General features: G+C 45.7%; 1 protein-coding gene across 1 annotated transcript; it reads right to left on the bottom strand.

Annotated features, from left to right (window-relative positions):
- Positions 1-24,584: 24,584 nt before the first annotated feature.
- AQP2 (aquaporin 2) lies at positions 24,585-38,881 on the bottom strand. Its single transcript, XM_077328905.1, has 4 exons — positions 38,392-38,881; positions 31,427-31,591; positions 28,455-28,535; positions 24,585-25,779 (listed from the first exon to the last, which is right to left on the bottom strand). The coding sequence occupies exons 1-4, from the start codon at positions 38,752-38,754 to the stop codon at positions 25,564-25,566; spliced, it is 825 nt and encodes a 274-aa protein (XP_077185020.1). The 5' UTR covers positions 38,755-38,881; the 3' UTR covers positions 24,585-25,563.
- Positions 38,882-51,391: the final 12,510 nt, after the last annotated feature.

The raw sequence follows: 51,391 nt of genomic DNA, 5'->3' as shown, positions 1-51,391 counted from the left end.
GTCCAGTTCTGCCAATGAATGAACCACCTCAGAAGGTTTCCCTTGCATCTGTTCTTCACTTGTTTTATCAGTGAATATCTATGAGTAACTTCCTTTTAGACTGTAGGGGATCTTTGGAAATGAGGTTGATACACTTGCAAATTACCGATCTGGAGGGATCCATAACATTGCTCTCTTGGCTTTAAAGGAACCACCCACATCAAGAGGCAGTGCCTTAATAAAGGGGTTTTGGAATGGGACTTTGCAGATACAAAAAGAAGCCTGAGATACACTGAATTCCTAGACTGATTCCGCACGAGGAATTTGCCCCCAGGACAGCCTCTTGTTCTCAGGTTTTAGTGCTGCTTCCACATGACGTCGGCAGCAACCCAGAGCTCTCTAGTGGCTGGCACGAGTTTTAATCGAATTTGCTCCACAATGAGGGAAATCGCCAAAACTTGATTTGCCACTTCTTGCTGTGCAGCGATCCAGGGAGCAAACCTGTGGGGAGGGAGAAACAAGTGACAGTCTCAGGAGTATTCTACCTGCCCTCGCACCCTCCTGCCCCATTCCATTTCCTGAAAAAAATAATGGCACAGTCCACATTGTTGTGAGACCACAAAGCTAAATGTTCGCCTCACTGCGCATGGTTATTTTGGGATTGGGCAGCCAAAACACATTCCCGCTTGCATTTTCTGGCAGTGAGGTATGAACAGGGAACAGCCCTCTTCCGATCAGCTAGGTGTCTGTGCTCTTTGTTTTTAAACCTTACTGTGAACACACAATCACTCATCGGGGTCCAGTTACCATAGCCAGCCTATCCCAAATCTAACCGAACATAAATAGAGACCATTCCACGAAGAATCCAAAAAAGTGGAAGGAATATTTCTTGGTTGTGGCGTTTCTACATAGCAAAGCAGAAGTATACTTTAAATAAATTAATTTCGGGGCTTGGGGGGAGGGGAAGGAAGTTTGAGTCCCTGAAACAATTGCTGTGATGGGATTGGTGGCTTGCAGCGATTGACAAGCCAAGGAGCAGGGGGAGAACTTTGCTTTGTTTTCCCTTGCTGCCTTGTGGAGAGGCAAAAAGCTGTGACGAGGCAGCAGGAAAAGGAAGGTGGGAAGGGGTCTCCCATCAGGAACCTTGCAAACATGCAGCTTCCATCCATGCGTTTGCAACCAGGAGGCAGTGCGAGTTTTAAGCCTCCATTTGGAATCGGTCCTATAGTCCCTCTACAGTGCTGGGATGTCATGTCAGAAAAGACAGGTCAAGGACCAGAATGAAGCTACCTTTTGCCACTGCTGAGTATGTCTTCATAATGACCAAAGGAGAAGCGAGAGATCAGGATGGGCCAGAGGGAGATATGACTGCATTGGGCAAAGCTCTTGGGATCCAACTGTGAAATGACAAGGCATTGTTGGTCATATGAGAAGCCAGCAGGAAAATGTCACTTTACAGAGCAGACAACTCTTTTCATCGAAGGAAGTAGGGAACCATGCCAGACAGAAATGATGCAAAATCAGGTCAGATCATCCTTATGACTTACAGTGCAGACTGGGAATGCCAGTCCCCAGGTGGGATTTGGGGGATCTCTTGGAATTATAGCTCATCTGACCCAGAGACAGGCACCTCTGAAAAACATGTCGGCTGTGATTTGAGGAGAGCAACAACAGTTCCTCAGTAGCTGGTTTTTAGTGATTATAATTTTCATGAATAACCACGAGTGCCCATCAGGTAGGAAATTTGGCTTCCTATTTGATTCCGTGAGCCACTGCCCCGAAGGCCTAGGGTCAGCCAGGCATGGCCTTGTTTATCCACTCACCTCAGACCACATGACTAAGTGGGTGGGAAGCCCTCAGCTTTGGGAGGTCCTGAGCCAATCTGCTCTCTACCTCTCAGTGAAGGAAAAGGCTTGAGGACCAGGGGAGAAAATTTAAGGAGTTTTCATGGCCGATGTGGGTACTAGTTGTTGTGTTGTCAGTTGAAGTACTGTGGCTTGATTGTACAGATTAGCCAGGGTGTTCTGCCTCAAATGAAGTATACAAATATTTTTATTTTTTTTTTTAAATAAGGGGAGACTTTGAAGAACCTTCACAGTGTTTGAGGTGAGGACAGGCCCTATAATCTGACAGTGAGAGGGGTAAGGTTGCCATCCTCCAGTCGGTGGCTGGATATCACCTGGAATTTATTTATTTATAATTCAATTTGTAGCTTGCCACTCCCAAGCAGAGGCTTCTAGTGGGTGACAATGATCCCACACAGTAAACCCTCATAGAACAATCAGAAGGTAAAAGGTAAAGGTATCTCCTGTGCAAGGACCAGGTCATGTCTGACCCTTGGGGTGACGCCCTCTAGCGTTTTCATGGCAGACTCAATACGGGGTGGTTTGCCAGTGCCTTCCCCAGTCATCACCGTTTACCCCCCAGCAAGCTGGGTACTCATTTTACCGACCTCAGAAGGATGGAAGGCTGAGTCAATCTTGAGCCGGCTGCTGGGATCGAACTCCCAGCCTCATGGGCAGAGCTTTCAAACTGCATATCTGCTGCCTTACCATTCTGCGCCACAAGAGGCTCTAAAACAATCATAACCCCCCATTAAACCCACCCTTGGCATTGAAGAAACTCCCTCCCTCCAGCTCCACAGACTTCTTAAAACTGCCTGACGGGACAAACCCAGGGGTAGACTGTTGACGTGGCTTACTCGGGGGGGGGGGGCAGATCTTACTCATCCTGGCTTCAACCAAAGACCTGGTGGAAGAGCTCCATTCTGAAGGCCCTGCAGAACCGAGAAAGTTCCATTAAGGCCATCAGCTCTCCTGGGAGTTCATTCCACCAGGTCAGAGCTAGGACCAAAAAGGCCATGGCTCAGCTCGAGGCCAGGCATACCTCCCTCGGTTTAAGGATCACCAACAGATTTGCGGCCACCGAGCAAAGTGCTTGCAGGAGACATAAGGAGGTAGGTGGTCCCACAGATATGTGTGGCCCAGACCGCAGATAGCCTTAAAGGTTAATACCAAAACCTTGAACCTGATCCGGGCTGCAACCAGTAACCAGTGCAGTTGCCTCAACACTGGATGTGGGCTTGTGAGAACTTTAGCAGCCACATTCTGCACCAGCTGCAATTTCCAGGTCAGGGACAGTTATATTTTGGGATTTAATATTAATTATTGTTTATTTTGTTATTGTGTTATTTTATTGTTATGCTTTTGTTTTTACCTGCCCTAAACCTTTGAGGAAGGGTGGCATATTTCTTCTTCTTCTTCTTCTTCTTCTTCTTCTTCTTCTTCTTCTTCTTTTGATGGGCACTTTTTAAAGGGGCATAGATTCCAAATGTGTTAAGAGGAGGTCATTTCCCGCCTCTTCCTCCATCCATATAGGAAATTCCTCACTGGAGATCTGTCATTGTCAGTCGGGGTCTGACGGGTTAACAGAACTGTTCCTGGGGAAGAGAGTGAAGATCATAGCAAAGGTGAGCTGCTCTGGCACAGAGTGCAAGGAAAACTGGCAGCCAGCCGTCAGACACGCAAACATTCACGCACACGCTTGGCTCTTTCCTCTGATCTTCCATGAGTCATGATGCTGTGCGCACAGAAGGCAAGCAAGCCAGATTCTATGCTGTGATTTTGGTTTTTTTAAGAAGTGCATGAGAGGAGGGAGAATGTCACCATACTTAGAAGGATAGGAGCATAGCCAACATGATCTGTGCATTGCTCATTTACAGGTCATCCACCTTTGTGAGATTCTCTGCCTTTTACTCAAGGCTTATTGTGTCTGCGCCCTAGGTGTGGAGAGAGAAAAGAGCTAGAAGGTGGCTCATTTCCCAGGTGTTTGTAGAAGCTCTTGGCAGCTGTCACAGGTGTATTGACACTCTGGAACACATGATACCTTATTTAGTGGGCACTCAGTGAAGTGGACTTTAGGATTATTCTGCCGGAAGAAAGAAAAGGCCATCTAGGACATGATTGTGATATGAAGTAAGTGTCTCAGACATGAGTCACCTGCTCTTCTTTACACATCCTTTGCATTTCCCAGAGTGTTTAACACCGACACAGCCTTGGCCACAATCCAGAAATCAGGCATGCAAGATGAAGGATCTTGCATACCCGTTAATCACATAAGCAAATCCGCTCAGATGTTGTAGGGAAAAGCAATACCCACAGAGTCAGTTGTAATTTGTCTTTTTATCTTGTGTTTCTTCTGAGGATCTTAGTGTGGTGTCTATGGTTTTCTCCTTGGCATTCTATCCTCACAACTCTACTCTGACGTAGGTTAAATTGGAGAAAAAAGTGACTGGGCCAAAGTCACCCAGCAAGCTTCATGGCTGAGACGGGATTTGAACCCAGGTCTCACAGAATCTTCTAGCCATTATGCTATGCTGGCTCTCTAGCTGTACATTCCTTACTGACCCAAATTCTGTCAGGGTGCAAGATTTGTTTCATCTCCAGAGAAACCTGAATCTGTTGTCTCTCAGATTTAAACGTTAAACATCTTGTCCCAGTTAATGGCAGTTCTTCATTACTCGAAGGTGAGGATACCAGAGATAAGACGAGAGGAAGGGACTATAACCCTTTCAGACTGGACTTTGCCACAATGTTGGGGGGAGGCTTGCCAACCTCCAGGTGGCACCTGAGATTTCCTACTATTACAGTTGATCTTGCAGATTACAGACGGCCAAGATCAGTTCCCCTCTCCAAACTCCAACCTCCTCAGGCTCCACCCAACAGGTATTTCTCAGTCAGGGAGGCCAAGAGGGACCAATCCAGAGCAGCCTAAAGCTAAACATGGCAGTCTGCCCCTCACTGGCAGTCTTCAAGCAAAGGTTGGATGCACACTTTTCTTGGATGCTTTAGGATGCTTAGGGCTGATCCTGCGTTGAGCAGGGGGTTGGACTAGATGGCCTGTATGGCCCCTTCCAACTCTATGATTCTATATGATTCTAAACAATATAGTGCAATATGTATAAGCTCATAGTATTACAAAACTTTTTTTTTAAGTGAAATGAATGACATTTATAAATGATTTTCCATTCAGCTCCCCAAACTCTGGAAAGCTGGAACACTTTTCCTTCTAGGTGGCCAACAGAGACAGAATACGATCTGCCTGTTTTTCCTCTCAACCAAAATGGCTAGAGGCTCCCTTTCTCACTTTTAAAGAACAACCATTCAGGACAAGGCCTCAAACCTTCCTGCTGGGGCCAAGATCAGTTCCTTCCTACACTGTTCACATAGCATGGGGGACACAGGGGAAGTCTGATGCAAAGCCAGAGTTTTCTCTTTTTCTTTTTTTGACATATATGCGGGCTGAGCAGAATGAATAAGGCGTTCACCATGGAGGCCAACTGACCCTGGACCTAAAATGGCCGCCACGAGGCATACTGAGGAATCTCAAGGTGGTCAGCCTGCTTCTTGGAATTCAGAGGCTGAGAAACTTTTATCTCAGCATGTAAACTAGAACGGTTTAGGAGAGCATTTTTATAAAGTGAATAATAAATTTGTAATATTAATAAAGCTGGAGTGAATGCTTGTGGAATTTAAGATATTCTTCATTGTACACGTCATGCTGTGTTTTTTTCCTTGCACTGTTCTCTATTTTTGTAATCCAACCTTTATTTTTCTGTTTGCTGTATGTTATATAACATTTTACCACATTATTCTCAAATCTTCTAATCCTGCTTTATTGTTTCATTCCAGTTGTTTTGGCTCATTGTCCTCTTTGTGGGTATTATTACTGCATTGTTCTTAGCTGTAATCCACCTGAAGTTTCAGTGAGAAAGGTGGGCTATCAATTAAGCAAATAAATACAGTTTGGCATGAAGCCAGGGTTGCCAGGTACCAACACCTGGCTGAGCTGAGAAACACCTGGAGATTTGGGGGCGGAGCCTGGAAGGGAAGCTTAATCTGGAAGAATCTACGATTGGAGTCAAAATTGGAGGTCGTACCATCAATAATCTCCGCTATGCAGATGATACAACACTCCTTGCTGAATTGGAGTGTGATCTGAAGACCTTGATAAAGAGACTAAAAGAAGAAAATGAAAAGATTGGATTATACCTAAATATCAAAAAGACCAAGATCATGACAACTACTGGCAGTAGCACCAAAGTAACAATTAACAATGAGAACATAGAATGTATTGATGATTTCATCATTCTTGGCTCTATGATCAATCAAAGTGGTGGATGCAGCCGTAAAATCAAACGCCGAATAACACTGGGCCGTAACGCAATGTTAGGCATGAACCTAATATGGAAGAGTAAGGATATCAGGCTTAATAGAGCCAGTTTGGTGTAGTGGTTAGGAGTGCGGACTTCTAATCTGGCATGCCGGGTTCAATTCTGCGCTCCCCCACATGCAACCAGCTGGGTGACCTTGGGCTCGCCATGGTGCTGATAAAACAGTTCTGACCGAGCAGTGATATCAGGGCTCTCTCAGCCTCATCCACCCCACAGGGTGTCTGTTGTGGGGAGAGGAATGGGAAGGCGACTGTAAGCTGCTTTGAGCCTCCTTAGGGTAGGGAAAAGCGGCATATAAGAACCAACCCTTCTTCTTCTTCTTCTCTTCTAATACAAAATTCCGGGTAGTCACTGGAAGGGAAGATGTTATGTCTAAAGCTCACTTACTTTGGACACATCATGTGATCAAACTCGCTAGAAAAATCATTAATGCTCGGCATGGTCAGCGGCAAAAGGAAATCTGGTCGCCAAAGGATCCGCTGGCTCGACACGATCAAAGCCGATACAGGGATGACCATGAACCAACTGATAGAAGCAGAGACAGGGGCGCATGGCGAAGACTTTCCTATAGAATCGCAAAGGGTCAGACACGACTGAACGGATGACATCATCATCATGTAGATGAATGGCCGTGTAGATGTATGGCCGTCCATTAGCAGATATAGTTGAGGATCAGCTGAATATTGGTGATACCCTAGCCTGAAGCTTTGGATTAACTGGGTGCATGTACACTCCGTTAAACAACAAATTTCCAAGAATGTGCAAAAAAGCCCAAAGATTTTTCATTGCCCTTCCCTCAACATATTTGATTGCGTGTGGATTCAGCAAGGTAGTTTCCTTGACCAAATCCAGGAACAGGGTTGATATTGCAACAAGAGATGACGCCCGACTGTCCTTGCCTAATTTGGAGCAAGATACCATGAAACTTGCAGAAAATTACCAAGCTCAAGGATTGCATTAAGCTTGATAAATGTTTAAACTTTAATTTCATGCACTCTTTTAAAATGTTTTTTCCAGTATGTCAGAATGTTCAAGTCTTTTTGGTGTTCAATAATAGATTATTTTCTACCTGTGTTGTATTGTATCCTTGTTTGATGGGGGAGCCTGGAACCTGAGGAGGGCTGTAGCCCCCAAAAGGGCCATAGCCCCCAAAAGATTGAGAATGGCTGCCGTAGAGTCCAACCTCCAAAGAATCCACTTCCTCCAGGGGAACTGATCTCTGTAGTCTGCAGTGGATCTGTAATTTGGGGGCTCTCCATGTGCCATCTGGAGGGTGGCATCCGTATTTGAAACACAGACAAGAAAGGCTTTTGCAACAATATGATCTCTTGTTGCACCTGATTCACCCAAGATTGAGACGTCCAACAAATCGGTGTGGAGTTACTGACGGCACGCGTGTCACCAGAACCATCAGTCACTGTACAGAAATTTCAGTTTCACAAACGGAACCGACAGCTTAGTGAAGAAGACACTGTGGCTTTTGTTGCAGAGCTGTCATCTCGGCACTATAATTTTGGGATTTCCTAGATGACATTGTGAAATTGTCCTGTATATGGAGCTCATGAAGAAACACAACAAAGGTGTGCTTAAGATGATATTGGCAATGGTCTCAGAGACGGTTTTAGACAGTGAAACTGTATGTCCTAGAAACCAGGAGGGTGTAGATGTTATACATAGCAAGGAGGAAGAGAGCTCTTAGCAACTAATTCAGAAGACAACAGGGAATGTCAACATCTACAGACGAAACCTGGTATAATAACACCCGTTCAGGCTGTGTTTGTCTGTACTGTAATGATAGTGGTGATCACATGAATTTTGTAGACAGATGGGTCACATACTGTGAGCTTACCATTTGAATCCCAGCAGTATAAAACCAAGATTTTGCAACAGAGATTCAGACCCTCGGACATCCTGTGAGCATGACCATGAAGTCCAGGAGTTCTACCGTATGTAGCATGCCCATAACAAGGTACCCAAAGATTCTGAAATGCTTATAGCAGTACTAATCAAGTACAAGTTAGAAACTGATACCATAGTTTCCTCCCCCTTAAGATGGTATTAGGTGGACTAAATTGTTACGAGGTTTTCTGCCGGGTCCTCTTGTCACTTGCTGGTTTTTATGCAGAGACTGTTTTATTGTCTACGGGGTTATATTGGGGTTTCAATAAATTTTTGAGCCCTTGGGGAGCGGCGGGAAAGAAATTGAACAAATAAACAACCAAACAAACAAATAAATAGAATAGAGTTTATTCTCTCGGGCCTCTTTTGCACAATTGGCTAGGCCACCATGCATTCTTCGTTATTTGTTGGGATTGTCAGACTAGACTAGGTGCCTCCAGAGAATTAGAGCTGCAGAGTAACAGAGCATTTTGATAGTATGCTGTTATTAGTTACCTTTGTGGATGGAGTACAGATCCAGACTCCCAGTGCTTTGAGATTTAAAAGAGAGATAAAATTTACTGGGAAGATTATTTACAGAAATCACATTATAAAGTTGAAGTTAGATGCAGACAACCCACTCCCTACCTGATTGACCCTCTCTGGGGGTGTGCCACCAATAAGGAGAGAGCACTCTGCCAATGAGGGCTGATTAGTTCAAAATGCATGCAGGCAACTAAGTGGGTGGACAGAAGGGATTGTGTGGGTGCTTGGCTCTTGTGGCCATTTCCTGCATTCTGCAGGGGGTTGGACTAGATGACCCAGGCGGTACCTTCCAACTCTATGATTCTATGATAAATTCTGTTCTTGTACATTATGATGAATGGAAGCTCTAGTCCTTATCATGACACCCAATGAACAGGACTGTGCATAAATTGACAGAGGAGGATTGGATGTTATTGCAATAATCAAGAAATTCCATATTTCTGGGGATATAAATTCAAAATTCATATTAATTGGATATATCTTTGTAAGAGTACACCCCCTCCTTTAATTGTCACATTGTATGCAGTGCTGGAGTCTTTTGCTCAGTGCCTGTGACTGACTACATCCTTTCCTATAATCTAGGAAGAACTATAGTTAATGCTGAGGCTCTGAGTTGTCTGCCGCTATAGATTCCAGATGATGAATGTGCCATTAATAGTGGAGGATGTGATGTTGGAGATCCTCCCCAAACTATCTCTGCAGGTTGATCAAACTGGAAGATTCATTGCTCAGGAATCCATACTGGCCCAAGTACTAAAACAAATAGGAAGGAATGGCCAGCTGAGAAACATCTGGAGGAATTTTAATCATTCACAACTCATCAGCACAAGGGATCAACCCATAAAGGACGCCCCATGTGGGAGAACTTTATTGTCACTCCACAAGGTGGGGTGGGGTGGGGAGGGTAGAACATCTGCTTTGCAAGCACATAGTCTGAAATTCAGTCCTGAGCACCTCCAGTTAAAATGATCAGGTCAGAGGTGATGTGAAAGACCTGCAATTGGTGTGGACACTAAAAGGACTATAAATCATAGAATCATGAAGGGACCTCTAGGGTCATCTAGTCCAACCACCTGCACAATGCAGGAACTTACAACTACCTGCCCATCCATACTGATCCCATTTTCATGCCCAAGTCATCACCAATTTCCTGGAGGAAATTCATCTACCATCCCACAGTGGCAATCAGCAATTCCCTGGGTATGCAAGGAAGGACCAAATGAAACAAGCACTGGCACATCCCTTCCTGCCCACCCACTCACAATCGGCCTAAGTTCATGTATGTATTTCATGCTGGGCTACTAAAGGCATGCACATTTTCCTGCAAAGTGTCCAAGAAGCATTAGTGAAGAATCCATCATGATTTGGCAAATCCATTCAAGAATTTTTTTTTAGAAGAGAAGAACTGTTTTTTTTAATACTGTGCTTTTCACTACCTGAAGGAGCCCCAAAGTGGCTATCAAAAACCTTTCCCTTCCTCTCCCGACAACAGATACCCATGAGGCAGGTGAGGCTGAGAGATCTCTAAGAGCACTTCTCTGTGAGAACTGCTCTAACAGGACTGTGACTTGCCCAAGGTCACCCAGCTGGCTGCATGCGGAGGAGGGGTGGGGAATCAAACCCAGTTTCAGGTTAGAGTCCACTGCTCTTCACCTCTATACCATGGTGGCTCTGAAATCATAGTAATCATAGAATCATAGAGTTGGAAGAGACCTCCTGGGTCATGCAGTCCATCCCCTGCAACATGCAGGACACTCCCAACCCTATCGCTCATCCACTGTAACCTGCCACCCCCTTGATCCTGCAAGTTTTTCATTTTTGGTATCTTCGTCAGTGATATGTGATACCGAAAATGAAGAATACCCAGGAGTTCATTGCCAATCTCCAGGAGTGGCCTGAATTTCTCTTGCAAGTTACAATTGATCCCCGACTACAGGAATCAGTTCCCCTGGAGGAGGATGAAGTTGGTTACTTATTGCTTATTCCCTATTCCTTATTCTTGAAATCATCCAACCAACAATATTTAAAAGAGCTCGGGACCCCAAAACAAGGCTTGGACTACCACATGTCATACAAGCCCATATTTAGGGGACTCCCCCGTCCAAGAGGACATGCGCTGGTTCCTGGTCCAATGCGCCACCTGCTCCAAAGTGGGCTGCCCCCAGGACAGAGGCACAGCTGGACAGTGGGACCAGGTTGCTACCCCAAAACAATCTTTGGACCACCCCAAATGACACGTCCCAACACTCCTGAGTCTGGGAACTCAGGAGACTGTCCCCTGCAAGCAGACAAATGGTGGTGCCTATCATATCGGTTCTGCTGCCAGGAGCAGGTTTTGGGACACCTCAAGAGGCCTGTATTACCAGGGAGTTTGAATAAGGAAATTCCCGCTACACCCCCCAAAAAACCTCCTTTTCTCTAAGCCCGAAACTAAGACAGGACTGACTGACAGAAAGCCAGATCGGGGAGAGCAGGCAGACCCAGGGAAAGTTGGCCTTAACTGTTCTGTTCCAAACCTGAACTTCTATAAACACAGTTTGATTTGTTTGCAGATGGCTGAAACCTCCTCGAACCATAATGCTGCTGCTCGGCTGGTGTGAAACTGGCCTGGCTAGATTTTTTTTGGGCAACCTGGCCAGATTTAGTGTTTTGTTTAGGCCAGCCTCAGTTCTTTGCTAATGCCATTTAAAATCTGCACAATTAAATGTATTGCTGTTTAAAAACAAAGCAACAGCTACATTTTGTTCCCTGGAAGAGTGCTAATTTATCTGGCCCAATCCAGAGCCTCCGGTGATGTAAGATCTGGAGAGACAAAAAGGGTGTTTGTAAGTGATTCTCCTCTACTGTATAATGTCTCAGACTCAGACAATAAAGGTTTTCTGAGTCCGAGTCTGTATAATGTTCTGCTTTCTTTCTCCCGAGCTACAAACAAAACTCCGTGTTATCAATTTTCTTGGTCTTTCCATGAATGTTATGAGTATATGGATACACTCATGCTGCAAGCTCATAAGGTCTGCAATAGCATCGCATAAAGTTTTAGTTTAATCAAGTAAGTCTCTACTCCTCATAGTTGATGTGGTAGAGCTAAGAAGCTGGAGTCACTAACGTGACCTCTGAAGTTTCCAAAACAGCGCTGGTTCCTTATTCGTGACTTATTTGTGACTTGTTGCGACTCAACAAATATTGAGGTTAGTTTAAAAAGTCTCGGAACCCCAAAATAAGGTTTAGACCACTACACAACATACACTCCTGCCTTCAGGGGACTCTGCCCTCTGTGGGGACGTGTGCTGTTTCCTGGTCCAAAGCCCACTTCTTGTGCCTTAATTCATAGTAATCTATCTGTCTCTGTGTGTCCTTTACCTATCTAATATATGTTAAATTGATATATTTATGCTGGTGATCACAGGTGATAAGGACGAGGAAGAGTTATTCCCACCCCAGATTCAAGCCGTTTACCTTTTAAATCAAAAGGTTTGTATCATGCATAAGTGTGGCTATAGAAGTGTCAAGTTGAGTGTTAAGTTAATTTCTTTTTTAAACTGTCAGGTCTGGAAACAACAGTTTCGTTGACTGAGAGGGATTATGTTACAAGCTGGTTCTCCAAGCTGCCCTGGCTGAATTCCATAGCCTGGTCACTGTTGCTCTCTTCCTTAAAAAAACACTCCTTGATTCTAGCCATTCCTCATGGTGGCATGATCTTTTCTTTACACAGAACCACAGGATGAGAAAGAAGAGGTCACCTGGCTCAATCGCCCTCAAAGAAAAGACGGTCCACTATGACTAAGTTTTACCTGAAGCCAAGCGTGGAAGGGATGCCTCCGCAAAACTATTATAACTAGGGGGTTGTGTAGAGGTTTCATACACACACACGCACACACACAATCAGCAACAAGTCAAACTAAGATCTACAGTGCCTTACAAGAAGAGAATGGTTCTACCATGTACCCAAGGATATTTCAGATTGTGTAATTCGGATTACTCAAGTAAGTGAGCCAAGGAGCATTTTTCTGAGCACACACACACACACACACACACACACACAAATCTTTCCTTAGAGAAGGGAAGGGGGGAGTGAACCTTCAGGCCATGAGCATTTATGGTGGAATGTGCCGTCCAGTCGCAGCCAACGTGTGGTGGCCCCATAGGTTTTTCAAGGTGACCTGAGTAGAGCTGGAATCCAGAATATTTTGGATGGGTCAGGATGTAGCACAGAAATGGTCTGTAAACACACTGTATAGGTAAACCAGATTTAGGTACTCTTGAGTTCATTCAACTCTTTGTTCCTTTCGTTAACTGGCTGGCTTTTCTGCTGCCTTCCTGGAACATCTTTATAAGCCTTTCTTCATGGCTTATTCATGCTGCCCAAGCAAGCAAAAAAGCAGTCCCTTCACTCGAAAGCATCCCCCCTCATTTGGGGTGGTCCAAAGACTCCCCCCTCCCAATAACCACCCACCCAATTACAAAGGGTCTTAAATCAGAATAAAAAGGTAAAGGTATCCCCTGTGCAAGCACCGAGTCATGTCTGACCCTTGGGGTGACGCCCTCTAGCGTCAATACAGGGTGGTTTGCCAATGCCTTCCCCAGACATTACCGTTTACCCCCCCTCCAGCAAGCTGGGTACTCATTTTACTGACCTCGGAAGGATGGATGGCTGAGTCAACCTTGAGCCAGCTGCTGGGATCGAACTCCCAGCCTCATGGGCAGACAGCTTCAGACAGCATTTCTGCTGCCTTACCACTCTGCGCCACAAGAGGCTCATTCTAAATCAGAGTATTCATATGCAAATTTGAAATGTGAGAGTCAGGGGATGCTAAGAGATCCAATCGCGGACCTTCCAGCCCTCTGTGAAAGCATAATTACACTTGATTAGGCTTCCAGTACAGATTGGGGGCCTGGGGAGGAGGGCTTTGAGTTCATCCCATCCTGTCCTTTCACAGAAGGATGAATTGTTGTGCATCCCTGTTTGCTTTGCAAAACAAATCCAGCTAGGACAAAAGGACCCAGGTGCATTTGCATGTGTTTGAAGATGATATGATGCTCCTATCCAGGGAGTTGGACCCAGCTGTGTGATGCCCTTCAGGCTCCTACCCCCAGGACTCTCTTTAAAAAAATGTTTATTTTTTAAATACAGAAATATGTCAACATGCAGAGAACCATAAAACAAACAACCCAATCCACAACTACTACACAAAACCACCCCCCTGAAACTTCAATTAACTATTTCAATTGACTATTACTTTTATCTAACCTTACTAAGACAACTCAAGTCCTTTTATCTCAAGTCTCGGGTGCCTAATACATCAACAGTCTATATAAATTACAATCCAAAACACTCTTCAGAGAATGCACGTGTGTTTGTTTCATTGGTCAATTGAGCCATATAGGTGACACACCCACAAAAAGCAATAACAATTAATAGTAAAAGTTAATAAATACGGTGTCATGAAAAAATACAAGAATAGTCCCACCTGGAAAATATTAAGATGTTAAAACAATAAGTTGTCGAGAACAGATCTAATGTTACCGTAAATGGGAAAAAAATAAGGATTATTACTATATATAATGTAGAAGGGGGGGGGGGAAACTCGGAGGAAAACAAGGAATCTTCTTAAAGAATCCATTAACCCAAGTGGCAGGTGACATTTACCTATACATTACTCTCGTTCAGACATTCTTTTAGATCAGGGGTAGTCAAACTGCGGCCCTCCAGATGTCCGTGGACTACAATTCCCAGGAGCCCCTGCCACGGACATCTGGAGGGCCGCAGTTTGACTACCCCTGTTTTAGATCTTATTCTGGTAGAAATATAAAGGGATTTTGCTACCATGTTAGAAATAAATGGGTCTTTATCCCTTAGCAAAAATTTAACTAGACTGTCACTATTATCGGAGGACAAAGATGAATGTAATATAATGGGATAATAAAGGTAGGATTAAACATTTTCGAATGCTGTCATAAAAGGGACCATATAATAATATACGTGAGTTTGCCTCAGGCTGGGCGGTATCACAGGGGCATAAGCATAGCTCCGGCGGACGATTGTGAAACCTGCCCTCGAGGAGCGCTGAGGGGAACGTGTTAAAATGTGCTCTCTCTCCAGATAATAATTCATCAGATCTTTCTTGTCTCCAGGGCTTGTCCCCCCCAGGATGAATGTTCTGCTAAAGACAGCTCTGATTAGGGTTGTGTGCAGCGGCGGCCGAATTGGCTGTTCCAAGCCAATGCAGCCAGCACCGCGTCATGGTGGGGGGGATGCGCCGGTGCCAGTGCGTAACTCGGCACACTCATGCACACATGCACACATGCAGGTGCCCCCCGTGGCACGGTGCTGGCTGCGTCGGCCTGGAACGGCCGATTCGGACACACAACCCTACTCCTGATACCACATGTTGCTAGCGTTCCTTTGTCCTTTGGCTGAACATCTTGTGGCTCTCCAGACGGGGATTGCTATAGGGGAGGCTATCGACACTGCTGGCTTGCAGGGGTTGTTTGCCAAAACAAAAATGTTGGACCTGGCAACATTGTCGTGACTCTCCCATTCTCCTTGGGGCCTGTGCTGCTTTAGCTTGTTAAAAATTACAATGGAGATTAGCCATTCTAATGGGCATACAGTGTTCATAGGTCCCCCCTGTTCACTGGTGGGAAATGGAGGCGGCCAGAATCAGGTTAGGCAACTGCTGGAGATTTGGGGGCGGAGTTTGGGGAGGACAACGGGGCACAATGCCATAGAGTACATCCTCCAGAAGATCCATTGTAGAAGAATCATAGAATCATAGAGTTGGAAGGGGCCATACAAGCCATCTAGTCCAACCCCCTGCTCAATGCAGGATCAGCCCAAAGCATCCTAAAGCATTGTCCTCCAGAGAAGCTGATCTCTGTAGCCTGGAGATGGGCCACAATTCTAGGGGATCCTCAAGTTCCACTTGGGTTGTGTCTTCCCTATGGATTTCAGAGCTGTGACCCCAAGTTTCCTTTGACGTTTACACTGGCCACAACACATTAGCTCTGTCTTTTGCAAACTGGGGATCTGCCTTATAGAGTTCCGAAACTGAGCCCGGTCCTTGAGTCCGAGAACATCTGTCCTACCCATGCCTGGTCGACTCCAAAGATCTAGGATGTTTGCAGTTCACTGATAGTCCAGGTCATTCACCTTTTGTTCTAAACAGGCCTTTCCTTGTCGTGAGCGTCCCCATCATGTGATGCTGGCAGTCACTAATAATAAGCAGGCACACCCTTTCCATTGGCAGCTGTCAGGTGGCTTGTGATTCTAAGCATCAGGTTTCCAGCAAGGAGCTGGCATGAGTGCAAATACCAGTGGGGTTTACGTTACCTTCTTATCCTCCTGTATATTTAGTCCCATAATGCATAATTTGCTTGAGACGTGAATAACACAACCCTATTGGCAGCGCAGAGACAATGGCTTGTGTTCAACCGTGCATCTGTAAAAACATCAAGGCCTCCGGCAGGTTACAAAGAAGAAAGGGTGTGTGGGTGGGGTGCCAGCACAACAGATGCCAGCTAAATAGCTCACTGCTGCTCTCCTTGTCTTTCTGACTGGACCCCAGCAGCCGGCCTGAGAGAGAAACACCCCTTCTTAAGAACAGAAGTAGTACAGGCTGAGTTGAACAAAGTCCTACCAAGTTTGTTTCTAAGAGGAAGATGCCTCTGGGAATCATGCAAGCAGAGCATGAGAACGTGGCCATCCCCTCTTTAAATGCAGGATGGGATTCGGAACCACAGTTCTGCCCACTGAGATCCATTTACGGAGCAGATGATTATGGAGTATGCCTCTACCACTTCCTGTTGCACTCTGATGAGCTCCCCCTTGAAATTTCGTCCCTGTGGAGTCAACAGACCTGCAGTAATAACAGAGAGGGCAAAGTGGGGTTGAAGTGGGAGGGGGAATTGGTGGAAGTTGCTCTCCCCTCTTGGGAAGACCTAGTTGTCCTGAGGTCTTCTCAACTGGCTGGATGCAATTTCCTTCTAAGAAATTCCACTGAAGTCTGTAATAACAACACCCCTCAAAACAATCCTTCAGCATCCATTATTCTACCATTTCTAATAGTCATTAGTAAACCTGTCACACGGTTACCCCATCCTTTGAAAAGCCATCTAAGCACGTAGCAATCACCATAGATAGTGGCGGGTAATCCACTTACAGGTCCTGTGGTTCTGATTTATTATCGCACTCTTTGCCCTGGGTATAATTTAAAAAAATAAAATTATGGGCAAGGGGGGGGGGCAGGACAGAGGCTCCACAGCATGAGAGGACCAGCCAGAATTACATGCAGCTAGGCCAAAAGTAATGTGGTACTGCTAAGGGTGGGATGTCCACCTGCCAGTTATGTCAGAGATATCTAAAGGTCTAGCAGAGCTGAGGACTTGGGCTGCCATAAGAACCACAGGACTGATAAAGAAGGAGATTTCCCTGCAACAGATCCAGTTTTACATGAGATATTACTCTACATCAGGCTTTCTCAGCCTGGAGGGAGTGGGAAGGGGAGGGGCCCCAGGTGGGTGTGTACACAGCGATGCTTCCCAACCATATTCTGCACTATCGTGCCACTTTGGGGGAGTCTCGAAGCCTGAAGAGAGTTTCAGGGGGTTTCTCAATGGCTAAAAATGTTGAGAAAGGCTGCTCTATATGAACTGGGAGAAAACAGATTGTGATCTCTGGTTCCCTGCCATTGAATGCTGCAAAGAACCAAAGTTTCTGCTGAAAGGCACAGTACTCTGGGGGCTGTCTCTTACCCACTGGTGTGTATAGTTTCTTACAACAACAGACTGAGAGTTCTAACAGGATTCAAGGAGAAGCCATTGAAATAAATCTAGGAAAAAGAAGAATTTACATGCCTTTTTAATATCCTTAATTGGTTTACCATGGCATTTTAAGTGGAACTGAGCAGTTTCACGCTTATTTACATGAACAAAAAACCCAACAACCCTCCTGTGTTTTAGACAGTTTTTCTAAATAATGTGCTGATCATATACTGACAGTGTGTTCCTTTTAGTTCCCCTGGAAGTAAGGTTTTTTCTCTGCACTGTTTTTCTTCTTCTCTACCCTCACTGTCCATGGCCTCATTTACATTCAGTTGTGTTTAATCTGATCGGCTGTGATCCTCTGCATAACTTTGACACTGGCATCCCACTACCATGCATGTCATGATGTCAGAGTAGATCACTACGGAGGAAATTAAGCCAAGGACAGTAATAACAAGATAAAACAGAAAAAGAAGGAAAATGTGGGGTGGGGACAGCATCCATGGTGAGAAAAGCCCATCTGAAGTCCCCACTGCAAATTTCAGAACATGGCTGGTGTTTGTGTGTGTGTATCCTTCTCAGAAGAGCCTCTTGTGGCAAAGAGCCACTTGTGGTTCAGAGTGGTAAGGCAGCTGTCTGAAAGCTTTGCCCATGAGGCTGGGAGTTCAATCCCAGCAGCCGGCTCAAGGTTGACTCAGCCTTCCATCCTTCTGAGGTCGGTAAAATGAGTACCCAGCTTGCTGGGGGGTAAACGGTAATGACTGGGGAAGGCACTGGCAAACCACCCCGTATTGAGTCTGCCATGAAAATGCTAGAGGGCGTCACCCCAAGTGTCAGACATGACACGGTGCTTGCACAGGGGATACCTTTACCTTTATCCTTCTCAGAGCTTGCTACTTTTATGCTTCCACATGCTGGAAAAATGTACTTGTATGGATGGAACTAAACATGCCATTTACAACTGGGTGGTATCAGGCAGATCACACCTGCTCATAGAATCACAGGTTGGGCACAGCGACCTATAAGTATAATCTATCGATCAATCATAGAATTGTAGTGTTGGAAGGGACTTCCAGGGTCATCTTTTCCAACCCCTGCAGAATGCAGGAAATTCACAACTACCTGCCCACCACAGGCGTCCTAATTTCATGCCCAGATGATGCTCGGTGAAAAGGTTTTTGCCTTGCAAAGTTTTCTGACCTCTCTTTTTTTCTGACATACCACACAAATGCTGCATCTCACCTGGGTCCATGGTTTATTATTGAGAATATCCAAGCATGTGCATGAACTTCCTAATGCAACACATAAGGCACATGGGCAATGTGTTTGAAATGGCCAGTGATCAAGTGTCACTTGCCTTTCTGGAAAGAGTCGCTCAAAGGGGCTCAGGAGGTGGGAAGACAGGTCTGGCAATGGGGGGTTTCACCTGAGGATCCTCACCTGGTCCATTGATTGCAAAGAAAGCTGAAAGGCAATTTAATGATATCTCTGGGTATTCTTACTATGAAAAGGATTTATAACTACAGGCAATGAACTCTGAAGTCTGGCAAGCCTAGGAGGTAGCTGGAAATTCAAGTCAGACAAAGTTCCCCTTGAAATTATGCACTAATCCTGAATGCCCAAGAAGAGAAATTTGGGAAGAACTTCTGATGGGAAGGAAGAGAATTACCACTGGCTTGGATTAAGATTGGCAAGGTTTTACTAGCAATAATCCTATGCAGAAGGACATAAGAAGAGTCCTGTTGAATCAGGATGTCGGTCCATGTAGTCCAACATTCTGTTTGCAACCATGGCCAGCGGCCTCAGTGATGTCTACAAAGGTGTTGTGTATCTCTATGCATTGGTATTCCCCAAAACAATAAATGTGGACACCTAGGCCAGGTGGCCTTCTCCACCAGGTCTGTCCCTTTTGGTTTTTCCCTTCATACCAATGACCTCAGATGTGGAAGTTTGCTGTGATGGTAGCCATTAGCTCAGGTTGCTTTAAATCACAATTAGACCTATGGTTAGGGAGGAAAGGTCCACCAATAATTATGAGCCACGATAACCCAAAATGGTGTATCCATCTTGAGAAACGTCTGACATTGCTGAGTTTAAGCATCAGCTATTATGTCCTGCTTTTTTTGAACTTCTCAGAGGCATCTGGAAAGGAGGAGATGTTTGACTTGATCCACCCAACCAATATTTTTAGTATCAAGCTGTGTTGGATAGGTGAACACACATGAAGCTAACTTATACAGGATCAAAGCACTGGTTTACCTAAGTGAATATTTTCTATTCTCTGGGGACTCAGGCAGAAGTCTTCCACATCTCCTACTGCCTAACTGGGAACTGAACCCAGAGTCTTCTGCATGCAATGCTGAGGCTCTTCCAGCTCACCCCTTATCATCCCAGTCCCAGTCTCGTCCATACCACATGTCCTTTCTGCCCAGTTTTGGACCACCCAAAAGACTTGGTGTAATGCCAAAACTGGTAATTGGTGACATTGGCCATTGCCACTCATTATTGCACCAGAATGTGCTATCAGCTTGCAATGCCATTGCAATGGTGTACAATCACTGGATCGTCCTTCTGGCCCTTGATCTGACCATGCAAAGCAATCAGCCATTAGTATATTATCCAAGGTCATCCAAGGTCATGCAGCAAGAGCTCAGAACAGAAGCATGTTGTCTGTCTATCATATCACCATGCCAAGGCCACCAAAAGTGCTTCTACCCACGCTGAAATGACATTTTGTTTCTGTCTTTATAGAACGATCTGCACTGTAGGGCAGAAGCAGCCCATTCAAGGAAAGCACAGCATTGTGTTTTAAAATCCAAGGCTGGCTTAGATTTTCAACATGTAACTCACTGTCCTGCTCAGGGCACAAGGCGTAGGTGTTCCTTCTCGCAAATGGCTCACTGCTGCTCTTCTTTGTGACTCATATGCACTAGCATTCACCTGCGACAGGTATTGCCTGCAATTACCTTCTTCTGAAAGAAGACTTCCAGGCAATTGAAAAGGGTAATCAAATCCGGGATTCCTTTTTCTAAAAGATAAATTGCCTTTGGAACAGAGTGCATGCCACACCCTGGGCCTGCCATCAGCATACCTTCAGGAGGGGCAGCAGCCAGGGCCCAGCAGGGCTGCTGCTGTTGATGAGACCACATCCTCTCCCAGCCCACCCTTTTGCAAGTGCTCCTCCGCTTGTGTTTCTCAGCTGCACACAAGGCCCAGCACCATCAGAGAAAGGATTGCTGGCGGCCCTTGACTGGGCAGTGCTGGCAGCTGTGAGCATGGGCAGTGGGTGGAGAAGGGCGAAGATACACAGGCAGGTAGGAGACACACAGGTGGGTGGGAAGGAAGGGCAATACGAAAAAGGATGCTGGTGATGGACAGAAGAGGTGAGAGGCCCCAAGAACTCTCTATCCACTACCCTCCCAGTCTAGGACTGGCTTTGCAGCAGCCTTAGATGTAGTTCTTCACTGTACCTCTGCTTTCTACAAAATATATATTGAATCACAAATAGCATTTAGAAGGAGAAAAGAGCCAGGGTCCTGTGGCACCTTGAAGACTAACAGTATCTGTGGCAAGGGGGTGAGTTTTCATGAGCCATTGCTCACTTCTTCGGATATGGCTACCCATCTTGCTCTGTCTCCGCAGAAAGCACCGCATTTAGCTGTATCGGTTACTTGTTTTGGTCTATCGGAATTTATAAGCCACCCCACAATGTTTAAAATGTACTGATGGAAAGTGACAAAAGGAATAATAATAGCAACACTAAAAAGGCAAAGAAAGCACCAACATTAACCAGTAAAAGGCATTAGGAACAGAAAAGCTTTCACCTGGCACCGGAATGCAGCCATTAGGTGTTTGGTGGGGTGGGAGTTCTTGGGGTTCTCCTTGCACTGAACTGGTGCCATCACCGTAAAGGCCACTCTTTGGCCACCCCTACTGTAGGATTTCCAGGGCAAATGAGAAACAGAGCTGGGTTGCCTAAAGGTAAAGGTATCCCCTGTGCAAGCACCAGGTCATGTCTGACCCTTGGGGTGACGCCCTCTAGCGTTTTCATGGCAGACTCAATACGGGGTGGTTTGCCAGTGCCTTCCCCAGTCATTACCGTTTACCCCCCAGCAAGCTGGGTAGTCATTTAACCGACCTCAGAAGGATGGAAGGCTGAGTCAACCTTGAGCCGGCTGCTGGGATTGAACTCCCAGCCTCATGGGCAGAGCTTTCAGGCTGCACGTCTGCTGCCTTACCACCCTGCGCCACAAGAGGCTCTCTGGGTTGCCTACTTCTGCAAAATCTTCCTTAGTGACCTTCCATTCAATTACCAAACCCAGTATGCTTTCAAGATCTGATGACTTCGGGCTATGCTATACCATTCCAAATCCCAGTCATGATGTAAATCACTTACAATAATATTTGTAATTCTTCAACTTCTCTGAAATGGCATTCCAAACACACACAAAATTTGCCCCCCCCCCCCAATCACAATTTGAATCTAATTTCCAACCATTTCTGAAACATGATTTGGAACGATCTTTTCAGAAATTAATATGATTTCTTCACGATTTTAATGTCTATGTCATTATCAACTTGCACATGTAGCACTTTATACCTTGGTTTTCTTAAATGCCTCTCCCAGCACACAGAAATCCAACATCAGTACCCAGAAATGGATTTGCTTTTAAAGAATCAATCCCCACATATAATGCAGGTCTCTGAGGAGGTGGCATATAAATTTCCTAAATAAATACATGCATAAATCAAATATTTCAAGCAAGAATGAGAAGAATTTGTGTGAAATGAAGGGTGAATTGGCAAAGCACCCTAGGGCTATTAACTTTTTAAACTGCATGTCAGCCACCAGCACCTGCCGTGAATTGCTTGACCAGACTCCCAGAACTTTTTATAAAGAATTGCTCTGCTCATCCTCCCACCCTTTTGTTCCCATGCTCTGGGCCAGATGGCCCTCTATCACGTCTTCAGATGTTTGGGCTATTTCCTTCCCACCTAGAGCTGCTAGCTGTAAACTGTACTATCTCTGAAGATAAGAATCTTCCTGTGTGAACCTGAGTTGTGTATAGGTATGTTTGTGTAGAGGGAATTTGCCTCTATAACTGCCTTTTGATCCCTATTGTGCTTGTCTTTAGAATTGCAAGGGCCATTCCGCACCGGGATCCATGTAGCAAATTGTTTGCTGAACGAAAAATCGCCATTTTAAATAGTGGAATTCGGCGTAACGCATACCTGCCTTTGTAGTGGAATCCAGTTGCGTTTCTATCATTTCCCACAGGGTTCTGGTCTCGGCAAAAATCGCTAGAAAGGAAACACTATTGCTGAGCTGTGTCCCGCCCCTGGCCATCAAGCAGCCAATGGGCGGCCGTTACCATGCTCCCAAACAGCCCCTTTCCCTTTAAGGAAGGTTTAAAAAAAAAAGAACACCCGTTGCAACGAATATGCATTGATTCGTTGCAACGGAGAGACCCATCCAGCTAGCAGGTGATGTATGAGCTGCCGTTTCATCGTTGCCACGCTCCCCCCGAGTGAAACCCCCCCCCCTCACGGGCGCGATTTTCAGCCGAAAACAGTGTGAAAAATAAAGTGAAAATAAACCAGCAAACGGGCCTCTGCGATGCTTGTGCTTGGTGACTTTAAACAGAGGGACTGCAGCCGGGGAAGCCTCACTGGGTAAACGAAGGCTTGCCGGTGCGTTGATCTCTGCTCGCTCGGAGAAAAAAAAATGGTGATTGCTTCGCCGGAAGATCAGAGGAGAGAGCCAGGGGGAGGGACTTTGCAGAAACTGCAACAATGCACAGAACTTTCTGCACAGAACAACTGCACAGAACAACTGCACAGAACTTTCCCGCTAGTGTTGCAGATTGGTTGCAGGAGTGTAGCGCTTTCCGGAGGGTGAATCCACTTTTTGGGATTTCCCTGAAAGCGCTACAACGAAGCGCTTTTTGCGGATCGGTTTCAGGAGTGTTGCAGATTGTCAACGACGTTGTGCATAACGGCAAAACTGTAGCGATTTCAATTAGTAACCATTGTGCTATTTTGGATGAATGCGGAACGGCCCCAAGAATCCTGCGATGCTGTTAGTTCTCTGTAAAATAAACTACTGAGTTTTTGCCAGAGCTCTGAGATTGCCTATTTTGTTTTGACATTTACCAAGTTGCACAACACTGTACTCCTTCTCTCTTTGCAAACAACCACTCTTTTCTTTGCGAACAACCATAATACTGCTTGCAAAAGTAGTGCAGTGTGTGGGGGGGTGGGGGGCTAAATTGGACTTTTTCGCATTAGGAGATTCCCCTTGTTTAGCCTCGCTTTGGATTTTCTTTAAATGCTGCAAGTTGACTCTAGCATTTCTGCATTTGGGCTTTCCTCACCTTATTTCCCAAGCTGAAATTTGCAACACGCTTTCTCCACTGAGTCCGATGAAGGCAGCCTCCCATCATGCTTTGTTCTCTTGCGCTTTTCAAAAAAGGTGTTTTCTGCAAAATGGTGCCTGCTTGCACCTTCGTTTTCTTTGTGCCCCTTAATCTCACTATTCTGTGCCTTGATCACCTTCCCCCCAAGTATCCAGAATGTAATAAAAAAAAACCCCACCCTGGGTTATAACATTATAACACTGCTGTTCAAGACTGTAAGCCGGTGTTGTAACACAATCACCCCACTTTTTTTAAAAGGCAGTTTTTTCAGAATGGAGGGAGGGAGGGGGAGGGAGGACAGTGACAAATTAGACCCATCTGGTGATTTCTTTGCTGCAGGGCAAGCGAGGGGACAATTCAGAACTGCACCAGACAAAGCAAATTTTAGTGCAGAAATGGACGAAAAGTCGACCCTTTAAAAATGCAAATCCAAACGATATCGCTAGAGCGAGAACAGCCATGGATCAATGATGTTGTAAGTCTCACTTCTGTAAAATTTCCCATTTGGAAACGCACTCCTGAGCTGCTTTCAAGGACATACATAATACAGGTTACCTGTCCCCCCCCCCCTTCACAGTAGCTGTGGGGAGGCATTTTGGCTTAGGGAAATGGCACAGAGGAATGATTAGTTCCACCCTTGTTAAATACCACGATCCTGCTCTATATTGTTCCCCTTCCTTAGTGGTTGTTATTCCCCCCAGTTAAATTATACATCTGACATCCAAACACGGTTCATTAGTGTCACAAGCATGTTAAAAAGTACACCTTGACTCTTTAATGAAAATTATTTATTTTTATACTTGTACACTACTCTTCCCTGACAGCTCAGGGAACAAAAAGATTCTGTTAGCAGCCAGCGTTCCTGTAAGCTCTGTGCATGAGTTGCGGCTTATTGACGCCGGAGGCCTCACTCAGCAGCAATCTGGACCTGCACAGGGTCTTGCATTGCCCATTGCCCATTTTAAGATTACAACAGTTATGTTCTACTCAGGAGGTGAACTGGCCCACCCAGTAGGGGGGAAATAGAGGAAACATTGAGCAGCACCCTGCAAACATCTCTTGAAATCACTGGGGATGGCTTAGGCTGGGATGAGCTTATTCTGGGCAAGGTTTGGCAATGACGTTTGTTTCTGCACCAAAAGATGGGAGCAAAATGAATTGGAATTCATTGTAATAAATGGCATAAGGCTCCAGAAAGGGGCTCACCGTGATATATGGAAGGATGAGAAGCCAGATTATTTTGACTATAGTTTTTGTGACTAAAACTCATGTTTCCTTGAGTTGACCAGTCTATAAACTGATTGTTGTGATCGCTGCATTTTCTGCTAAATCAAATTTATTTTAATACAGCACTGCGGCCAGATTAGAATGTTAGCGGTTTAGGGGAAAATCAGGTGATACGGATAGGAAACAAATTGTGTTTGGATAAATTTTGTTAGCCTTTCAGCTGCTATTGGCCTTTAGCTTCATTTTGTTAGGCAGAAGAAGATGCCCTATAGTCTATTAAAAAGAGCATGATGCTCTTTTGTGAGTCCTCCACATCAGAGATAAAGGCATGTGTCTCACACCTGGAGCCAAAAAATTAGGCTCTGTGGATGCTCCATCACAGATACACATACTTTCCCTAGTGGGGGTGAGATTAATGTGCAAAATTCCTTTGCGACTTGTAGGAATGTACATTTGGCTCAGAAGTAGATACCAGAGAACATGGTTTGTTGTGGCCTGTTCCCTTCAAATACCGCTGGAGTTGGCTTAGACTTTCTCCATCACTCCTCGAGGTAGAGTTTGTGGAGAATGCAGCTCCATCGATTGCCGCCTGCGAACTTCACGCTCCTCCCAGTCTTCCTCTGGTTCATAACCTTTGAAGATGGCTAACCTTTCAGAGAGGGTCTTTGCATGAGGGAAGAGAGCATAGTTGTAGATCAAGGAAGCCACCACTGCCCCAACCATTGGTCCCAGCCAGAAGACCTGGAGGAAGAAATGAGAGAAATTGTTTGATGGGCTTATGCAAACACTCTCAGATAAACTTGTCCTAAACCCATAGAATAGAGATTGGGGGTGTTTCTTCCCACCTCAAACTCTTCTTATAATCTCAATGGAAGATTTTATTCATTGGGCATGGGGAGAGGGAATTTTATGAGACTGCTTCGAATGAATGGAGGTACAGTGAAGGTACAGTGGTATGGTAATGGAGGTAAGGCTGCAATACCACAGTTATAAGATGGCCTTATAGAATCATAGAATCATAGAGTTGGAAGGGGCCATACAGGCCATCTAGTCCAACCCCCTGCTCAACGCAAGATCAGCCCAAAGCATCCTAAAGCATCCAAGAAATAATTTCCCAATGCAAGAAATAATTTCCAAGAAATAAACATCCAAGAAATAATTTCCCAATGCTTTGGCCTTCAGACAAAGCATTGGGAAATTATTTCATCATAGAGTTCCTGGCCACATGTATTAAATCCGTGGGTTCAGTAAGACATGGGCACTCAACTCCAACAACCAACAACTTCACTGGCACCAGAAATACTGAACAACATACAAGCAAACAGCAGAACTTATATACAATTTGGAACTCCCCCAAGACACGCAGTTGGTCTTTGAGGAGGCCTGTGATTAGAACTTAAGTCAGGCTCTTGATTGGTCCATCAGTCTTGTATATTACTGGTTGAGAACCCAAGGCTGGCGAATCCCAGATAAAGGCTCAGGTCTTAAGTTTGTTCAAATTCTAAATGTCTGCATACGCAGCACCATACAACTCTCCTCTCCATCCATATTTTCTACCACGTTACTGTCTCATCCTTTGGGCTACTCCCTGTCCTTTCCAACTGAATATCCTCCCCCAGAGGTCTCGGTTAGGGGTGATTTTTTAGTTGTTATTAACGCCGCATTGTACCTTGGATCTTTGTATGGGTATTGTGTAATTTATATTGTTTTTAGGAGAATTTATTTGGGTTTTTAAATTCTGTAACCTGCCACAAGCCTTTTGGGAGTGGCGGACTAAAAATCAAATAAATAAAATAACAAAAACACAATTTCCCCACTTCTACTTCTTTCCATTCCTGTGAATCCCCTGGAATAATAGCTCCTCTCCAGACCAAAGAGATCAGTTCCCACTGGAGGAAATGACTGCTTTGGAGGGGGGACCCCATAGCATTAGACTCCATTGAAGTCCTGCCCCGCCCCATATCCTGCCCACTCCCAGCTCCATCTTCAAAGTCTTTAGGTATTTCCCAACACTAATTCTCTCAACATTCACTTTCCCAACACTAATTCTCTCAACATCCACAATGCAGTTATTTTCTCCAGAGGGACTGATCTCTGTCACCTGGAGATAAGCCGTAAAACCAGGGGATCCCTAGGTCCCACCTGGGGACTGGCATCCCTATGAAGGAGGCTGGGGCTTGAGCGAAATTACAAGGTTCCCGTGAAAAGAGATGGTGTCTCTCTCCCAGGAACCAAGTGGCAGAGATGCTGCTGCCCCTCATCCCAAGTAGGCTCAGTTGGACCTGGGAAGGGTCAGGGACAGTAGGCATCAGTGAGGCACCGGCAAGTCGGAAGCTTTCTAATTTTCTTGCCATTTGTTAATTTTGCACAGCTGGTTGAACATGCATCCCTATTCAAGTTGCTGCTCCCAAATGTTTTTCCTGCCATCTGTTTGGTTGTAACCCACCTTGTTGAACAGAGCAGTTGGCTTAAATCTACCCGGGTGCTCCAGTGTTCACCTAGCTATTCCCTCATCCATGGAGAGGTACTCTGTTCGGAAGGGTGAAGGGAGGTGGGGTGTTCTCCCTGGTTTGAACCCCCATGCCCAGGGACGTTGCATTAGGGGCAAGCCTCCCTCCCCCTCCCCTTCCAGGCTGCCTTCCTGTTTTTACAGTATAGATTCTGGAGGGGGGGGGGGTGGAAGAGAAAAGACAAACAAAATGTGGCCCAAAAGTACTCAGATGAAAAAAGGTAACCTGGCTTCGTTAAAAATGAAGCCAAACGCACGTTTCGTATATCTCCGCAAATTATGGTTGCCCTGGCGAGATTCTTGATCCGATTGTTGTTGCTACAGGTTGCACACAGGCTAAAGAACCGTTGAGCTAAGGTGTCTGCGGTTTGACCCCCTCCTGCCCCACCCCGCTGAAGCGTGACGTTTAATGCATTTGGGGATCTGTGCCAAACCTGCTAAAAGGTTTTGCTTCCTCCATTCTTTCGGTTCATTGAACACAAGTGGCAAGTTATCTGCAAACACGCAAAAGCCAGAGCTAGTGGGAAAACTGCCCTGAAGCAGGCTCAAACTAGAATCCCCAGAGTTTGCACAACTAGAACCAAAGAAGGGTTCTCCATCCCTTGCCCTGTTATGAGGAACAAGCTGCTGAGATCTCTTCATCTTGTAACCCAGCCGAGACATCAGTTTAATTGCAGTCCCTATGAAATGGGAACATCTCACCCTGTTCAATATTATCATGCTATTACAGACATACCAAGAGATTTCCTGATTGTAGGAAGATTGTACCCTGCAAAAAGAATGGGGCAATACAGGGGAACTCTCTGAGAAAATGGTAACTTAAATGTAGCCGCAAGAACCTCTGTTTTCAGCTCTTGAAAATGTCGAAAGCTATAATGTTAGCTACTGAAATTATTTGCCGTCTTACCCAGTGGCTGTTAAAGTCACCCACAATCACAGCAGGCCCAAAAGATCTAGCTGGATTCATAGAACAGCCGGTGTAATAGATCTAGGGAACAGAGAGAGTATTGTTATGCATTTTATTTACCCAGGCAGGTGATATTTAAATAGACATGGACATGCTGGGTTCAAGAAAGCAAGGGTGGGGGATGTCTATAAGGCATCAAGGCTATTCTTGCAAATCACATTTGTTCATTCTCAGAAAGAAAGTCACACATCTATGTGAGGTGTATTTTTAATCTAGGTAGAGTTGGGTGTGCTTTCTGACATGAATGAATGGATCAGACCGTTGCTGTTGTTTTAATTCTCTGAAATCCCTGATGTAGCAGCTCATGGGCCTGACCTTGCTGTTTGAAAAGCAGGTTGGAGAAGTGGTCAAGAGGGTCTTCTAGCACTGGCATCTCGCTTGCTGATCCTCATTCCTCTTAGACTCAGCTGATCTGGCTGTGCTGATCCATGCTTTTGTCACTTTGTGGTTGGACTGGTGCAATGCACTCTACATGGACTGCCCTTGAAGACAATCTGGAATCCTAGAACCAGAGAGCTGGCCCCTGGCCAATGCAGGATCAGCCTAAAGCATCCTGGTTTTATTATAAATCCTACTTTGTTAGCCACCCTGAGATTCTGTGAGGGGCAGGACACAAATTAAATAATAACAAAATAAGTAACCTTTCAAAAACTTAGAGAGAACCTGGACATCTCACTGGTTGTAAATCCAGTGATCGAATTGTTGTTAGGGACTAGCCAGCTGAAACCAGTCTTGCCTGTCTGAAAACAAGTTGGCCATTTACTTCCCTGGGAAAAACCCCTTGGGCCTCTGCCTTGAAGACCCAACTGCCCCAGACCCTCCAACTACTTTAATTAAAACTGGATTATTGAATTGGTACAGCATTAATTGTTTTAATTAAAACTAGGTTTCTCACTGCATTGTTGTTGTATTAATGTATTTCAGTTTCCTTTAATTTCTGTTTTATTATCGGTCCAGAATCTGCACCGAACTATGATCCATGCCTTTAGGAAAGTATCAGTACAGTCCTAAGCAGAATTATACTTGCTTAAGTCTATTGACGTCAAATAACTTAAAAGAAGGTAATTCTGTTTAGGATGGCATGATATGTTCCATAGTGCTATTGTTGTACCTATAAAATAAAACAACCTAAAATGAAAAGGTAACATTTTCTTCTTCTTCTTCTTTTTAAATGACACACGAGCTAGAGCTGTTGAAACACTTTATTTGGAGAGTATTTTTGGCTGTGCTAAAATACCTTCCTCCTTTTGCAACTGCGGGATAATCCTTGGGAATTTTAAATATACTTTACAAATATTTATTAAATAAAGTGTGCTAATTCAACATGCTAAAAACATGGTCATCATAATTTAAAAACAGCACAATTCTAACTGCATGTGAAATAGACCAACAGAATGGACCGGACACGTTTCAATCTCAAGGGGTCTTATTCGGTGGTCAAATTATTGAGCGAGGTTAAAAGAAGAATATTTAAATCACACAAGATGCTGCGTTATGATTGCCATCATTATTAGAACACTGATCTGTCGGGATCCCTACTGTCTATTCCAGGGGTAGTCAAACTGCGGCCCTCCAGATGTCCATGGACTACAATTCCCAGGAGCCCCTGCCAGCATTCGCTGGCAGGGGCTCCTGGGAATTGTAGTCCATGGACATCTGGAGGGCCGCAGTTTGACTACCCCTGATCGATTCTGATTGGCAGCAGCTCTCCGTTATCTCAAGTGAGCAAAGTCTTTCCGATCCACCCTCCTGCTTGTTGCTTTTCACTACAGATGCTGGGAACTGAAACTGGGACCTTCGCGTTGCAAAGCAAATGCTTTACCACTGAGCTACAGCCCTACAGAAATTTCCAGCCTTTCAAAACCACTCGTTTTGTCTGGATATCTGGTACAGCCCTAAGATTTCCTGATAATTTGGTCCCAGGAAGCCAAGAATTGATTTTCCAATTGTCTCAAGCATAAGGCACATGTGTCTCACTGACCGTTTATGCACTGGAGGTTTCATGCCAGGCTGCAGGCTGGGGTTTTAGTCATGGCAGGTTGCCCCAATCTCTTACTGCACCCCCATGGGGGATCATTTGGCCTGGTGTGCCTCACCTGCCCCCGATTTGTGCTCCTGTGAAGTTCCCAGTGCATAAACGGTGACTGGCAGGCTTTCTCATACCTATGAAGGTGCTTTCTAGGAATCTGAATGAGAGACATGTTGCAATGAGCAGCTCAGCACACCTGGGTATACACTTATATGTGTGTATAAGCATTATCTCCTTGAATGGGATGTCTTGCTTTGTCTTAACCTGGGAGGTGCCCTCTGATCCCTCAGCTCTCTCTGCGTCCCTTGTCCTTCCCATTCTTCATGGAGGCACACAGGTCTATAGGTCTCTCCTGTGGAAACAATGCCCTTATACTTTCATACACATGATGCTGGAGCAGCTAGCCACTTGTGCTAGGCAAAAGACTCTTTAGATCAGGGTTTCTTGATGGCCCTATACATATATGTTTACATTTTGTTAAACATTGTTGGGTGATATGTCCGTATATGGTCACGTTGGCCCCTCAAATAGACCAATGATGGGCCTGGAGGGGGTGAGAAGGGGAGGGCCCCCAGGTAGGCCTGTAAACAACCCTGCTTCCCTACCACATTCTGCATGATCACGGCACTTCTGGGGTATCCTGGAGCCTGAAAAATGTTTCGGGGGTTTCTCAATGTTAAAAAAGCTGAGGAAGGCTGCTTTAGATGAAGTCTCTCTGTCTCCTCATAATGGCGACCTGAATGTGAGCCAAATCTACTTGAATAAATGCCTATTTTATTTTTTGCAATCTACTACTTGGGAGATTCATTTGCTGCTCTCGATATTATACCTCTATGCACGGACAAACTCAGCTGCATAAACCAAAGATCCCAATAAGACCTACCCCAAGTAGGTGACCCAGAGTGACTGAGAACCCGATGGACAAGGCAGGGGACCCCAGGGTATCACTTCTGCGGTCGTCAGTGGAGGCAAAAATGCACAGCACCAACTGGAACGTAAGGAACAGCTCCATGGTGACTGCCTGCCCTGATGTTGTATTGTTGTGAACCTGGAAGAAAGCAGAGGAACGTTCAGCATCTTCTGACCATGTGCAGCTTCAGCCAGAGTTAGGACAGGGTCTGCCTACAAAACGCAAGATGGAGCAATTTTAGGAGACTGGATTTGAGATCCTTCTGCAACAGGAGACCCATTGGCTATCCTAGGTGTAAACTGCACGGAGCTTTTATTCCAGTCCCAGGTCGATTCAGTCCCTGCCCTCTACACAGAATGCGATTTCCGTTTGGATTTGGGGCGATTTAAATTTTCCTTCTGCAGCAAGAAGGATTGATCCGGAGTGACCCTACCTTTATTGTGCGATATCTTAGAGTGCTTTTAACACTCAATATTTTTCAAATCCGGATTGGGAAAGAAAGCTCCGTGGTAGAGAACCTCTGATAGGTCACATCTGGTCATGTGACAAGCTTGCCTTAAAGGAGAAGCCCCTAATTTCTCTCAATTTCCATAGGTCCTGGATTTTTCCTCCCTCCTCTGCCTTTTTCAATTTTCTCCTCCCCCCCCCCCGAAAAGAAAGGCTCCCTCAAAGCGATCTGAATTCAACAGATTGACAATGGAATAAAGAAAGTAAGTGCAGACTCTGCCCTAGGCTCATTTCACATGTGTAGGATAATGCCCTTTCCATGTGCTTTTGCAGCTGGGTTTTCCCGTGCAGAACTGGAAAATCTACTTCTAAAGTGCATTGAAAGTGCATTAATCAGTGTATGTGGAATAGGCCCTGGGCACACCCTGTTAGTTGTATAATTTAATTGAAATATCTCTATCTTAAACTTTGCTGGGTCAGTTTTAAGGTGAAAACACATTAACTGTCCAACAGCTATCATTGGGCACTTCAAAGTTATTTCTATGCTGTGGTCTATATGTGTGGCCTGTAAATGGACTAAGTGCAACACAGAATTCTCTATTAGGATAGGGGAGAATCGCACCTCTGAAAGCATGGAGTTTGTCCTGAACGAAAGCTTTTCTGGGGAGAGGCTGTGCCTCCAATGTGGAGGACGAGGTTTGTGTGCAGAAGATCTCAGGTACTATCAGATAATCGTGGGCGATTAACTAAGATTCTTTTAAATATTCTCTAGGTTTCATTTTTGGGTAGAAGCAATTTTGGTGCAATTCCCTTTTTAAAAAGAGCAGCACCAAGCCACCTTGGTGTGCAAGGCAGCTTGGTATAGTGGTTAGGAGTGTGGACTTCTAATCTGGCAAGCTGCATTTGATTCCCTGCTTCCCCCGCTGGGTGAACTTGGGCCAGTCACATTCCTGATAGAGCTGTTCTGACTGAGCAGTAATATCTGGGCTCTATCAGCCTCACCTACCTCACAGGGTGTCTGTGTGCTCAATAGTGGTGCTGGGTGGTTAGTGCTGGGATTGCAGCCCTGAACAGTGGAAAAATCCCAGCACTTGCTGGGAGATCTCTTTGTTTAAGTTGGACTCCTGCTTTATCCTCCATTATTAAGCATCCTCCATTAAGGGTCTTTCCTTATGCTTATGCGTAGGCATGTAGTCTGCTTGAGCCAGCCACAGGGTCTTGCAATTTGTTTTCTTTGTAACTATCTTTTAAGTTTTTGTACTCTGCTTCAGTAAGGAGACTGAAGCAGATGAAAATGGTATCTATCTATTTGTAAATAATCTTTCCTAGTAAAGATTCTCTCTTTTAAACCCAAAAGCACTATGAGTCTAGATTTGTGCCTCATCCACAAAGTTAACTAACAACTGCATACTTTCAAATGTTGTTACCCTGCAGTCCCAACAACAACACAAGAATCTTCAATGTGTGATTAGAAGTAAACTACAGCAGTCATTTAAAGGCCAGTTCTGCCTTCTACAGCAGACATTTTGTGGTTAGCCAATTTGTGACTGCAGCCCTCACAGTGTGTCATAATTCCAATGGTATCCATGGTCCCCAAATGACTGGGTGTCCTGGGTATACAGAGTGTTTTCAGAAGTCTACACATCGATATGTTATGGCTTGTCAGTAATATCAGCGAGGGCATAAAATGGTAAATGAACATGAACGTAAGAAATAAAATCAGCCAAACGGAGTGATTTTCAGTGGGGCTAATCAAAATGTTTCCTGTGAAATGAAAGTCATTTTGACACAGCCATATTATAAACCTGTAAACAAATTAAAATGTCTGAAGAGGCAGCCATGAAGAGGTAGATGGGGTAAAACTTTAGTTGCCTCTTTGGCGACAGCAGCCCGCTTCAGTGATTCACTAATTTCCGGAGGGAAAAATCCTTGAATGCGCCCAGCGATAATATCTCCATTGTTCTGTTTGGCAATTCCAGTTGCAGTTTGATATGTCTTAATCTTACGTAAGTCACTGCAGGACGGAGAGCGGGCAGTTCACCACATGAGTAGCAAAGATTCATATCAGAGAGATCTTAGTGTTATTTGACATAATTAAAACCAAAGGATACATGGATGGGATGCTGATGTTCTTGGTACCTGAACACTCCTACTTTTGGTGTATCCAAGTTTGGCTTGTAAGTAGATCCAGCCAAATATTTGCTCATTTTCATTTTACAAAGATATGAATGCCTTTTCATTCAAAATCAAAAAAGGATGGGAAGGGACAATATGCTACACGAAGTCAAAGAATCCTGTACCCCTGGCAATCAGCAAAATATTGTTGTCAGAGCCTGTGGTATTAATTAATTAATTAATTAATTAATTAATTAATACCACAGGCTCTGACAACAATATTTTGTTAATTAATTAATTAATTAACTCACTCATTCATATTTTGATTTATATGCTGCCCCTCTCCAGAAGGTCTTGGAGTGGCTCACATCAGTAGGATTAAAAACCCATACAAATTTTGAAGAAGAAGAAGAAGAGTTGGTTCTCATATGCAGCTTTTCTCTACCCAAAGGAGGCTCAAAGCAGCTTACAGTCGCTTTCCCTTTCCTCTCCCCACAACAGACACCCTGTGAGGTGGGTGAGGCTGAGAGAGCCCTGATATCACTGCTCGGTCAGAACAGCTCTATCAGTGCTGTGGCGAGCCCAAGGTCACCCAACTGGCTACATGTTGGGGAGTGCAGAATCAAACCCAGCATGCCAGATTAGAAGTCCGCACTCCTAACCACTACACCAAACTGGCTTAAAAAATTAAAATATGGTAAAACCAGTTCAATCACCTGTCTCCAGCATCCATAGCCTGGTGATTAAATTGCGGCCAGGGACACAATGGAGGGCAACGAGGGTTTGGCTGGTGGGCCCCATTAGATGGTGGTAATGGTGGACCCTGGTCTCAATCAAATACCTGGTGGAAAGATGCCATCTTACATGCCCTCCAGAACTTTGAGAGCTCCATGAGGGCTTGTACCTCAGATGGCAACTCATTCTACCTGGCTCTGGTCAAGGTCAGGTTCACCTCTCTGGGGCCAGGGATTGTCAGCAAGTTGGCGCTAGCTGAATGAAGAGCCCTCCGGGGGATGTATTTGGAGAGGCAGTCCCTCAGGTATGTAATCAAAGCCTCTATTCAGGCAAACCCTGCAGCACTTCAATGGGGCAGAAGGCTGGTCTCTCCACTGTGAGTAATAGCAGATTAGCCACCAGCCTTAGGGCTTATTTTTGATAGCTACAGCTAAACAAAATCTTCTTCAAAAAGGCTTTCAAGACTTGAATAATGAGATCCTAAATACCGCCTACCCAGGGCTTAAATAGTCTCCTCGGGTCAGTTCTGGAACACCAGGAGGTATAAGCTCAATTTGCTCTACCAGTAAACAATTGGATTCTCATTTTCACATTATGAACATATGAATGCCTTTCATTGAGCCACTGCACTTAGTATGGCCTATTGTGACCAGCCTGGCAGTGGTTTCCTGCAGTCATTCCCACCCCGACACTACTGGGGGTTCGACTGGGATCATCTGCATGGAATCCATGGGCTCTACCAAGGAACTAGGGCCTCTTGTACTGGAATTTTGGGCAACTTTACAGGAAAGCATTGGTTAAATACAGCTCTGCATGAGATTTAAATAACCCCCCCCCCCCCAGCTTATCTTGAAAGGGAGCAAAGTCAGTTAGCAAATAGGCACAGTTGGAATCTGAAAGGTAGTGGGGTATAGGCTGACAGCATCAGATCTCATAAGCAGGGTCAGAACTTGGATATAAAATCATAAAGGAAGACTCTCCAGAGGAAGGCAAAGGCAAAACACCTCCACTTCTGACCAGCCTTGAAAGCCCTGTGCCTTGATTGCTGTAAATTGGCTACTACTCAACGGCCCTTTACACAAATATACATTATGTTACCATGCTGTGAGGCCTGCTTACTTTGGGTTGGGAAATTCAGTCTGGAGGTAGTGCTGAAGGAAGGAAGTGCGGAGGGGGTGGGGGGACAGATCTCAGCGGGAATAATACCACGAAGTAAATCCTCCTAAGCAGCCATTTTCTCCAGGGAAACGGATGTAGTTAGTATGGGGATCAGTTGTAATCCTGGGAGATCTCCAGGCCCTGCCTGGAAGTTGGCAACTTTGGGCCTTGTACACTTGAGCGAGGTTAGAGCATCAGCATGTCTTACTTATGTGCAGCTGGAACTTTCTGTTTTTGGAAGAAGGAAAAATTTATTTTGCATATTACTTTTAACATCGCAGGAATTGTTTTATTGGGGCTTCTCATTTATGTTGTGTATTTTAAATCCCTCCCTTCTTCTTAGATCACGGTGGCATACTTCACTCTGCCCTCACAACAATCCTACGAGGTAGGTTAGGCGGATAGACTGCAACTGGCCCAACGTCACCCAGTAAGCTCCATGGCAGAGCAGGGATTTCAATTTGTATGTCACAGATTCTAGCCCGGGATCGCCAAACTGTGGCTCTCCGAATGTCCATGGGCTACAGTTACCATGAGCCCCTGCCATCATGTTGGCAGGGGCTCATGGTAATTGTAGTTCATGGACATTTGGCGAGCTCCAGTTTGGCCACCCCTGTCCTAGCCCAATCCACTAACCTACCACACCATGCTGGTTCTCGATGGGCCTCATTAGAAGTCTGCATGGCTCCTTCTCACATTGTTCCAGAAGAGTGGTAAGTAACGTCATGGTCTCCTCCTCGGTGACCTTGGACGTTGATATTATCAAGTGTTCTGGGAAGGAGCCATGCATCAAGTGCTTTCCACACCTCTTAACCTAATTGAAAAGGCCGAGAGTCTAATTGAATGAATTGGACTTTGTGTGTTAAATGACAGAGACCAGGGCTCTTCATTCTTGGAGTGTGTCCGTGCTTGTAAGTCAAAATTAAGCTCTGCCGCTCCTTGTTGCACAATCCACATTTATGTTTGTACCTCTCCCAGACTGGAATGGTAGGGGCTGGCGAAATAAATGCCAAGAGAGAGAGAGAGAGAGAACTGCAATAACTAGCAAGGACCAATACACAGCCGAGAAAGGAAGCTCTGCCAATCCCAGCATGGCCATTTAACAGTCTAGAATTAGCACCATCTAACACGCCCGTCTGAGAGCCTCTTGTGGCGCAGAGTGGTAAGACAGCCGTCTGAAAGCTTTGCCCATGAGGCTGGGAGCAGAGGTAGTCAACCTGTGGTCCGTCAGATGTTCATGGACTACAATTCCCATGAGCCCCTGCCAGCATTTGGGAATTGTATTCCATGAACATCTGGAGGACCACAGGTTGACTACCCCTGCCTTAGAGTCCACCTTCTGAAGCAGCCACTTTCTCCAGGTGAACCGATCCCTATTGTCTGTAGACCAGTCACAACCCCAGGAGATCTCCAGCCACTCTCTGGAGGTTGGCAATTCTTAAGACAGCTCCACATGTTGAACTTCTGTCTCTCTGCTCTTATGCGCTGGAAACCATAGATGTAAAAAGAATGAAATCGACTACTGAGTCTAGTGCCTGTTGATGAGTTTGAGTAATTGGATTTTGTCAGAGAAAATTCGGGATTAAAGCTCAGATCAGTTACATTGAATGGGTTTACAGTGAACTTAGCTAAGCAGCTTTCCATGAGAATTCGTCGTTGGATTAATTGTAACTTTCAGAGTAGGGGATATGGGGGGGCTAAGATTTTTGAATGGAACTGGAGCACCATCAAGACCTGCCAGTGATTCCAAAGCCCCCTCTGAAAATCAGTAGCTCCCAATTCCTGTTAAACCATAAACAACAAGGGAATCTGATGGCTTCAGAACAGCTGGGGTCAGCTTAGCAACCATGCTGAACCTACATGTTATGGGGAAAATCATAACCCTTCCCAGTAACCCATGCTATGACACAGCTTTGTCTTACATGACCATGATTCATCACATTCTCAGAATTATAACCTTCAATGTCACATAAGATTTTGGGCTTTAGTTGCATGGCAACAGCACAGAATATCCAGGTTTTACCTCCTTTCCTTGCCATAGACACATGCTCCAAAGTCCCAAGTTACAGATTCATAAATATGGCCCAACACAAATTCCTTTAATGCTTTTTTTGCTGTCAAGTCACAGCTGATTTACAGCAACCCTGCAGGGTTTTCAAGACAAGAGAGGCTAAGAGGCACTTTCCCTCTTCCTTTGGTGTTCCTTGGAGGCCTCATTGTCAAATACTAGCTGCGGTTGACCCTGCTTAACTTCTGAGATGTGAAATGACCAGGTCAAAGCCAGTACAACACAACTAGATAGTATTTCTAGCACTACAGCAGAGGGTAGAATTAAATGAGAACCAAGATTTCTAGCATCATACAACCATGGAAGGAAGCAACATCTCCTTCTCTTCATTGAGATTGCCTGAAGACCATGGTCCAGACACATGTGGCCGTTGTCTTTTGCCCTTCTCCATCCCTAATGGTGGTAGAATGCTTACCTTGTTGATGGCCAAGTTTCCACGAACGTGAGGTGGTGTGAGTTGATGCAGAAGGGCGGCCCCTGTCACCGCTCCCAGGATCTGTGCTGCCACATAAAAGATGGCCCTCAGGAAGGAGACGTGAGAACCCACCAGACAAGCCACTGTCACTGCAGGGTTGATGTGAGCCCCGCTGACATGCCCCACAGCCTGAACCATAGTGGCTATGGCCAGACCAAAGGCCAGTGAGATCTGGAGGACATTCGGTGGGGCCACAGGCCAGTTGAGAGCAGAACCCAAGCCAAAGAAGATGAAGATCAGCGTGGCTAGGAATTCGGCAAAGACAGCTCGGGTGAAGGCCACGGAGCGGAGTTCCCACATCATGGATGGCCAAAGAATAGGGGAGAAGAGCCAAGATCAATACCTTCAGCCTGGTCAATTAGTACCTTGTCCTGGAAGGATGCTGGAGGACAATCTCTGCAAGTGTTTGCATATATATGGTTGCAGAATATCCAGGCATTTTCAAGAGGAGGTGGGGTTTGGAAAATGGATTTTTTAAATGTTTCTGTTCCAGTTCAGGAGCTTTCAAAGCCAGCCTTCTTTTCTGATAATCAGAAACATTAACATCCCTCTCTCTCTCTCCCAATCTTGCAAGTCCAGTTGTTCTCAGCCCCGGGCTGCATTACAATATTCCCTCCACAGATTGTGATTGAATATAGTAATATTCTGCCACTCTTCTCTGTTTTGGCTTTTTTCTCTTGAGTCAGCTCTGAGGCTCCTGTTCCGTTGTTGCACATTGTGATTTAACCATGTTAAGGAAATGTATGCTCTTTTGTTATGTGTGCAGAATAAAAGTAATAGATTTCAGAAAACGAAAAAAATTCAGGGGAAAAAGAATAGTGTGAAATGCAGGCACAGAATTCAAAGCCAAGCTTCACGACTTGACTAATATGAAAATCTGGGGTAAACTGTGCATGCCTAGTAGGCCTACGTGTCATTTGCCTTGAGGCCCTATGGGAAAGGCAGAGTATAAATAATGTTAATAAATATATACAAATAATAAATATTCCACTGTTTTGGCAAAATAAGGCACTCTAACTCCTTGTTCTATTCGTCCCTAAGACTCGGAATATCATATTTATTAATCAACAGCAAATATTTATAGGCAAACGTTGTAGGTTTTGTTGTTTGCATCAATTAAATGAGAGTTTCTAGGAGAAAAGAGAACTCTGAGACATTTAAGGCTGCAGGGACATATTTAGACACCAACATGTTGCTGTTCTGAATATCGCCATTTAGCAGAAGTTGACAAGTCATAGATCTCGGCTGAAAAAAGGTCAAGAACTCATTACTGTATATCAATTGTAAAAATCCTCCTATCAGTCCAAGCCTTCCATAAACAAGATTTCGTCGCAGACAAGATGTGACTGGCTGCCCTGGAGAAGATATTTGAGGTGCTTTTAGAAAGCTGTTTGACTGGCAGGGTTCCATGTGGGCTACAGAAGACGTGACACTCAACTTTGGCCTTAACAAGGCCACAGCTTTTAATGTAACAAAACCTCCCTCCAGCCAGAGGGTTGGCCTGAATGGGCATGAGAAGACCAAGAACCTCTCAGCCATCCGGCTGCTCGAAGCTTGGCTCTGGGGATGCTCTGGACCTGTCACCTCCCAGCCAGGAGGGCAACTTCCTTGCCCCCAGAGTCCCCGTGGGGAAGCAGGCCAAGATGGTCGATGGACGCCCATCTCATTCAGCCATCTCGCCCGCCTGCCTCCGGGTCCCTGCCCTGCCCAGCTGGGCAGGCCGCGTGCATTGATGAGACGGTCCCTTATTGGGATCCCCCACCCTCAGGGCCACAGTTTGCAGACTGGGGCCTTGAACCAATGGTCTCTCTCGTGCCCTTTCCCGCAGCTGTGACAAAACTAGTAACAATTAACCACAACCACAACGTGGGTAGGGAGGGAGGGAAGCTGTCCTTGGTGGCGACTGCCATGGAATGGCGGGGCCCCGACCACGAGGTGCCTTATAAAGCGCCTGGCCCCGCCTCCATGCTGTGCGTCGCTGATGCACCGTGGAGCCTCCTGGGGCGAGCGGACCGATGCCAGCTGCGTCTTCTTCAGCCCGTCGCCCGCTGCGTCAACCGGCGGCCGCCGGTAAGTCGCAGCCGCTCTTTCTCATGTAGATGATCAAGTTGTCTTCTTAATTAATTAGCTGTTGCCACAAAGCTATGACTTACTCACTTTGTTATGCAGGGAGAGTATTGATTGCTCTAGGCAATTCAACCTGAGATGCTTCTCTCCATGTCATGTGCAAATTTAACATGCACTTTCACACTATTCTAGAGTCTGCAAACGTGCACACGTATTAGGTCATTTAAAATGTACTGAAATGAACGGGCACACGACAGCATCCAAGGATTGTGGAATCAACCAGTGCTTAAACAGTAAGGTCAATATGGTCTTAGTTCATGCATTGACAACTGAGGCATGCGGTTCTTGAATGCTTGGTTTGCAAATATGTCTGCACATTGATGTTTAATCCAGTATTCAAGTGGCACCAGTAGCAAACCCAAGAAAAACACAATGGAGTTGATTGTCTTGGGGAAAACATAGTATAAATCAACCTCAAAAAGAGGAAAACCTAGAACTGAGCATCTTGGCTTTTCATACCCGTCATCTGCAATTGCAGGATCTTCACTGATCAAGTCTACATTTTGGGGAAATATATCATAGACAGGCATAAATGGACTCTGGGGACTGGTAGAGGACAGGAAGACCTGGAGGATCAATGTCCATGGGGTCGCGATGGGCCGGACACGACTTCGCACATAACAACAACAAATCATACACAGAAACCTTTGGATCCAGTTCTTGAAAAAGAACCCTGGGCCTTTAAAGAGACCAACACCAAGCAAAGCAATTAAGCACAATGATTTAAAATAAAGAAGATTAGCACAGTTCCCTTTCCAAGGTGATCACAGGCTGCTTTTCTGTGTGGCAGTTCTGGAATTCCTTTGCATGTATGGATCTCCCTAATCTCAAAAGTCTTCAGATTCTTCTGCAATGTGAACCATCTAACCCAGTGGTCCTCAACCCCTGGTCCGGAGACCGGTATCGGTCCATAGATCAGTGAGTACCGGGCCGCGGCTCCTCCTCGTCCTCCTCCCAGGCTGCTGCCTCAGGGGCTGCCCTGCCATTCTGCCTCTGGTTCACCTTTGGTGCTCTCCAGTGGCTGCCATGACTGGGGCTACCCCTCAGCGTGGTACTGCACAGCTGCTGCTGGCAGCACCCCCTAGTGGGCGGCAGGAAGTCACGGGCACCAGTGGGAAAGCAAGCAGAGCAGGGGCTCAGGGGACGGCAACGACATCCCTTGGCAAAAGACTCCCCCGTCCCCGGGCCTCAGTAAAGTTCTCAAGCGTTGACCGGTCCTTGGTGATAAAAAGGTTGGGGACCACTGATCTAACCTAAATGTTAGATTAGAGTCCGGAACCAGAGGCTGAATCTCCCTTCTCATGCTATATTACAAGAGGTCTATCATCATTTCTTCTCAATTATTTCCATCACTTAACTCAGTTATCATCTTCTGGTGGATCTTTATTTACCCCCATCTTGGTTAGTGCTTTTTATGCATCTGGCACATTGTTCTCTTGCCTATAAAAAGCTCTTGGCAGGGTAGAAGAGATAGTTGCTAAGCCATCACAGTGTTTTGTGTTTCCGGGGAAAGCAGTATTATGTCCAAGGACTGAAGACAATGATGACTCAGGACCGATTAGCATTATGGTTATTGTTCCTTAAAATAGCTCTTAACATGGACTTGCCCACGGAAAAATAGCCACGCCCTGTCATATGGGCTCCAAGATTGGCAAACTTATTTTTGACTGTGCTCCTGTTTCTTTAGCATGTGTTTATCACGTGCCTTTATTCTAAAGCGCTTCAGGCAATGAACACGGAGTCATCCCATTTGAACCCTAAAGAGAATAAAGGATCAGTTCCAAGAACAGTTTCTCACCTTCCAGGAAATGGATGCAAGAACTGTTTTCCCCGAGGCAGCTGGACAATCTCCTTGGTGGGAGAAGGGCAAACCCATTAAGCCACATTAAACACCCTGGCAAAGCTGAAACTCTTCTGGCACCTAAATATATATAATCCTCGGCTGTGGTTTCTAGTTGTATGTGCTCATGCTGGAAGAAGGAAAAGGGATCCAGTGTGGTGTACTCGTTAGTGTGTTAGAGAAGGATCTGGGAGACCTGAGTTCAAATCCCCACTCTGTCATGGAGACTTGCCAGGAGATCTTGGTCCAGTCCCATACTCCTAACCTACTTCACAGGGTTGCTGTAAAGATAAGTAATTTTTTTTAAAGTAAGGGAAAGGTTTCTAATTTAAGGAGAGCAGAGAACCACATAGGCTGTCCTGAGCTCCTTTGTGGAGAAGTGGGATAAAAATGTAGTAGATAAATATGTTCATTATATGCAATGCAATAGAGAAAAACAGGACCATTTTAAACGCAATGAGCAAATTTGTTTGCTATCTTTTCCCTAATTTCCTTTTGCTTGTCGTGATACACAAAAGGCTCGTTTTTGCCAAACAGGTTCATCAGTTGTGGTATGAGAAAAAAAAACCCCAGTGTTTTACAATATTTTACTAGCAACAAAAGGCTTATAGGCAACAATTCTAATACAAAAAAGTTTTTATAATATAGTCTACCTCTGTCTCTATCTCTGTCTCTTATATCTATATCTATAAAACACTCACCACATTTTTGTACTAGAATTGATGAAAGGTGTGTGGCAGAAATGATAGTTTTCTGTGTTACTACAAGCACAGCAGAGCCTCTTGTGGCGCAGAGTGGTAAGGCAGCAGACATGCAGTCTGAAAGCTCTGCCCATGAGGCTGGGAGTTCAATCCCAGCAGCCGGCTCAAGGTTGACTCATCCTTCCATCCTTCCGAGGTCGCTAAAATGAGTACCCAGCTTGCTGGGGGGTAAACGGCAATGACTGGGGAAGGCACTGGCAAACCACCCTGTATTGTGTCTGCTAAGAAAAACCTAGAGGGCGTCACCCCAAGGGTCAGACATGACCCAGTGCTTGCACAGGGGATACCTTACAAGCACAGTAAAATTTAGGAAAAGATGGGAAGCAAATTTGCATCTCAACTTGCCTGTTTTAGACCCAGTTTTCCTCTATTGCAGTGGTCCCCAACCCCCGGTCCGGGGACCGGTACCGGTCCGTAGATCATTTGGTACCGGGCCGCAGCTCCTCTTCGTCCTCTTCCCTGGCTGCAGCCTTGGGGGCTGCCCTGCCACTCTGCCGCCGGCTCACCTTTGGTGCTCTCCAGCAGCCACCATGACTGGGGCTCCCCCTTTGCGTGACACTGCGCAGCTGCTGCTGGCAGCGCCCCCCAGTGGGCTGCGGGAATTCAGGGGCACAAGTGGGAAAGCAAGTAGAGCAGGGGCTTAGGTGGCGGTGACGAAAAGACTACCCCCCCCCCCGGGCCTCAGCAAAATTGTCAAGCATTGACCGGTCCCTGGTGATAAAAAGGTTGGGGACCACTGCTCTATTGTGTTGGTAATTTTCCACTGTCTCCCCCATATTGTTGTTGTAGCATTATATGAAATGCCCAGACCGCTTGGCTGCTATCCTACACTGATTGTTAGCAGCAGCCACTTCATCTGGGCATCTGGACTTGATCAGCGCAGACCTTATACAAATGTCACCTCCCAACACATGGACATCTGATGTCTACTTTTCTTGTTTTTATCTCCAAGGCAAGTCTGCAATGGAGAAAGAACAGCCACAATATTCTTGCTCTGCCTAAAGCATGAACAAGCATGTCCAGAACTTTGTTTTCACATTAAGAATGAAACTAGGTGAGAAGACCACTGAATCAATGGAATCCCATTCCGGTGAGCCCCTGGAGCGTGAGGCCATTAAGCACACTTAAACAGAGGCCAAACATTAATGGCTCATAATACATTGGAGAGGTTTCCTCAAACTGCAGGCAATCAAGGAAGTGGGTGCATAATGTGCCTTTGATGGCCATTTTGCAATCCTAACTGTGGCTTAGATGGTGGCGATAGCCTTGCTTCTCTGGGTCAAAGGAAAACAAACATCTGCCACTATCTGCAGTCCCCAAAATCTGCTTGGGAAGGTGAGAGGGGGAGTGTGTGTTCCCATTTTCCTTCTTGCTCTTAGTTGACCAGTTATGGGGGAGGCTTGCATGATCCTTGAGTAGCAGAAGTACCAGAGTGCTCTGAGGCACTCCGTACTAAATGTACCGAGACTTTTTGTCAACAGGATGTCCAAACCAGCTCAAAGCTAATGCTCAACAGCGTGGGAATGGCCTCTTCTTTTCCACATTATGGTATTACATATTCCAGAAATAAGAAAAAGGAGTTTGGGGCTGAGACATGTATCTGAGACCAGCTTCTCATAGTGCTACCAACTGGCAGGAGACTTATCCAGTGGGTGGTCCTCACCAGTGATATAAGGACGTTGTTGGTAATGCACAGACATCACTCCCCTGCATCTGTAGGTCACATCACCGTGTCTTTGGGGATGCTGCAGCATGCTAGAGCATCCCCAGAGATGCTCTCACATCAGTGCATCGGGATGCTGCCCCTCCCATTTCTGCACTTATTCTTCCACTACCCAGCTGAGCGGTGGCAGGAGGTGCCTGCTGGCAGTCAGGAATGCCCCACCACCCACTCACCAGAAGGAGCCTGAAGAAAAATATTCGGTTTTATACCTTGCTTTTCAATACCTGAACAAGTGGCTTACAATTGCCTTGCCTTCCTCTCCTGGGAGGTAGGTGGGACGGAGAGAACTCTGACAGAACTTGGGACTTTTCCTAGAAGAAGGGAAACCAGAAGTCTGCTTTTTCCATCTACAAAAAATTACCAGGTCTGTGTAGGAATTTTTCTTTAGGGCGGGGGTCAGGGCGATCAGGAATCCACTCCCAGCGAAGGCTCTGATCAGCTAGGAGTCTGCTATAGGTTCCAGCAAGGTTGGGACACAGCAAAATTTCCCAAGAACCCAATGCCCAGCTGCTCCCTTGATCATTTGAGAGTTGGTTTCTGACCAGCAGGTCAGCTGCAAATCTGTTCAACAGCCATTCAGGTTTTTGGAGCAAGCCCAACATCTCCCTGATAAGTTGTTCTTAACATTGAACAGGGTCTGTCCACCTGAGAAAGAGGCTCACTGCAAACTTTTTAGCATCCCTAAGGCAGAGGCAAGAGCCTATTATGGTGCAGGGTGATAAGGCAGCTGACATGCTGTCTGAAGCTTTGCCCACGAGGCTGGAAGTTCAATCCCAGCAGCCGGCTCAAGGTTGACTCAGCCTTTCATCCTTCCCAGGTCGGTAAAATGAGTACCCAGCTTGCTGGGGGGTAAATGGTAATGACTGGGGAAGGCACTGGCAAACCACCCCGTATTGAGTCTGCCATTAAAACACTAGAGGGCGTCACCCCAGGGTCAGACATGCCTCAGTGCTTGCACAGGGGATACCTTTACCTTTACCTTTAAGACAGAAGCATTCCACTGCACCTGGCAATTTAATTCTTCAGACGATGGGGAAAGGTCTGAAAACGGGGGGCATTTTTGCAGTGATTTTAAGAAACGTGTCTGCAGGCTTGCAGCTCCGTAGAATCTCATCAGTTCCACATAAAAATCTGGCACCCAAGGCGCATATTAATAGGAGAAGCCAGGGTGTGCCATGTTTACTGAATCCCGAGAAACTGCGATTTTCCTCCATGGGAGGGGAGGGGATTTGCAGAAACCCACAGGTGCATCTGGTCTCAACTCACATTGGCTTCCCTCTTCTTTTCCCTGCCCAAGATGACCCAGCATGCTTTTGTGGAAGAGCTGGCCCCACCCACCTTCTTCTCTGGCTCCCACCTCACCCCCCACATACATACAGTGCTTGCTGACATTTTTTAATATTTGATCATCATTTTGCATTAAGACACATAATTGATATAAAATTGGCAGCTACGACAAGCCTGCAGTGCACACCTTGTTTGTGTTCATGGCTGCCAACAAACCTCTTCCACTCTGTACCTTGAAAACATCTATCACCTATGTGTTAGTATTAATGCCACTACATGTGGGGGTTCCAATGCTTTCCTGGGTGTTTTATCGGTGTGTCATTTTGAACACTCACAGTTATGAAGTCTTTTGCTTTTTTTTTTAAATTGGGAAAAGGGCATCCTTCATTCCATTGGCGCAAACACAATGCTTCTCCCCTGCTCGTCCAGTGATTCTCTATGGTGAGGATACACACGGACCAATCAAGCCTGTAATATTGAACAAGCGTTATCACACATGTGTTAGGGGGAAAAAGTGGGAGGGGGCAGAACCGGCCACCCACCTGTGCCCCTGAAAAAACACGGTGGGCTGACCGTCTGTCGGCACCTCCACGTTAGGTGTGAACAGAACTGCACAAAAATCAATGCTTGGTTAATGCTGTCCAGAGACAACTAGTATGGAGAGCCAGGAACAAATTTGTGGTCAAATTCCAAAGACCGATACGAAGGGATCCCGGGGAATACAGACAATTATGGAAACACACCAGCAGAATTCTAGCATGCATCTCTTCCTGCTGCATAGCAAACCTTTTAAATAAATACATGCCTTTTCATATATCAGAACATTTTAAACTATTGCATGCATAATATGAGGTTGCACCTTTATATTTCTTTAACCTTTTGGGGTTTTGGGTTTTTTTTTTAAATTCTGACTGCTATACATCAGAGTTGCAGAGAAGGCAGCTGCCTTTATGGCACCATCCATGTGTTTGTTCGGAGCGCAGGAGCCAAATCAAACATCGATGTGGCGCGGGGCTATCAAACTCTCCACTGAATAACAACAGCCTGTTCCTTTTTATCAAAAGGGATGTCAAGATGCAGAACATTTCCTTGACAAAGGAATTCAGCAGCAGGACGCATCAGTACAATACAACTCTGTGCCATGGCAAACCAAAGAGTAGGGCGAAGAGGAAGCAAGTGTTTGGAGGTCACCCATCTGCTCTCCATTGCTGGTCTTTCAATTTACAGCCAGGTGCTCATGTGCTCAGCTGTTCCACCTTCACCTGCTCTGGCACAAAAGTTCCTTCCATAGACTGCCTCATCTTGCAACATGGGCTCAAGTGAAAGGCAGGGATAGGAATGCACAAAGAATACATTAAAGGGGGACGAAGCCCTCCCTCAGATAGATTTACCCCAATGCTCTCAGACTCGCTTTAGAGCACTCTCCCACCCCATCGCTACGGTGGCCAACTCTTGGTGGGGAAATACCGGGAGATTTTGGGGGTGGAGCCAGGGGAAGGCACAGTTGGGAGGAAGGAGAGAGACCCTCAGAGGGGTATAATGCCATAGGTCCACCCTCCGAAGCAGCCATTTTCTCCAGGGGAACTACTCTCTGTTGTCTGTAGATCAATTGTGAAAGCAGGAGATCTCCTGGAACCTGGCAACCTAGTATTGGAGCTCTTTCACACAGGCTTGTCAGTGTGGTTGGTTCTTTTCCCCCTGTCTTGGCTTTTGGCCTCTCAAGGAAGCCTGGCCAGGAGTGCCTGTTGAATAACTGATTTGGAGGAGTGAAGGGGTTGCAAAGACCCTTACTGGGGATGCAATTTGTTTTGTGTGCTACTGTTCCCAGCTGTTTGTACAAGGAACAGCATGCTGTTGACATTAACAAGAAGTTAACGTCAATCATCGCTGATGCTCCAGTGAAAGGTATGTGCAAACATCCTCTCCAGGGTCAAATTCATTCAGTACTGGTGGTTTAGTCTAGGGAGATGGAATTGGCTCCTTCCATCCATCCGTCCGTCCGTCCGTCCATCCATCCATCCATCCATCCATCCTTTTTTAATTTTTATTTTTATGTGGTGTGCTCACTTATCTTATATGCATATATATATATATATATATATATATATATATATATATATATATATATATATATATATATATATATATATATATATATATATATAATAAAATTGGACTCTGATTTTATTGTGCTACTTCAGACCAACATGCATATGTATATTATTTATTCATACAATATACTGATAGGGCAACATCTTGATTTATTAGTGCATGAATAAAATTTTGATGAGAAAAAATATCCATACAAAGCAAGGACAAAATGGTGCAAACCTCACACGCGGCCAAAGTAAAGTCAAAGCAAAGCATTTCAGCTCCGAAGAGCAGGGATGAAAAGTTCAGATATTTAAAATTAGCAGCAGAGTCATGCATGATAGGGTGGTTTGTATGTTAAAAAGGAACGCAAGCTGATTTTCAAAACGAGAATTGCTTTGCAGAATTCTAATTCAGGTAATGATATTACAGCGGATAATATATCATCTTCAAAAATAAAACGGCGGGGCAGGGAGAATTCAACCTCATCCCGAAACTAGGAGTCTATTTCTCAGCACCATGAAGTGTAAAATTCCTTCCCAGATGGGAGCTGGGACCAGAGTGTAAAACATAAATCATGTTCTTGTAGTCTTGTATACCTCAGCACTAGCAACATCACCTGGGGGCAAGAAAAAGTACCACAAGAGATTTCCTGCAGGGACATGATAGCCCTCTTTAAGTATTTGAAAGGTTGTCACTTGGAGGAGGGCAGGATGCTGTTTCTGTTGGCTGCAGAGGAAAGGACGTGCAGTAATGGGTTTAAACTGCAAGTACAACGATATAGGCTAGATATCAGGAAAAAAATTGTCACAGTCAGAGTAGTTCAGCAGTGGAATAGGCTGCCTAAGGAGGTGGTGAGCTCCCCCTCACTGGCAGTCTTCAAGCAAAGGTTGGATACACACTTTTCTTGGATGCTTTAGGATACTTTGGGCTGAGCAGGGGGTTGGACTTGATGGCCTGTATGGCCCCTTCCAACTCTATGATTCTGTGATTCTGTGACAACAGTCTTTAAATGCTGATGGAGCAATTCAAGTGGTTATCCATGTTGGTCTGAAGTAGCACAACAAAATTTGAGTCCAGTGGGGCTAACAAGAAGTCATTTTAATCACTTCTGTTCACAACTGGGAAAGTGTCTGCCATTAATAACTAACTTTACATTTGTATTGCCCTAATGTTTGTGTGAACTACAATTGAACCCAAAGGATTGCTTTTCTAGGAAAGAATTCTCATTCTGCATATTTGGATTTATGATACTGTTTACTAATTTGCTACTAATTTTGACTTGCAGGAGGGCATTATGTGCTGGAATAAGATGCGACACCAATGTTGGGATAAACAAGGCCACAGCTTTATTACCTCCCCACGGGAGGGTTGGCACAGCATGGGAGAGGGAGCCTGACCTTGCAGTCAGCAGACTGCACCACAATTCGTGGAGTCCAGAGGCGCCCTGGGGACCCGCACCGTTCCCAGCCGGGAGAGCAGATCCCCTTGCCTACTGAAGTCCACCACTACGGGAAGTGACCTATACGGGGGAGCCACCTGGCGTCAACCAGCTTTGACTGCCCCCAGGCCACCTGGCAAATGAGCCCCTGGCTTCCCAGCTGGGTAAGCCGCGCTCGTATACGCGCCACCTCAGGAGAGGCCCCAAACCCCAGGGAGTCCGATCGCACACCGGACTCCCTGCCAACAGGCTCCATCCCATGCAAACCCGCAGCTGTGACAATTATTGAACAAAACATCCACCTCATAACCCTGAACAATTCTGTATACAACGACATAGGGTGGGTGGGTGGGAAGCAGCTCCCGCAGAGTTCTAAGCGAAGAGGGCGAGGCCCTCGCACGTGGCGACTTAAATAGTCACCATGGGTCCCGCCCTGCCCTTGACGCTGTGCGTACTGCATTCCAGCAGCACGCACACTAGAGGGCCTCTGGGTGGTCGCCTCTCCCTCCCAGCAAGCCCTCCGCTGCGTCAACATTCGGCCGAGGTAAATCTCGGCCGGGTTTTTCTTTCTCCTTATGTCTGTACTCTTCTTATCCTGTTCCATTGTCTGAGGAAGTGTGTATGCTCACAAAAGCTCATACCTTGAATAAATCTTTGTTGGTCTTAAAGGTACTAATTGGACTCAAATTTTGCAGTGGAGCAAGCAGCTCGCTCTTAAAAAATTCTTCCATAGAAGGCAGTGCCATGGCAAGTGACATTCTACACCAGATATTTGGAAGTGAATTGTGGAGGGGATGGAGTCCGGGGAGGGAAGGGAGTAGAACGGGGAGTGCTGTTACCCTCCCACACTGCTACTTCTCCCAGGGGAAGCTCACCTAGTGAGCTTCCATGACAGAAAGGGTACTGGGTCTCCTGTATCCTGGTCAGGCACACTAACCACTACACCAGAGGTGGCCACACTGTGACTCTCCAGTTGTCCATAGACTATAGTTACCAGTGCTGGCAGAGGCTCATGGGAAGTGTAATTCATTGACATCTGGAGAGCCACAGTTTGGCTTACCCTGTGCTGGCTCTCCACCCCTGTGGTTGCTGTCGCTTTAAAACCCTTCTAAATGACTGTTCTTTGCGACAGCAGGGATGAAGATCAGCTGCACAGATCCTCTTATGTAACAAGAATTGCTCAGAAGTATGGGAATATCACCCTCCTTTGTAACGCTGGTTGATATGCCCACCCCCTCTGGCTCAGTGGAGGCTCCGCATACCTGTGCACTAACCCTTGATTAATTGCCTCTCCAATCATGCCATAATGGCAGGAACGTGTTCTTCGAGGGGTGATGACCCAAGTACTCTCCTAAGTGGCAGAATAATTTAATCCCGGGGAGTGTCCAGCCTCTACAGCAGGGATAGTCAAACTGCGGCCCTCCAGATGTCCATGGACTACAATTCGCTGGCAGGGGCTCCTGGGAATTGTAGTCCATGGACATCTGGAGGGCCGCAGTTTGACTACCCCTGCTCTACAGCAAGCTGCCACCCTCTAAGGCTCCTATCCCATTCCTACTCATAGAATCATAGAGTTGGAAGGGGCCATACAGGCCATCTAGTCCAACCCCCCGCTCAACGCAGGATCAGGCCAAAGCATCCTAAAGCATCCTTGGTGTTAATGTGTGGTG

Source organism: Paroedura picta, chromosome 3 (assembly GCF_049243985.1).
Source record: "Paroedura picta isolate Pp20150507F chromosome 3, Ppicta_v3.0, whole genome shotgun sequence".
Taxonomy (NCBI): Eukaryota; Metazoa; Chordata; class Lepidosauria; order Squamata; family Gekkonidae; genus Paroedura; species Paroedura picta.
The sequence above is the reverse complement of the archived record's forward strand: the minus strand, read 5'-3'. Positions and strand labels throughout refer to the sequence as shown.

What these genes read in the sequence shown, in the direction of transcription:
- AQP2 (XM_077328905.1), bottom strand. Translation starts at nt 38,754, where the DNA reads ATGATGTGGGAACTCCGCTCCGTGGCCTTCACCCGAGCTGTCTTTGCC. An exon ending in CTCTGGGTCACCTACTTGGG is followed by an intron (nt 28,536 to 31,426) that starts GTAGGTCTTATT and finishes TCTGTTCCCTAG; the next exon opens with ATCTATTACACCGGCTGTTC. An exon ending in GTGACTTTAACAGCCACTGG is followed by an intron (nt 25,780 to 28,454) that starts GTAAGACGGCAA and finishes TTCTTCCTCCAG; the next exon opens with GTCTTCTGGCTGGGACCAAT.